Below are 61,565 nucleotides of genomic sequence, written 5' to 3' on the forward strand. Positions count from 1 at the left end.
TTCCTCCCAAGCGCCCCCGTGGGCCCCCGCTGTCCACAGTTTGGCGACTCCACTGGGTTAATACACTTACGTGTAGCAAGGGTGAAACTTGAACAAGGTTAGGGAATAGTTTGTACAAGACAATTGTCGGTTTTCATAACTCGGTCTTCCTAGATCGTTTTATTCGGCCTTCCTAGGCCCAACCCAACCCATTCGACCAATCGTCCCGTCTAAACGGTCCTAATTCTTATTTGGGCCTAAGCATGGATAGCGATTGACGTCATCCATACCATGATGCTTACTCTTGTTTGTATCAAGGGCCTTCACTACTTGAGGAAATGGACTAGGAATTGGCCTTACTCTTGTTCGGTACGAGCCTCTCCACAGACTTCGGGTTTGATGGTTCGGTATGGCAACCCACCCTTTAAACCAAAACCCTTTTAAATGCACTCAGCATCCCGTTATAATCTTGTATAAATGTTCGTACCTTACGTGATCACCACTTCTAAACAAAACCATGACGATTTTTCAAAAATCAAAACCCATTTTCAACCAAAATTTCGAAATAGGCTCTCAATTAGCGCAAAATCCGGTCAAAACTCTGTCCGTTTGTCGTGTCAAAATTCGGGCCACAAGCCCATTTCAAAACCTCACTTCGAGTCCACTCCTACAACTACACTACAGTTGACTAGGACACACATTTTCAAAAACCTTGTCTTTCTTCAAAGCTCACTCAACACAAGTGGCACACACCCACTTCACGAGTCAAAACATTTCTTTCTTTTAGCAAGTGTGTTAGAATGGTCGATCGTGTTTTGATTCGTCGCCGATCTCTTATCCAGTTTTCAAGATGCCTGGATCCAGCGAAACAAATCTCCACCAACTTCAAGATGGTAATGATCGAATCCTAGCCGCGCTAGCCCAAATGCAAGTCACCCAAGACCAGGTCTATGACCGCCTTGAGCTCATTGAGGGTCGTATCTATGCCGTAGAGGGAAGGTTGCCTCCTCATGAAAGTGAAGTAATAGGTGACTCTGATAAGGAATCCAAGGATGAAAATCCTCTCATGGGGATGACTGTAGCTGAGAAAAGACTCCAATACTTAGAGGAGCAATTGATGTACCTTAAGGGGGATGACATTTACAGGGAGAATAATCGCAAGTATGAGGCCGTCAATTCCAAATTGCCAACTAACTTCAATATGACGGATATCCCTAAGTTCAAGGGGCATGAGAACCCTTTGAACCACATCCGTGCCTTCAAGGATTACATGTCTATCAAAGGCATCAAACCCGAGATGTTCTTAAGGATCATTCCTTCATCTCTTGACACCATCCCGAAGCAATGGTTCTATTCCTTAGATCACAAGAAGGTCGCTACTTGGGAAGATGCCGCAATCGAGTTCTCTAAACAATATGCGGATAATGCCGAGATCCAAGTAAACATGCGTACTCTAGAGGTTCTTACCCAAAATGACAAAGAAGGATTCACCGATTTCCTAAGTAAGTGGAGGAAGACTAGCACCCAACTAGTTGAACGCCCGGATAAAGCTACCCTTGTGGAGAAGTTTGTGGATAATCTCAAACCCATCTATGCCAATCATTTGAGATACGAAAACATCAAAACTTTCAAGGACTTAACCGTACTAGGGACAAGGATTGAAGATGACATCCGTAAAGGATTCTTGTCCAAAACGGTAGGTCGAGGATATCAAGGTTCCACAAGTCGTTCATACGGCTCTACTAGCAAGACCGATGAAGTTAACCTTCTCGAGTCATCCAAGAAAAGCACCCCACCAAGGAAATTCACAAATCTTGGGGACACTTACTCCAACGCTCTAAAAAGGTTAAAGAAGCAAGGTAAACTCCAACCCATCGGACCTACTCCCGAACCTGAAAGGAAATCCAAATTCTGGGACGAGAATTCGTACTGCGAATACCATAGGGGCAAGGGGCACGACACAGAAAAATGCTACAAGTTGAAAAACGTGCTTCAAGACATGATTGAAGATGGTCGACTACCAATACCACCGGGAGGTAAGCCCAACAACACTGAGAATCCTCTTGGAGTTCTAGTGATCACAAGTGATGAATCTACCTTAGATTGCTCACACCTCATTTCTCTATGCGAAAATGAAATTTATGCAATTGAGAATGAAGGGCTCTACTCTACTATCTCCCCTACCATTTCCGACTTCATCACATGGGCAAGGAGTGTAGATAGACAAGTTTGGGAATTAGAAAACATGGTGACAACTCTACATGATCCCAACGCAACACCCGAAGAACATGTGCCACTAATCTTCTCTCAAAATGCTACTATGCAAGAAGTAGTCACCGTGGTTGATAAACTAGTTGACCAAATCATACGACTAGAAGGTGACATCATGAAAATAAGGGAACTAACTGCAATCAATGGAGTTTGGGCCGACGATGATGAGGACAAGTATCTCATTGAAAACTCCCTAGTCAAAGAAATAGTCCAAAATGGTGAAGACCAAGATGTGGACCACCTAACTCGTTCGGGTCGTCCATATCAAAGCACTACTCAAAATGGTCCAACCAACGTCATCACACCAAGTGAAAACGAAGATGACTCCACTGATCATTTGCTCAAGCAATTACAGAAGACAAAGGCTGATCTTTCAGTCTGGCAATTAGTAGCAAGCTTATTCCCACATCGCCAAGCTTTACTGCAAGCTTTGGCCAAACTAAATGTAGCACATAACTCCACTGCTGAAGATGTAGTCAACTTGGTCTTCCAAGACTCACCGAAGCTAAGTAATCCTATTACTTTCTCGGACGAAGATTTGCCACCTTTTGGCGCTAGTCATAACCTTGCTCTATACATAACTGTCATTTGTCTAAAGAAGAATGTGCCAATGACCTTGGTGGACGATGGCTCTGCAGTCAACGTCATACCCCTCAAAACGGCATACAAGCTAGGCATGAAAGAGTCGGATTGGACCCCTACCAATCAAGATGTGCGTGCGTATGACGGTACACGACGAAAGGTGGTAGGACTTGTTAACCTAACCATAGCCACATGGCCAATCGAACGAAAGGTTAACTTCCAAATAGTGGACATTGAAGCTTCATTCAACATACTTCTGGGAAGGCCGTGGATTCACGCTTCCAAAGCGGTAACATCCACCCTTCATCAAAAGATCAAGATCCCACTAAATGGCAAAGTAGTGACGATCACTTCGTCACCCATCAAGGCAATAATCGAAAAACAGTCGAACAATCAAGTCCTTGCGGATCCCGTATATGAACTTGGGGGCTTCCAAAGTGTAAGTGTCATAGAAAGTGAATTGGCACCCTTATACTATGATCCCTACTCCAACTTGGTGGTCAACCACATACTCAAAGCCCAGGGATACTTCCCTGGAATGCCTTTAAACCCCATTCGGAAAAATACCTTCGCACCATACAAGGAAGGCAACTCAAAGAGGATACCACTTGGACTAGGGTACAAACCCACGAAAGAGGAGGTTATCGAAATGCTTGCCTAAGTCCAAAATCGTAAGCACGTAGGAGTCCAAATGCGACCCTATATCCCTACTAAAAATAGGTACTTTGTTCAACAAGGAAGTCTAGAACTCTTTCACGGATTTCCCGAACCTTGGCATTATCTCGAGAGGAAGCTAGACGGAATCGAGATCTTTCATGATTGCTACTTTATCCCTCCAGAAACGGTTCCTACCGTCAAAACCCGTCAAGCACCTTGCTTAGACGAACAAGCTGTTAGCCTATTGTTTGGAGAAGGTCGATTCGTTAGGGCCGCGCAGGATGAGATCATTACCATGATACTTCAAGACGATCGCTTCAACCCCACCGCGTTAATCATAGAAACCAACGCAAGACAGCAGAAAAGATGGAGAAAATCAATCAAGTGGACCAACAATCAAGGAAGACTCTTCAAGCTCACCACTGGAGAATGAGAGATGTTCAAAGGAGAACCAGAAGACGATGAGTTCGAGTCAGAGTCTGAGTCAGAGTCGGAGTCTAGAGAAGTCATTAGAGAGTCTACTCCTGTCGTTATCCCCACTCCCTTTGTTTCTCCTAGCTTAGCCTCGAGTAGTCACAGTAGTTCGGGAAATGCCCCAACCACTGTCCCTTTGCCGCCACTGACCATGGATCAGTTGGCTTCTTTGTTTCAACTTTACTCAAATTTTAATATGAATAAATCAGGTTCTGCTTACTCTTTGTGTTATCTTGAGTGCAATTCTGTTTACGATGATACTGAGGATGACCAAGACCCAGACTCGATCGAAATACCTCCCTACGTAGCCAAAGAAATACTACAGGAAGGGGAAGGGGGGCTAGTAATAGAGGACACCGAACCCATCAATGTAGGAACCGAACTAGAACCCCAAGAACTTAGGATAGGGACTACCTTGAGCTCTACCGAAAGAGCCAATTTCATAGACCTCCTAAATGAATTCAAAGAAGTTTTCGCTTGGTCCTACAAATACATGCCAGGGATCGACAGGGATATCGCCGAACATAGGATTCCGATTAAGCCAAGTTTCAAACCTGTAAAACAGAAGCTTCGACGAATGAGAATAGAATGGGCTCTAAAGATTAAGGCAGAAGTTGACAAACAATTCAAAGCCGGGTTCATCAAAGTTTCCGAGTATTCTGACTGGGTAGCTAACATAGTACCCGTACCCAAAAAGGATGGGAGAATCCGTGTTTGTGTTGACTTTAGGGACTTAAACAAAGCAAGTCCAAAAGATGACTTCCCTCTACCTCACATCGACATATTGGTGGACAATACCGCTGACCACGCGTTACTATCCTTCATGGATGGGTATGCGGGTTATAATCAAATCAAAATGGTCATGGAAGATATGCATAAGACCGTCTTTGTCACCCAATGGGGAACCTATTGTTATACGGTAATGTCGTTTGGATTGATCAATGCCGGAGCTACATATCAACGCACCGCAACTACACTCCTACATGACATGATGCACAAAGAAGTTGAGGTATACGTAGATGACATGATTGTCAAATCCAAGGAAAGAGAGGGACATATTGCGAACCTTCGCAAGTTCTTCGCAAGGCTACGAAAGTACAACATGAGGCTCAATCCTCAGAAATGCACATTTGGGGTAACATCTGGCAAACTCCTGGGATACGTTGTTAGCCAACGAGGTATAGAAATAGATCCTTCCAAAATCAAAGCTCTGATCGAAATGCCACAACCTCAAACAGAAAAAGAAGTCAGAGGATTCCCGGGAAAAGTACAATATATAAGTCGATTCATATCGAAACTTACGATGATTTGTGAGCCTATCTTCAAGAAACTCAAGAAAACGGACCACACCATGTGGGATGACGATTGTCAAAAGGCATTTGACCGGATCAAGGAGATATTGGCTAAACCACCAGTGCTCATGCCACCACAACGAGATCAACCTCTTGGTTTATATCTCACAGTAACCGAAACAGCCATGGGTGCCATGCTGGCTCAAACTATAGGAAGTGAAGAAAGAGCTATCTACTATCTTAGTAAGAAGTTCTTGGAGTACGAATGTAAATACTCACAACTCGAAAAGACATGCCTCGCTCTTGTGTGGGCAACGAAGAAGCTACGCCATTACATGCTTAGCTACTCCGTCAAAATATACTCCAAAATGGATCCAGTCAAATACCTCTTCGAGAAACCCGTCCTCAACGGACGTCTAGCAAGATGGACCCTGATGCTCTCAGAATTCGACCTCAAATACATGCCACTGAAAGTTATAAAAAGTCGCGCCGTCGCCGAATTTTTCGCAGAAAATCCTATCAATGACGCACAAACAATAGATACTTGGTCATTTCCAGACGAGAATATACTCCAAACTGATGTAGACTCCTGAGACCTGTACTTTGATGGAGCATCGAACTTAAGAGGATTCGGAATAGGAGTGTTGCTCATTTCTCCTGAAGGCGAGCATACATCAATTGCTGTCAAACTCGACTTCGAGGTGACAAACAACGCTGCAGAATACGAAGCTTGTCTCATTGGACTACAAGCGGCAGTGAGCTTAGGCATTAAAAACCTCCGAGTACATGGGGATTCATCACTGATCATCAACCAAGTTACAGGATCTTGGAAAATCCGAAGCGAAAGCCTCGCACTTTATCAGGCTAGAATAGACCAAGTCGCTCAATTCTTTGATCACGTAACCTACCTACACCTACCTCGGGAAGAAAATCAATTTGCAGACGCTCTTGCGAAACTTGCATCTCTGATTAATATGCCGGATCACATGATGGAAATGCCTTTGTGCATCGAACGACGGTCAGAGCCGGCTTATGTCCACCAAATCACCGATGAAGAAGAGATCGTGCAGGAACCCTGGTTCCAAGCAATCCTAAATTTTAAGCTTAATGGTACCTATCCACCGGATATGGACAAGAGGGGACAACGTGCTATACGCCTACTAGCTTCCCAATACGTTCTCATGCAAGGAGAATTATACAAAAGAACACCTCTTGGTGTAGTCCTACGTTGCCTTGATCATTCACAGGCACGAAAGGTGATGGAAGAAGTCCACGACGGAGAATGCGGTCCTCACATGAGTGGGCCCATGATGGCGAAGAAAATCACACGTCTAGGGTATTATTGGACCACAATGGAATCCGATTGCATCAAATACGTAAGACATTGCCACAATTGCCAAATCTTCGGGAATGTACAACATGTCCCTCCTTCGTTACTCTATACAATGACATCCCCTAGGCCATTTTCTGCATGGGGAATTGACATAATCGGGAAGATAACCCCAGCCGGAACAGGATGTCACTGTTTCATTCTAGTAGCAATTGACTATTTCACCAAATGGGTAGAAGCGGCTTCCTACACTAGTCTTACAGCTAAAAAAGTGGCAAAATTCATACAAAACAACATCATCTGTCGATATGGTTGCCCACATGAAATCATTAGTGATAATGGATCACACTTCCAAGATGAGACCGAGCAATTTCTAGCCAAATACAAGATTAAGCATCACCACTCTTCGCCCTATAGACCACAGACTAACGGCGCGGTAGAGGCGGCAAACAAGAATGTTGTCACGATTCTCAAGAAAATGATTGACAACTATGGAGATTGGCCAAGCAAGATACCCTTTGCTTTGTGGGGGTATCGTACATCTGTTAGGACGCCCACTGGGGCTACTCCTTTCTATTTGACCTACGACATGGAAGCTGTACAACCAGTCGAGCTAGAAATACCATCCTTGCGTATTTTACTAGAAAGTCAAATCCCGGAAGCCGATTGGAAGAGGGATAGATATGAAGAACTCATCCTCCTGGATGAGCGTAGGCTACGCGCCTTACATAATGTCCAAACATATCAAGCACGTATCAAACGAGTTTTCAACAAAAGGGTTAGGCCAAGAAACATCAAAGAAGGAGACTTAGTGCTCAAATCGGTTAGAGCTCTTTTACCTGTTGACCCACGGGGAAAATTCAAACCTAATTGGGCCGGACCATTTTTAGTCAAATCCATACTCCCAGGGGGTGCGGTTAGAATCACAGACCTAGACGGGAATGAGTTTTCAAACCCAACAAACCTTGACCAACTAAAACGATACTATGCCTAGAATAAGAACGAAAACGCGCCTCGCGTAACCCCACGTGTCGCTCTTGTGGCACTAAATAACCGGCCCCTGGCCAAGTTGAAATAAGCTTATGTCACTGTGCTCTTGCATTTTGACAAATTTGTCATCCTCGTATCATCAAATAAACTAAATTCGCACCTTCAGAGTAAGAAAAAGCTCATGCTTATTTTCTCAGTTCATTACAAGCTCTTGCTTAGAACAATTATTCTTTTACATTTACTCGAACTACGCGCAAGGGTTTGATTTCATTTTTTTAAGTGAATACGTAGGCAATCCTTCACAGGATTCAACCCATTATATCTAAAATGTAAATAGAAGGACATTTGCATTGCATTTGAAATTCGACAAGAATAATAAATAGAAAATCACAACGGTAACCATTTAACCTTTTTATTTCATTAATTTTCTAATAATAATAGTACGCTACATAATAAAGACTCGGGCTATTCCTCCATCTTCCCCTTGCCCTTGTCGTTCTTGTCATATTTCTTGTCACGACCTCGAGCCGGACGCTCTTGCGCCACTTCAGACCTAATCACCAACGGTCTTTCTCGAGGCTTAGACTTTCCATTCTTGCCAATCACCATTTCCGCGACAGGAGTAGTCTTTGGTTTCTTCGAAGGATGAACAACTTGAAACCCGGCTTCTTCTTCTCCCTCTGTCAGGTGCTTCTCTTTCTCTTTCTCTGCCTCGCGCACCTTGTAGTCAACGGGCTCGCGCTTCCTCAGTCTCTCGCACTCTTCCGGAGTAGTAGCCTTTATCCATCTCAGATAAGAATCCGACACCCACAAGGCATTGGCAGAGAAATTCAAGAACCACATGTTTCTTTGGGCTCATTTAATGGCCCACTCTCTTCGGCTCTCTGTAGTAAGCGCCATAGCAGTCTGCGGGACGGTATCAAGCCTCGGGATCGTCTGCTTTAGCCCAACTTGTCTCATCATCCTTTCCGGGAAGATGCACACCATAAACTCCAATCCAGGAATGCGCACGGACATAGTGGGATCCAAAGAAGACACTCCAGTGACGGATTTGAGGTGCCACCACGGTACGACCCACCTAATCAACGGGCCATCGTCGCTCTTCAGCTTGTTCTTCCAGTAATCACAGACCCGAGTGAAGTCCACCATGTACAACCTCGTCCTCATCGCAATCGAGCGGGCATGATAGGAAAGCACATGAACTGGGGGCTCGATTGATAAGCCAAACCTACCAAAAGCGGGTATTAGACATAAAAAAAAAAACGTCTTTTACCTGCAGAAGGACGGGGCTTCCCAAATACGGTAGATCGCGGTTGGATTTCCTACTATCCAAGCCCAAAATAATCTCTCCTAAGCATAAGCAAGCTGGGCTCCTGCGCAGCTCCATCTGCTCAACAAGGCCCAGAAGACGGGGACCACCTCTCAAGTCTTCATCAACATGCCCTTGGAAGACATACACATGCAACAAGCAAAAGCCGAATGCCCTCCGCCTAGCAACATGAGCAACGGTGGGGTCGGCCCTGTTGATGAATCGATCTATGAAGTCCAGCATCCTAACGCCTTTCGAGGTAACTAGACGATCCACCTCAAGTCTAGTCAATCCAAGCAAGTCTCTAAATTTGCTCTTGTACTCTTGCGAAGTAGAAGGAATGGCAGGCAAATGTTCGGGATCCCACCCACCAATAGCAACAATTTCTTCAGGAAATGGGCAAATATCACCTCCAGGGAACGCAAAAATATGGTAATTCGGGTCCCAATAGTCAAGGCAAGCATCCAAGAACGGTTTAACAACCTTGATGAGTTTTAAACTCAACAAAGACCCAAAATTATAAGCACTCATATCATGCTTCTCCATATTCGAAAATTCGTTGGTCCATTCCTTCAAGCGGATCTCCAAAGTATTCATGACGAAAGAATTTATTTTGAGAATTTTATGTAATTAGACGAAGAAGAGACAGAAGAATTATGTGAATAAAAGCTCCATCGACGTCTCTATTTATACTAATTTCTGTTTCCAAAAATCCCTCAGCGCAGAACACCTTGGGAACAAAGCGCAAGACTGCCTGCTGCGCCTCTTCAAAGGGACGCACTCATGCTTTGCGCCTCTTCCTCGCCTTCACTTCGTGATTTCCGCGTTGGATCTTTCCTAATTCCATGACAAATAATTTCCTATTCCTACGGGTTATTATTTTGGTAAATACGAGAAGATTACCATGTTTCAGGTTTCCTAATTTCGCGGGCACGCATTTCGAGGCGACATCGACATTTTTGCCATTTTATCACACTTGTATATTTTCATTTTAGGAAGTAATTTTCATTTTAATTCATCATTTTAGAGAATAATTTTCGTTTTAATATTTCTCATTTAATTCATTTATTTTACCAAATCTCAACATTTCTATATTAATTTCAATTTCTTAATTTCATTTCTACATTTCTAACTTATAGATTTCTTTTTCTTTTTCTTTTTTTTTAGGGGGTAACCCTCCCTACCGTCCGGTCATTTCCGGCAAAATTTTTGCATTTTTTTGTATTCTTTTGAGTCACTCGTTTTGCGCTAATTAAGGCCATATGTATATATAAATGTATGCTTTGCGTGTTTTCTATGTAAATTTCGGCAGCATGACGGCGTAAACCGTCATCTACCAAACCTGTTCAAAACTAACTTACAGATACAAGCAACACAACCCTGCAGCAAAGGCACTCAGGCCGTCGTATATACACCAAACAAAGGAAATGTACAACAAACTGGGGGCCGAGCCCCAAACAAAGTCCAAAAATGTTCAAAATCAGTGTCCAAATGTACAAAATACGGCAAAAAGCTACACAAAACTACTGCTGGGCGCCCTCCAACTCTGCAACTCTCGCCGCAAGAACGGCGATCTCGGCGTCCTGAACCTCGAGCTCCCTCAACAAGCGAGCTGTCTCCTCCCGAGATCAGGTCAACTCTCGCTCCAAACTCGCGGTCACCCCCGTAAACAATAAATTGGCTCATGTCAATCGATTCAAGCAAAATCGAAAAATCAAAAATCAAAAATGAAATAGGCATAAGGTTCATACCTGACAACCTCGACCGCCGACAAGTGCCTCGACGATAGTAGCTCGCAGCCGGTTGGCCACCCTCCACAACGCCACAAACCGAGACGGCGCAACCTGCATTTTCAAAAAGAAATTCTCAACAATTGAACAAACTCAATCAAATGTGTTCTTACACAAAAGTTATACAAGTTAGAGGCTCACCCTCCGAATCAGATGCTGCCAATCGTCCAGGCCAGCATCCGTTACAGCTACGTCAAAGTCACGCAGCTCGGAGATCGTCGTCCTCCCGGTCGCGTCAGTGTACTCGAGGGTCTCAGGGTACTCTGGGGGCTCGATGCCTGCCGCCTCGACCTCCTACAAAGACAAATGGTTCTCATTAATCGATGATCTTTCATCATAAATCTCAAAATCAAATCAAGAGGAAAAATAAAAGATGCTCATCACTACCGGCCAGTACGCCAACCTCCCGTAGAGGAACGCCGAGTAGTCCACGCCAGGCAGAAGGAGGGCGTCACCACTGGCACCGGCCAAGTTTGCCTCCCTCTCAGCCTCAGAAGGCTCCCTAAACATCGTCCTGGGAGGATCGACGGGAACCGTCAACACGTCCCGAAAACACTGACGAGCCAAGCGCTCGCCCAAGTACCACACAGGACCCATCGACGACGTCCTCAAAAGCAGTCGGTTCGGGCTCCTAGGCCGAAGGACCTCAGCCACGAAAGGAGGCGCTCCAGCATACTCCGCCCAAGGTCTGGGCACCCACTGTAACAAGATAAAAAAGGATCATTCCTATGATCAATTAAAAGCAAATATAAGAAGCACGAGTGAATATAAGTGAGATACTCACGCTGTCCAGCTGAAGAGCGTTCACGTCCCGCCGGTAAACGTTGAGAGAAGAACGCTTGCTCTTCGTCCGGCACATCACCCAATCCCTCACCACGGGATAGGCCTTCTCCAGCGGCTCCGTCCTCTTGGGCGCGAGGCTCGGGAAGTAGGAGTACACCCACGCCTGTAAAGCAAAATAATCAATGACGATCTTTCGTGATTTGATAAAGAAGGGAATTTACTTCGGTCTAAAGGAAGGTTCATACCTCCAACAGTAGTCCAGGTCCGACAGCACCAGGAGAAGTCCCCTTCTCCATCAACTCCGGACGAACCATGGCCCTCACGAAGCGGATGAGGACCGCGAAACCAGTAGTGACCCAGTCCCAACGCCCTAGGGAACTCAGGTTAGAAAGGAAGGGAAGAAGCTTCGTCGACAGCCTCTCGCCCTTGTCTCCGAGGTAAAACGAAGACAGAAACTACCAGAGCCACAAACGAGCCCTCTGCTCAGCTGTACAGGGAGGAGGAACCGTCTCCCTCCCGTCAATCATCACCAGCGCCGGGGTCTTTCCCGCAAAGTAGTTTCGAACGTAGGAACTGGGTATCAAACCCGGCACTGTAACAGCCTTCGGCGACAAGTTCCAGCCAATCAATCTCCTCGCCTCGGCTGAGTCCACCCTCATGGCAAGTCTCTAGCCACTCCACCTCCTCGGTCCCGCACGGCAGAGACCAGAAATCATGCCGTAGTCCTCCAGAGTGACTCCCACCTCACCGAAAGGCATGTGGAATGTGGAAGTCGTATCCCAGAATCAGTCCAAGAAAGCGCGGACCAGGCTAAGGTTAGCCTGCAGCTTCCTCTTCGCGATGTCCCTCCAGACCTGCACCAAAGGACCGAACGCTCCACGCTCAATCATGGCCCGCTCCTCCGCCGACAGCCGCTCGTAGTGCTCCATCACTGTCGTGTACCCCGAGAACGACCTGATGTTCCCGGCCTCCTATTGTGATTTGAAACAAAAGCTATCTTTAGTTTTGAATAAAATTTGAAAGGAATTTGAACAAATGAATGAAAGAGGATGAGTAATGAGTAGTGAATTCCTACTTACCAAACTCTTCACCGTCCTGTAGGACAGGTGACCCTCTGCAGCCCACAATAGGTGCCTGCTCTCCCAAGTCTCAGCCCACGCAGGAGCTCCTCTCAGCTGATGACCTCCTCGTCTGACGTTGGCCCGTTTCGGGGCCTCCTCCTCCTCAACAGCCTCCTCCTCATGGACCTCGTCCCCAGCAGCCATCACCGCAGCGGTGAAGGCCTGCTCCAAAGCCTCCTCGACAGTAGCAACATCTATCTCCATGGGAGCTCTCCCAAAAGTAGAAGCCTCATCACCTGCAACATTAAAGCAAATTTAGGCCGCGTCACGTGACGACAAGCCTTGGTTAAGGGATTTTCGAGCCTTCGGAAGCCTTGAAATCGCTCTTTTCTTGCCACCCTTGGCCATATTCCCACCAACCCGATCACTCATGTGGTAATTTAGGTCAAGTCAAGCCTAATTTGAAGCCTAGTTCCGGATTCGAGTCGAAATTTCGGCAGCATTTCGTTATAACGGCGATTATGCCCTAGAAAAGTGTCCTGAAAAAGCTGTCACAAACCAAAATTCCGAGATGGTAGAAAGTTTACCCATCATTCAAGGATCCTAAATATCAAGTTTCATCGCAATAGGGCAATCCTAAGGCTATTTTCGAAGCAATTTACGGTTTAGCTGTAAAACAGTCTCAAATTTCACTCAAAGGCTCAAAACTCAACAAAAATCCGAGACAAATACATGGTTATGTTCCTAATATTACCTATTATCCATTTCTAATGTCAATTTGACAAAGCAAATGCGTTTGGGGGAAAAGCCCCAAAATTTCGATCAAATGGGTCATAAACCCTAATTTTTTCGGCTCAAAATTAGACAAATATAGACGATTAATGCAAGAATGAGACACATACCTCGATTAGTCATGATTAATTCAAGCTTTTGGATCAAACCTTGGCGGAAATGGTGAAGATTTGAGAGAGAAATTGTGTGATTTGTGTTTCGAAATAATGAACATAAACCTCTGATTATCGCATTTTTACGCAGAAATAACACTTTGGAGAATAGATGCAGCAGGCGCTGCGCCTCTTCCCAGAGACGCAGCTCTTGCTGCGCCTCTTCCCTGTGTTCCCTCCATATGGATTTTCAAAAATTCGTTATGAATTCGTTATTTGTGGGCCCATCTTTGGTGCGCCTCTTCCCCGATGCTATTTTATTCTTTTGGTCCGTTTGACGATTTTCTTTCGTTCCGGCCCGCATTTCCAAGCCAGCAGCAGACTGTTGCACGTCATTTATTGCTTCCAATACCTTTTGCTTGTCGCAACGAGCATTTATTCCTTCACAGAATTCGACACACCTTCATTATGTCTCCAGCGAGAGTAAGCGGATACACTTTCCCTCTCATGACAAGAAGAATAATTCCCAATCATGTCTCCAGCAAGAGTAAGCGGACGTACTGTCCCTCTCAAGACATGAGGATTAACATCTACCTAAGCAGATTTCCCCTCAGCAGTTCCCGCCTGTGTCCTGCTACTCGCAATTGTTTCTCGAAGACTACCCAAGCAGTTCTCTCTCAGCAGCTCCCGCCTGTGTCCTGCTACTCACAATATTTCGTGTTTCCCTGCGAAGTTCGACAAAGGTGTCATTCTTCAGAAGTTGCCAAAACCAATAGAGTTCTTATACCCAAGCTTTAGTTACCCTTAAGTTGAATTTATATTTGGCCTCCTTCCCTTCAATGTTTTCCTTTAGGGCCCCGTACCCTAGCACCAATCCTTATATATCTTTTAGGTCTTACCCTTAGCTCCTACGCTTACCCTTAGCTCCTACGCATCCCGGAAGCATCTCGAGAAGAAGTCTCAGGTATGGTCTCTTCTTATGGCTGGCGAGCTTCCTTACGTAGTCTAATGGACTTTAAACGACCCTCCCCGGAAGTCGACAGACTCTAAAATGTTCCCGACGACAGGTCCTTGGTTCAGACCCCTTGAGCCGCCTCGCGTCACCATAGTCGTCAGGTTGTAATCTTCGATTGACCTGATGGCTATACTTTGACTTTCGCCTTGTCCAAGCCTCAGTCAAAGTGGGGGCTCTGTAGATATCTCATTTCTGCACCTCTCGCAAACCACCCGGTGATGATTGGGCCGAATGTTTGGTACGCGGAACGATTTGTGACAATTCGTAAGATTATCGTCAAGTGATTGCTCAAATATTAATGTCTACCTCTTAGTTGTCATCTACGTGCCGATACGGTCGTTTTGACAGTAATTAGAGTACATTCGGAGTCCGGGCCTAAAACCGTCTCCATTTTCTGATAACCGTTAAATCCCGAGTCAGAATGTTCTGGAATGTTCCGGGTATTTCTATTCCATATTTCATAAATTTTATCTTTTGGTAAACAATTTCCCGTTATATTCACATAAGATATTAAGGAAAACCGAATTATTTCCGTCCTACCATAACTCAAACACGGAAATCTTTCTTCCGCAGGAGGAAAGCCCTTAGGAACAGACGCAACAGGTGCTGCGCGTCTTCTTCCCGAGACGCGAGCTTCTTTGCCGTGCCTCTTCCCGTGCCCTTTTCTCGCGTATTTCTCGTATCTTTTTCATATCTTTCCGAGATTCACTTCCAAAGAGTCTCCGAAACCCTAATTCCTCCACGTGATTAGTATAAATAGGAGCCTTCGCTCCTCATATTTCTCACGCGAGTGTCCGCCCTTCTCTTCTCCCTTTGCATTCTAGACTTTTGTTCTTACTTTTTGGCGTCTACGTGCTTGAACATTCGACCACGTAAGCTCGGATCCTTCTGAGTACCAGCCTCGTTTGCATGACCGACCAATTTGACCAACTACACATCAATCAACTTAATTAATCTAATCGTTTTCCTCTTACGAGGGCACTTTCTTTGCATTCGCGTCGAGCATCACTAATCGATATCTTAGTCCTTCTCGTTTCGTCAACATGTAAGTCTGAGGGTGTAATCTCTCTTTTATTTATTGTATTTTAATTATTGTATCATCAATTGTAAGGTTTATGTCGAAAATATCATTAAAACCGATTTCTAAAACCATGCTTTAAAACCTCTTTTTACGGATTTCCAGTAGATAACCGTCGAGAAAGGACGCAAAGAATCGCTGCGCCTCTTTTCAAGAAGCGCAGCCTTCTGCCGCGCCTCTTCGTGAGGTCGCGCAGCCTCCTACTTCCTTTCTTCTTCGTTCGTCCTCTGTTATTCGTCAAAATTCTTTTACTTGTTTTGTTTTCTGTTAATTCTTCATCATGATAGCATATAATTCACATGTATATTATAATAATCATCATTAACATGTTTTAATCATCACAAATCCGACCTAAATCCCTTATAATCCAATATTTGCGGGTTTTCGTCATTAAATTCAATTCCGGGTTATAGAGAGGCGTCTTTGATATAGTTTTCATCTGTCTTTGTCGTATTCATCGCATATTCGTCATTAATCCGTCGTGTCTAACCTAATTGATTGATTTAATTTGTTTCGTTTGTTAATATCTTTCACTCCTGTAATTAATCCATCTTATATTAATTCGTTTAATTCTGTCTTATTCATGTTTTATCGTTTCTATGACCCGTTCATATGTAAATAACCTCTTGAATCACTTTCACGAGTAAATATTTTAATCAATCATTAAATTCACCAATTGATATTAACAACGCGCAATTCCGGCTTCACAGCCAGAATTCAGGTCAGGAACAGACGCAGCGTCTGTTGCGCCTATTCCAAAGGACGCAGCTCTGCTGCGCCTGTTCCGGGTTTAATTCTGTCCCTGAACTCCGTTTTTGCCTTGACCTAGTTTATTTAACATACCTATAATTAACTATTAATCATATTATCACCTTTTGATCTGTTCGTTGATTCTTTTATTATTTCGTTTTCTCAAATTATCCGTTTTTAAGGTATTTTCGACATAAATCGCCTAATCCAATGTAATTAATGTAATTTTCATTAGTGCAATTTTCCTATTGTATTTATCATATTTCTTGTACCATTTGTATGTTTTCACATGTAATTGAGCATTAAATCCTACTTCGACCCAATTGTATGTTAATTACGTGTCAACCGACTTAGCCTAATTTTCACATGTTAGGATTAAAACTTGGATGTTGCATTGCATGCATATAGCCGACGATATATCAAGTACGAATAACTTCCCTAATCATTAGTAGAGGCCGCTATCGAGGCGGGCGGGATTAGGTGTTCGATCAAAAGAGCTTCCTAATACGTACCCTCACCCCTTACTCCAGATATCTGTGAACACCCGTGTTCATTGGCATCCACGAGAGTCATTCTAGACATAGAATGTTAAGGGTAACGATTGCTTAGTGTTCATGTCTCTACTTTGTGTCTTGACATGACACGAGGTATTCGAACGGTTCCAATTTCCCATAAAAATTGGTGGCGACTCCATACAAAAATGCAAACGCTTGTTTCTCTTCTCCTCCCAAGCGCCCCCGTGGGCTCCCGCTGTCCACACAAGGATGCCTCAAATAGCCACCATGCTCATGCGGTAGTGCTAAGGAGTGGTGTAGAGCTTGAGGACCCCTACAAGGACCTTGTGGTGGAAGTTGATGAACATCCCAAGGGGAATGAATTGGAAGTGAATGGTGAAGAGGAAAGCTCACCCATTGAACCGTCGGGTAAAGCTAGTGAAGACAAGAAAGGGAAGAAAGCTTGTGAAGATTTGTCTAGAAGGGTAATTCAAGAGGACAAAGATGTTGATGGATATATGGAAGACCTCCCTTATGAGGAGGAAGCTATTGAAGAAGTACCTTTGCAACACTCTAAAAAGGTAACCAAGAATTCGGCTCCTCCAAAGGTACCTTCTAATTCTCAACTTGTTCCTAAAATTCCTTACCCTTCAAGAGCCATAAAAAGTAGGGAAAACCTTAAGTATATATGCCAAGTTTTGTGATATGCTTGAGAAACTTGAGGTTACCCTACCCTTTACGGAGGTGATTATGAACATGCCAACCTACTCAAAATTTTTAGAAGATATTTTGACAAAGAAAAGAGTCTTGGGTGACCAAGAAATAGTGGCTATGGAAGAGGCATGTAGTGCTCATATCCTTAATAAAATGCCCACTAAGCTTGGTGACCCGGGAAGCTTTTCAATCCCATGTGTAGTTGGTGGTGTGCCCATATCTAGAGCTCTTTGTGATTTGGGAGCAAGTGTGAGTGTTATTCCTTTAAAAGTTGCCAGGAGAATCGACATTCAAAACCTTGTTCCCACTTCAATGACTCTCCAATTGGCGGATAGGTCCGTCAAGCACCCCATGGGGGTGCTTGAAGACGTACCCGTCAAAGTTGGAAAGCTTTTAATTTCCGCCGATTTTGTTGTCCTCGATATTCCGGAGAATAGCCATACTCCCATCATCCTTGGTAGGCCATTCTTGGCTACCGGAGGAGTTCTCATTGATGTGAATAATGGGCGGCTAACCTTCCAAATCGAGGGCAACAACGTCGAATTTAACCTACCGAACTTGATGAAAGGACCAAATATGGAAAGGTTGAGCACTATTGAGTTGATAGATGAGGTGGTACATGAAGTAGCCCGTGAAGAAGCGGAGATGGAAGAGGTTTTTCAAATCTCCTTGCATGATGAAGCTATGAAGGAAGACCATGAAGTTGATGAGGAACTTTTGAAGAAAGTGGAGGGCTTTCTCCCTCCAAAGGTACAACTTAAACCCTTACCTCCCTCACTCAAGTATGCTTTCCTTGATGAGGGGGAGGCTTACCCGGTGATCGTGAATGCTAACCTAAGTGAGTCCCAAGAAAAGAAGCTTTTGGAAATCTTGAAATCTCATAGAGGGGCACTTGGGTATAGCATTGATGACATCAAGGGCTTAAGCCCGAGTTTGTGCATGCATAGAATAGTTTTGGAAGAGGGGAGTCAACCCAAGGTTGACGATCTTAGGCGGATAAACCCAAAAATGGCCGAGGTGGTAAAAAATGAAGTGTTGAAATTACTTGAGGCCGGGATTATATTGTAACACCCCCATACTCCCAGTGCCTTACCATGACCACTCAGGTATGAAGATATTACCATCTCGGTTACCCGAGGCAATGATAATCAAATAAATAATGAAGAAACAACGTTTAAATGTAAATACTTAGTGAAGGGTTACAATTCTCAAAACCAAACCAAAAGTATAATACATGTTCTCAAACTTACTGTTTACTGTTCTAACTGAAATGTAAAGAAACTACTAAGCTACAGCGGAAGACTCCTATCATCATGTCGTGGCAATCCCAGCTATCCCAGTACTCAACTCATACCTGCTCAATATCTGCTCACCATCCCCGAATGGATCACCGTAGGTTTACAAAACAACAACCGGGGTCAGTACTAATCACACAACTCAACATATATCAACAATAAGATAAACAGACAGCTTAACTGTCACACACACAACCACACTAATTCCAATCATCTCAATCACTGACTGTCCACTGGACCAGCCCTGCCAGTGGGGGACCGCAGCCGTACCCACCAAATCCCCGCTCCACATAGTGAGCGATAACCCTGTCCATTAATGTGCACATCCCTTCTGTGGCGGGTTCCACAGAAGGCGAAACTAGGGCGTGAAGCCACTCCCGCAAGTGACCCCACTCAGCCGAGGACACGCCTCGAGAACCATAGACAACAATCACAATCACAATCGTCACAATACAATTACTATATCAAACAATCAATCACAACACATCAACAATCATCCCATTATGGGACTAATACTGAGTAGGAAATCCTACCTGGAAAGCACACAATCAGACGGTGTCTACTGCTGTATCAAAAAGCTTCCTCTAAGAAACCTCCTCCTATCATACAACATACAAATGCTACCAAATCACATACTCGTCAAAAACCCCCAAATTCCTATATTAGGGTTTAACCAAATTAAAAGAAAGACAACAAAAAGGGTACATAGATCTTACCCTCGACCCAAGGATCTCAACGGTATAACCGACGATGAGAACCGACCTTCCAAACTCCGGGAATTGCTAACAATGTGATTAGGATTAAGAACGTACTTGCTTTCTCTCTTAAACAGAAAATTAGGTTTTGCAAAAATGTTTAGAATAATGACGACGAAGGTTATATATCTTAATCGTATAATTAACAAAACCCGAGAAAATTCCCCGTAAAACCGGCTACTCGATCGAGTATCCCAGCTACTCGATCGAGTACCCAATAGGTCAGAAACTTTTCTAAAACGCAACTTACCCTTACTCGACAGAGTAAGGCCTACTCGATAGAGTACCCAAAGACTCATAAATACGGAGTATTACAGTCTTCCCTCCTTTAAAAGAACTTCGTCCCCGAAGTTCAAACCACTACTAAACAAAGGTACTCCTATAACACTCCCGACTCAATAACCAAAACAAAATTCAGCATAACGCATGTTACTAACCCAACTCATCCCGACAAACATGCCGACACAACATACAAAAAGGGTGTAAAACTCTTAAAAACTGTTCGCGATCATCTCCTACCCCCCTAAAAGAAACAAGGTTACGTCCCCGTAACCACACATACCTGATCAAAAAGAAAAGGGTAACGCTCTTTCATAGCTTCCTCTGGCTCCCATGTAGCTTCCTCAGTCTCGTGGTTAGACCAAAGGATCTTAAGCAAAACTGTCTCGCCACTCCTAGTCTTCCTAACCTTTCGGTCAAGAATCTGCTTAGGCACCTCAAGATATGATAAGGACTCATCTAGCTCTAAGCTCTCTACCTCTAACACATGTGACGGGTCACTCACATACTTCCGCAGCTGCGATACATGAAACACATTATGCACTCTTTCTAACGCAGCTGGTAAAGCCAGACGATATGCAACTTCCCCAACTCGCTCTAAGATCTCATAAGGCCCTATAAACTTCTGACTTAGCTTGCCTTTCTTCCCAAATCTCATAACCCCACGCATAGGAGACACTTTCAACAGAACCTTGTCCCCAACTTGAAACTCTATGTCCCTGCGATGTAGATCTGCATAACTCTTTTGCCTATCCTGAGCTGCTCTCATCCATTCCCTGATCATCTTAATCTGTTCCACCATCTCATGCACCATCTCTGGTCCTAAAACCACTGCCTCATCACTATCGTACATCTCCTCCCATACAAAGCCTCAAACGGTGCCATACCAATACTAGTGTGATAGCTGTTATTATAAGAAAATTCTATCAAGTCCAACCTCTGTTCCCAGCTACCACCAAAGTCCATCACACAAGCTCGCAACATATCCTCAAGAGTCTTGATTGTTCTCTCGATCTGTCCGTCATCGTCGCAGGATGAAATGTCAGTACTCATCTTCAAAGTTGTTCCCAACGATTCCTGCAACTCCTTCCAAAACCTTGATATAAATCTCGCATCTCTGTCAGACACTATGTCCTTAAGGACTCCATGTAACTTAAGCACGTTCTTTCGATAGGCCATAGCCAATTGTGCCTTAGTCCATGTATCTTTCATTGGAACAAAGTGAGCTGACTTAGTCAGTCGATCCACTATTACCCAATTCATGTTGTTACCTTGTTGACTCTTTGGCAAACCCACAATAAAATCCATGGAAATGGATTCCCACTTCCACTCAGGTACCTCTAAAGACTGAATCTTACCTTGTGGTCGTCACTGTTCCCCTTTAACTCTTTGGCATGTCAAACAACGGGATACAAACTCAGCCGTCTCTTTCTTCATCCCAGGCCACCAAAACGTTTTCTTCAAATCCTTGTATACCTTGTCACCACCTGGATGTACTGAGTATGGTGTACAATGTGCCTCTGTCATGATAGTCTTTTTCAACTCCTCATCATTAGGGACACGCCACCTACCATCGAACCTCAAACTACCATCTGTATGAATAGAAAATCGGGACACTGTCCCTTTCTCTACTCCAGCTCTCCACTCAACTATCTTAGGATCCAAAGCCTGCTTACCTCGAATGTCATCATAAAACTCAAGCTGTACTGTCATATCGCCCATGGCATCTCCTTTCTGCATCATATGTATCCCAAACCTCGCTACCTCATCTCTCAGCCTCATCAAAGATAGAGTTATACACAGAGAATGTACACTCTTCCTACTCAAAGCATCAGCAACCACATTGGCCTTCCCTTCATGGTAGATGATTTCCATGTCATAATCGCCAATTAACTCCATCCACCTCCTCTGTCTCATGTTCAACTCCTTTTGAGTGAAGATGTACTTGAGACTCTTGTGATCAGAAAATACCTTAAAGATTGCTCCATAAAGGTAATGTCTCCAAATCTTGAGAGCAAACACCACCGCACCCAACTCCAGATCATGAGTAGGGTAGTTCTCCTCATAAGGCTTCAATTGCCTAGAAGCATAGGCAATCACTTTACCATTTTGCATCAACACACATCCCAACCCATTCTTTGAGGCATCTGTATAAACCTCAAAGTTCTCTATCCCTTCAGGCAATGCTAAGACAGGAGCTGTGATCAAACGCTCCTTTAATGTTTGGAACGCTGTCTCACAACTCTCATCCCAACGAAACCTGTTCTCTTTCCTCATCAACGCTGTCATAGGTCTAGCTATCTTGGAAAAATCTTTCACGAACCGTCTGTAGAATCCAGCTAAACCCAAGAAACTCCTAACCTCAGCAACATTCTTTGGTGCTTCCCTTTTTGTCACTGCCTTAATCTTCGCCGGATCCACAACCACTCCCTCCTTAGAGATCACATGCCCCAGAAAAGCAACTTTCTCTAACAAGAACTCACACTTGGACAGCTTAACATACAACTCATGTTCCCTCAAAGTTTGCAACACGATCCTCAGATGCTCCTCATGCTCCTCCTTAGTCTTAGAATAGACTAAGATGTCATCGATAAATACCACCACAAACTGGTCCAAGAACTGTCTGAAGATTCTGTTCATCAAATCCATAAACACTACCGGTGCATTAGACAACCCAAACGGCATCACCACATACTCATAATGGCCGTACCTTGATGTGAAAGCTGTCTTTGGTATGTCCACCTCTCTAATCTTCACCTGATGGTACCCCGACCTCAAATCAATCTTATAAAAGACTGATGCACCACTCAACTGATCAAACAGGTCATCTATCCTTGGCAAAGGATACTTGTTCTTCACTGTCACTCGGTTCAGTTCTCTATAGTCTATGCACAACCTCAGACTCCCATCCTTCTTCTTTACAAAAAGAACTGGTGCTCCCCACGGCGATACACTAGGTCTAATGTATCCCTTCTCTATCAAATCATCCAACTGCTTCCTAAGCTCCTCCATCTCCTTAGGACCCATACGATACGGTGCCTTAGAGATTGGCCCCGTCCCTGGTTTCAACTCAACGGTGAAATCTATCTCCCTCTTCGGTGGCAACCCCGGAATCTCCTCTCGGAAAAACATCTACAAACTCTCCCACCACCGGTATCGATCAACTCGTCGGACTCTCTATCCGGTCATCTCTCACATGGCACAAGATCAAAGGACATCCCTTCCTCGTATAAGACTTCAAGGTGACAAATTGCAATCAACTTAACTTTGTGTTTGACTAGAAACCCACGATAAGACACACTAACGCCCTTAGGACCTCTTAAAGACACTTTATTTTGATGACAGTCTATCTTAGCTTTATACTTTCCTAACCAATCCATCCCGACTATCATCTCAAAACCGTCAAAAGGAAACTCTAGCAAGTCTACAGGTAGATCAACTTGTCCAACTATCATAGATACATCTCTAAACAACCTCCCACATGATACAGACTCACCCGAAGGTATAAAAACTTGCTCACTAACAGACTCATATACCCTCAAACCCAACCGTTTTACATGACTTGAAGATACAAACGACTGAGAAGCCCCCGAATCAAACAAAACAAAGGTATGAATACCATTAACAAGGAAAGTACCGGTGATAACGTGTGCATCCTCCTCAGCTTGCTTTCTTCTCCATCATGAATAACTTTCCACTGGTCTTCTGTCCACCTCCCTGGACAGTACTGGCTGATGTGGTCGGCTTAGCACCTGACCCTTGATTGTTGTTGTTGTTCGCAGGTTTAGAAAACAACAATCGGGGTCAGTACTAATCACATAACTCAACATATATCAACAATAAGATAAACAGACAGCTTAACTGTCACACACACAACCACACTAATTCCAATCATCTCAATCACAGACTGTCCACTGGACCAGCCCTGCCAGTGGGGGACTGCAGTCGTACCCACCAAATCCCCGCTCCACATAGTGAGCGATAACCCTGTCCATTAATGTGCACATCCCTTCTGTGGCGGGTTCCACAGAAGGCAAAACTAGGGCGTGAAGCCACTCCCGCAAGTGACCCCACTCAGCCGAGGACACGCCTCGAGAACCATAAACAACAATCACAATCACAATCACAATCGTTACAATACAATTACTATATCAAACAATCAATCTCAACACATCAACAGTCATCCCATTATGGGACTAATACTGAGTAGGAAATCCTACCTGGAAAGCACACAATCAGACGGTCTCTACTGCTGTATCAAAAAGCTTCCTCTAAGAAACCTCCTCCTATCATACAACATACAAATGCTACCAAATCACATACTACTCAAAAACCCCCAAATTCCTATATTAGGGTTTAACCAAATTAAAAGAAAGACAACAAAAAGGGTACATAGATCTTACCCTCGACGCAAGGATTTCAACGGTATAACCGACGATGAGAACCGACCTTCCAAACTCCGGGAATTGCTAACAATGCGATTAGGATTAAGAACGTACTTGCTTTCTCTCTTAAACAGAAAATTAGGTTTTGCAAAAGTGTTTAAAATAATGACGACGAAGGTTATATATCTTAATCGCATAATTAACAAAACCCGAGAAAATTCCCCGTAAAACCGGCTACTCGATCGAGTACCCAAGGTACTCGATCGAGTACCCCCTTACTCGATCGAGTATCCCAGCTACTCGATCGAGTACCCAACAGGTCAGAAACTTTTCTAAAACGCAACTTACCCTTTCTCGACAGAGTAAGGCCTACTCGATAGAGTACCCAAAGACTCATAAATACGGAGTATTACATATATACCAAATAACCGATAGTAAATGGGTTAGTCTGATTCACGTGGTACCAAAGAAAGGGGGGGGGGGGGGGTACAAATGGTTGAACAAGAGGATGACACCACCCTACCTACTAGACCCTTGACCGGGTGGCGCATGTGTATTGACTATAGGAAGCTCAATGCCGCCACCCTAAAAGACCATTTCCCAATTCCCTTCATAGACCAAATGCAAGAGAGACTCGCGGGCCATGCATACTATTGCTTTCTAGACGGTTAATCCGGGTTCTTCCAAATTCCCATCCACCCGGATGACCAAGAGAAGACGACCTTCACTTGTCCAATAGGAGTCTATGCCTACCGTAGGATGCTATTCGGGCTTTGCAATGCGCCCGACATCTTTCAAAGGTGCATGATGGAAATCTTTTCGGACTTTCTAGAGAAAAGCATGGAAGTTTTCATGGACGACTTTAGTGTCCATAGGGATTCGTTTGATCATGGTCTTGAGAACTTGACTAGTGTGTTGAAGAGATGTGAGGAGCACAACCTCGTCCTTAATTGGGAAAAATGCCATTTTATGGTAGAGGAAGGGGTTGTACTCGGTCACGTTGTCTCTAGTAGGGGTATTGAGGTTGATGGTGCTAAAGTTGCCGTTAAGAAAACTTGTCACCTCCTTCCAATGTAAAGGGAGTGAGAAGTTTCCTAGCCCATGCCGGATTCTATAGGCGTTTCATCAAAGATTTTTCAAAAATAGCAAAACCATTGACCTCATTACTCCTCAAAGATGCCCCCTTTGTGTTTGATGAGTCTTGTCTTGAAGCTTTTCATAGGTTGAAGAGAGCATTGGTCACGGCACCAATAATCCGGGCTCCGGATTGGAACCTTCCCTTTGAGATAATGTGTGACACTTCGGACTTCGCGGTTGGTGCGGTACTTGGTCAAATGGTGGATAGGAAGCACCATGTGATATATTATACAAGTAAGACCCTTGATCAAACACAATGCGGATATTCAACAACCGATAAAGAAATGCTAGCAATTATCCACGCCGTGGAAAAGTTTCGACAATACCTTGTTGGGTCTAAGGTGGTGGTTTACTCTGACCACACCGCCTTAAGACAATTGATGGTGAGGAAGGACGCTAAACCCCGACTTTTGAGATGGGTGCTACTCCTTCAAGAATTTGATCTAGAGATTAAGGACAAGCCGGGATCCGAAAACCTTGTGGCGGATCATCTTTCGAGGTTAACTAAGGAGTCCCGAGGGGACAAAGATGATGGGGTCCCTATTGATGACTGGTTACCCGACGATTATATCCTTGCTATTACCCATTCCACCCCTTGGTATGCGAATATAGCCAATTTCTTGAGTTCTAGCTTTATCCCCGAAGAATTCGATAACCAAGCAAGGAAGAAGTTGAGATATGAATCAAAGAGATATGTTTGGGAGGACCCTTACCTCTATAGAAGATGTAATGATGGGATTTACCGGAGATGTGTCTCTCAAGAAGAAGGCCGTGCAATTCTCCAAGCTTGTCATGCTACCACTTATGGGGGGCATTTGTCCACATCTAGGACCCAAGCTCGGGTTCTTCATTGTGGCTTCTATTGGCCCTCTTTATTCAAGGATGCATATGCCATGGTACACTCTTGTGATTCTTGTCAAAGAAGAGGTAACATTGGAAGGAGAGATGAGATGCCGTTGAACAACATCTTCGAAGTTTAGCTTTTCGATGTGTGGGGTGTGGATTTCATGGGATCATTCCCATATTCATTTGGCAACCAATATATATTAGTTGCGGTGGACTATGTGTCCAAGTGGATCGAAGCAATAGCCGCCCCTACCAATGACTCAAAAGTTGTCTCCAAGCTTTTCAAAGACTATATTTTCCCCCGTTTTGGAGTACCCCGGGCCGTTATAAGTTATGGTGGTTCACATTTCATCAACCGAACCATTTATGCACTCCTCAAGAAGTACGGTGTCCGGCATAAGGTAGCTCTAGCTTACCACCCCCAAACAAACGGGCAAGTGGAAGTCTCCAATAGACAAATCAAGGCTATATTGGAGCGGGTTGTGAACAAGTCTAGGAAGGATTGGAGTGCTAAGCTCAATGATGTGTTGTGGGCTCTAAGGACCGCATACAAGACCCCAATCGGCACTACTCCTTACCGGTTGGTCTATGGTAAGTCTTGTCACCTACCTCTCGAGTTGGAGCACAAAGCAAGATGGGCCCTCAAAGAGCTCAACTATGACTTAGATGTCGCGAGAAACAAGAGGTTTCTTCAACTCAATGAACTTGATGAGTTGAGGATGGATGCTTATGAGAGTGCAAGACTTTACAAGGAAAGGACCAAGAAATGGCATGACTCGAAAATCACAAGAAAGGAGATCGTTGTGGGTGACAAGGTACTACTCTTCAACTCCCGTTTTTAACTATTTCCCAGGAAGTTGAGGTCTCGGTGGTCGGGACCCTTTGAGGTAGTCGCCGTGTTCCCTTACGGTTCCTTTGAGTTGAAGAATAACAAGGGAGAATGTTTCAAGGTGAATGGTCATCGAGTTAAGTACTTCTATGAAGGTCTACCTATTGAGACCCGTAATGAAGTTGATTTGGAAGACCCCCCATCCTTGGGGGATGAATAATTTCAAAATTGAGCAAGCATGGTTTGGTGGAGTCCCTCAATAACCACCACTTGTAAATAGCATGCATGTAGATTGCATTTGAGATATTTTGGGTTAAATATTCTTGAAGAATTTGGATCGGAAGGTGGAACCCTTAGCCTTGCCCAAAACCTCGACATGAACCGTCGGTTTGAAAGATGGAAACTCGAAAAATGGGCAAGTATAGGAGTCGGAAATTGATTGTTGGGGTCAATAGAGAAAAAAAATCAAGTTGAAAACGAGGTTGTGTAACTCCCTGCCAGTGGACCGGCAGCCGGTGCCCTCCACCGGTAGCGAGTTGAAAATTTTTGATGAGAATTTGAAGGAATTAGGCTGAGGAGAAGTCCCTGCCGGCAGGCCGGCAGCCGGCCCACTGGCAGGGAGATCCACACTTGATGAAAAATAGCGAAATTCTGAAGGAGGAGAATCCTCTACCGGCAGGCCGGCAGGCCGGCCCACCGGTAGAGGAGCACATGTCTTGCAGAAAAGAAAGAAAACCTTTTGAGGAGGAATCCCTACCGGCAGGCCGGCAGCCGGCCCACCGATAGAGGAGCACGTTTTTAGGAGAAATGTGAAGAATTGAGAAAGAGGAGATCTCCCTGCCGGTAACCGGCCCACCGGTAGGGGATTTGCTGAAAACCTAAAAGGGGAATAGGGGTTCGCTCTGCCGGTGGACCGGCAGCCGGTGCCCTCCACCGGTAGCGAGTTGAATTTATTCTGAGACAATTTGATTTATTTGAATATTTTGGGCCAATCCCCTGCCGGCAGACCGGCTGCCGGTTCACCAACCGGCAGGGACATCCTTTTACGCTGAAAAACAACCCGCAACCCCTTATTTCTCCCATTCTATTCTAATCTCCTTCTTCATTCTTTTCCCTCATTCCTCCTCTCCATTACCACCTTATCACTCTAAATCACCATCAAACACCCTTCAACCTCCATTCATCAACCTTCATACCTCATCCTCCATTAATCCTTTACTCCTCCTTCCCTTTTAATCCTTCAATCCTTCAACAACAATGGCAAACAAGAGGACAAGGGCAGAAATGGCGCAAGCACAACAGCGTTTGGTTGAGGCAGCGGCGAATGACACTAACCCGGATCCCGATTTCCCGGATGTCGAGTTCGTCACACAAGAGCAAAAAGTTAAATTTATCTTGTTCAAAAATCGCCCCTTAACCCCGACTAAATTCATTTGTAGACCGGCTATGAGGAATATGGGTTTAGACGGGGAAACTTTCGAATTGTTTAAAGGTGTCGGAATGAAAGGCTTGTATGATTTGCACGAGGAAACTTATCCCCGCCTCACATGGGAATTCCTTAGTAGCTTTCATCTAGACAAGCACTGACAAACCCGTATGGTCGAACAAATTCACTTCCGATTGATGAACCGTGATCACTCTTTGTCCCTTAGTAGATTATGCCAAATTTTCGGCCTCACCAATCCCCCAAAATTTAAGCCACCCGAGACCGCTCACTTTTCTAGGGTGTGGAAAGCCATTTCGGAATTGGATGATCAAAATGCCGTTAAAAGGCCGGAAATTGCGAGCCACAATGCCCCCATTCGCATATGGCATCGATTTGTGGGGGGGTGCAATCTTTGCGACCCATGAGCCGTGGGTTTTTCGAGTTGTTGAATTGGAAATTTTGGGGTCTTACCTACTCACCACCCCGGCCCCCTATGAAATTAATGTGGGTCACCATTTGGCCCTCCATTTGACCAAGCTTGCTAATTCACCGGGGCAAAAAGTCCCTCTTCATGTGGGTGGGATAATCACCCGAATTGCTAGGTGCCTAGACCGCCCGGTGGACTTGACCAACTTGAGGTGGATCCGGGGGGGAGACCTACATCACCAAGGATTGGATAACGAAGAAGTTAGAGTGGATTAAAACCAATCCTTTTGATGGGGTCGATTATTGGCAAGTGCAAAAGAAGAATTCCGTCCCAATTCCCAACGCTTTAAAATTCAAAATCAAGCCCGGAGAGGCATCCTACCTGCTTGAGATTGAGAGGAGGCCGATGAGACCCAACCTCCCCCGACTCACCCTATCACCTATGGTGGTGACAGCCGGAGGGAACTCCCTCCACTTTCCACTACTCCATGCCACCCCCTCCTTCCGACCACCCACCTTCCAACCTCAACCTTGGGGGGGTAATTTTGGTGAAGGCACTTCAAGCAACGTTCCTCCTCTCCCGCCTACTCTACATGCCGATTTGGTCACTTTCATGAGTGATATGCGGTTGGGTTTGCAAACCGCCGCTAGTGAGAGGCGGGGCATTGAACAAAGGTTGGACCGGATCTACTATGACAACTCCGTGGGTCAATTTCCGGTCTACGACGACTACATGAGAAGGAACTACGAGCACCCTTCCCACCTCCACCCCTCTTACTACCTTGAGCCGGATGGTGGATACCACAAAGATGGGAGGTTTGTCTACGCCGATATCAATCTTCGGCCAGATTACTTTGTCGTCCCGGTCTTTCCCCCTCCCGCTTCTCAAGAGGGGGGCATGATGCCCAATGGTACGGAGGTACCCCCTCCATTTTCTCCAACCCCGAGGTTGGGAGTGCCTCGGGGGCGGCCACGGGTGGTTTCATCGCATCCGACGTGGGTTTCGGCGATTCCACCGCTCCCATGAACACCGATGACTTCCTTAGGGAGTCCGAGTTTGGGGCGGTGGACGGGAACGATGATGATGATGATGATGGGGACCATGAGTCCTAAACGGCGTCGCACTTGGCCTATTTTTGCTCCCTTCCCAATCCAAATGTCAAGTATGTTTCCCAACAATCCAAACTTCTCATTCATATTTCAATTTTGTATGCATTTAGTTAGTAAGCATATAGTTGCATTCATCTATATTGCATTAGATTTCAATTTTGTAAAATATTGTCACATTTAGTTATTGCATCCATATAGTATAGCTTGCATCGTATTTCAATATTGTATATAGGTTAGATCATGCATTGCATGTTTATTTGAAAACCACTAAAAATTTGAAAATCAAAAATAACCAAAAACATGTATTTCATTTCCGAATTTCCTCCACACATTTATTTCCATTGGACATATGTAAATAAATAAGTGTGGGGAGGAAATTCCACCAATTTAAAAATATAAAAACATGTTATTTCTTTTCAAATATTTAAAAATTCAAAAACAAGTTCTTTTATTTCTCCAACATGCCCTCCCATGTAAATGAATAAGTGTGGGGAGGGGCTAAAAAAAACACAAAAACATGCATTTTCATTTTTTTAATTTCCTCCACACATTTATTTCCATTTAAAACTCATGTAAATAAATAAGTGTGGGGAGGAAATTCATATATTCAAAAAACTCAAAAATATGTCATTTTAATTTCCAAAAACAAAAATACCAAAAAAATATGTTATTTTTATTTTTAAAAAATACAAAAATATGTTCCTTACTTTTCCCTCTTCTCTCCCTAGACTTGTTCCATTGGAGACTTACTCGGGGACGAGTAATGTTTAAGTGTGGGGAAGGAAATATCCACTTTGTGAATATTTGTTTATATTTGTATATATTTGCAAATTTGATAAAAATCCGAAAAATGCCCAAAAATTGAAAAATTTCAAAAAAATTACAAAAACAATGCATTGTATATATATGTTGTTTGTTGACTAACCCTTGGCATAGACATCAACCATTTGAGGCAAAAAGGAGACTAGAAGACCGCTTGGTATACACGTTCCTACCTCTTTCTCTTTTTCCATTCTCTCTCTTTTTATATCTTGTATAATATGGAGGAGGATGGGTTTTTGTGCCTTGGATGTTCCTTTGGGGAACTGTTGGTTAATTGGTGATTGATGTGCTGTTAGGTTTAGTTGACTTGTTGCACGTTTCTATCCTTGTTATTTTCAAATTCTCGCATGCATTTATTCTTGTATATACTTGCTTTTCAATTCGAAGATCACATCCGTTTGTATATAAATGTTTTGTTTGAATATGGTCTAGGAAGGGAACCCAGTACTCCCATGATGAGTTATGCGTCCAATTGTGCCTTTCCCCTCCCCGTGACTCGCACCCGTGACCTCTTAGTTAGCCAAGGGAGGCGAGCTTGACCAACGAGTTTGGACCGACCTTGTGAGACCTAGGGTCGTGGACTAGACCTAAGGCGCGACTTAGCCACTCAAAGGTAAGGATAGAGCCTCCTAGGGTGGGTACATTCATACCCCGCCCTCATCTAGGTTTGAGAGTAGGCCTCCTCGCGAGGCGTGTCACATCAAGACGCATAAGTGTGTCGTTTTGTCCTTAGACCATGAAATTGCATTACATTTTGTGCACGTGATATGAAGGAAAATCAGTTTGTATGAACCTCATATAGCCAAATGGCCTTGTTTTGTCCCTTCCATTATCTCCCTTTTGTTTCACCCCCTTTGAGCTTTAGCCTTTTCATTTGTCAAACCCACCAAAATAGCTACATTTCATAACCACCCTTCCTTGATCAAGAATTGGTCGGTTTTGTAGTTGTGTTATAGGAGGTGATTTGGGTCGTAATAGTGGATAGTGTACATATCCACTTGGGCCGGAATTCGGTATGTATTTGGCATTGTATATAAATAAGAGGTTTTGAAAAAGAAATGAAAAACAAAATAGAAAAGTGAAAAAGTTATGGAAAATCAAAAAAATAAGTCATGCGTGTTGTATATATTTGTTGTCAAGAAAAGAAAAAGGCAAGCAACACCCCTCCTCATCATTAAACGGGGTAGAAAAAGCCGTTGCTAAATAAAAGGGCAAATTGATGTTTTTCCAAGATGAGTCGGGTTTACACATTTTTTGCATGGTTTAGGAAACCGAGCCTTTGTTACGGTGTAGACGTTACCATTTGTTGAAATAAGAGGAGTACTTTTGAGTTTTTCCAATTTGAGTTGGGTTTATGCAATTTTTGCATAGTTTTGGTGATCCATGCTATGTTAGGGCATAGACGTGTCTCATGTGTTGCAATAAGAAATGGGTTATGATGTGTCGACAATTCTTGACTTGAACTCTACATATCCAAACGGTGCTTGCACCAATCCCGTTTTGACCTACTCCCTAGCCCCGTTACAACCCTTGCTTCATATCGTGTGCACTTTACTTTTGTTTGTATTTCGTTGGACATAGGACGATCTTACACATTAGATTGCGGGCACGTTTTCACTAGTCGAGTTAGGAGAGTGATTTTGGTTACTACGTGTCACAAAAAAACACCCGTTCTTTAAATGAGTGACGAGTGAAAACCGCGAGGATGTCATTGCCTAGGTCCCCTTAGTCATGGGCCCTTTGGTTGAATCTCGTGTTGGTTCGGTAATTCTCGACGGACTTGCCTACTTCCCCTTTCTCCGCTCTTGAATGTGTTTCTTAAGCATTGGTCACACGAGGGTTGCTTGAGTCACGCTTAGGGGGTTGACACCTCCGTTGGAACTTCTGAGACGGTACTCCCGACCAAGACCATGTTTTGTTGCCCGAAAATCCGGCCACTTAGATGAGGAAAGTGGACCATTTTGTTAGATGCATTCTATTTCTTGGTTACGAGTTTTCATGATAGATACATCGCATTTTTGTAGCAAGACCCAACTTGCCTTGCAATAGGGCACTTTCCCCTTATGAGTGTCAAATTGCGAGTTGAAGGGGCGTTGAGTGCACTAATACTCGATCGGCTTAGGTAGTAGCTTAGTTGAGTGATGCTTATATTGTGCACCCACTCTCCATATCTATTATAGTAGTGACTTGTACATTGATTTTGGACTTACTCGAGGACGAGTAAGGTTTAAATGTGGGGAGGTTTGATATATGATTTATTTGCACCAAATTTCCCCTTTTCTTTTACGCATTCCGACTCATATCGAGTCGGTTTTATATGCCTTTCCTTGTATTTTGTGCCCAACCCCCGTACCTGTGATTTGGTGTATCCTCTTGCAGGAACTGAGTCGAGTATAGAGGAATTGGGGCAAGGAAGGCATTTCAATGCCTTTACATGAAGAAAAGGGAGATGAGGTGCTGAGGATAATCCTCTACCGGCAGGCCGACAGCCGACCCACCGGTAGGGGATGGTGATGTGAGGAGAAAAGGAAGAAAGCAAGCTAGGAGATGTTCTCTGCCGGCAGGCCGGCAGCCGGCCCACCGGTAGGGAACATGAGTCCAATACTTAGAAATTTTTGAAGGTGATTTTGGCCAAGAATTTGAAGAACGCGCTGCCGGCATAGGTAGCGGGCAGCCGGGCGACCGGCAGGGAGCAGCATGTTATGAAGAAATGGAAGAAAAAGTCAAGAAGGAGAATTCTCTGCCGGTAGACCGGCAGCCGGCAGGGAAACACACCACATTCAGTTTTCCCCAGTTTTTGAAGAACTCGCTGCCGGCAGCCGGCACAGAAACACGCAGCACACAAATGGGCTTTTCTTGATTTCCTCCCTTAATCCAATGAAACACTATATATACCCATCCCCTAATCAATTGTAAAAATAACCCTAGATCTGAAAACTTTCCCTAATTATTGTAATCTTTCCTTAATCAAACTTTAATCTTTCCATAATAATTATTAATTACTTAATGAAATTAGTTAGTATTAGTGAGAATCAATTGTTTACACTTGATTTTTGAGGATTGTATTGGGAGATTGTGGAGGATTTCCTTCATTTATTCAATCAAAGCAATCATCTTTACTTTTGTTGGTATATCTCTTCTCTTATTTACTTTGTTAATCAATTGTTTACATTTTGTTTTGTCTTTTATAATTGCTAGAATCAATATCATGTCTTCTCTTGTTGTTGTTTGGTTTTCTCCATTTATTTGCTTGAACAATCTAAACATGAGTGAGTAGTTACCCTTATAGGGTTTAAGGGAAGTCTAAATCGGATTATTGAGCATGATAGGTTGATTGTTTTGAGTCTATGGTGTAGAATTTGTCTTTCTTAGTATTGCATACAAGGTGTTTGATAAATTGTGTAAGTGAGAACTTGTGTCTTTTGTCTTGAATGCTTAATTCCTCCATTGAATGAGAGTTTGTGGTGGTCTTGTTGCATGCTTTAGAATGGGTAGTTGCTCAATGAGAGTTGGTGACCGCCTTTAGGATAATCAAGAGATTGATTCCCATCCTAGGACAAACCTTCATCATAGACTATTTAAATCGACTTGTTTGCCCATAGTTCATTTAGATAACCCCGAAAACTCTAGCTGATACCCGTCGTTGTGAGTACCAAAGATAAAATTTATAATCTCCTATTAAGACTAACCTAGGCTAGTGGTAACAGGGTCGAACCACAAGGAGGCAGTTGTAAATTCTAGTTGCTCTATATTTAGTCTAAGGTAACAAATGTGGGGGTTGGTTTGAATTGGTCTACAGCTAATAGTAAATAAAGACAGTAAACTAAATAAATGATTTAAACAGATAAAAGAAGGGTACTAGGATGGTCGGTTCATTATAGCTTTGGCGGCAGCAAACTAAGTCGGTCTGAATCAAACAAAGGTAAGGCGGGAAATAAAGAGGTCCTCTCGGTCCACTCTTAACAAATAGCATCTTTCGATCTCGCTATGGGTCCCTAATATCACTAATACTAACTTTCGTCCTGAAAAGTGACTAACGGTCTAAACTATACCTATCTTTCGATCTTAGCACAGTCTAGTCGATTTAATTGATGGTCTAATAACCTCCCCTACCTTTCGATCTAATGGGTCAGTCACGAAATAGGTATCTAACTGGTCGCATGCATTCAACTCGTTAAATACAAGATTAAAACAATTAAAACGAATATAAAACCCTACGAGGTCGGGCCGATCGATCGATCAATGTCAATGTCGATCGATCGACCAACACGCGAAACAGCCTTCTCTGATCTAATGCCGCCTATGCCATAAATCGCCTACATCCTAGCACTGACTATTTAGCTACTCATGATGAAAGTGATAACAACAATAATACTAGGACAATAGGGTACTGAATTCATGATTAAAATAGATAACAAATAACAATAAAACGATAATTGGCTTAAGGGATATTAACTAGCAATTCTATACTAACAAAGAAAGCAAAACAATAAACAGGAATTAGGGCGGAAGGAATACCGAGATTTCAGAGGAAGATTAAGAATAAGCACAGAATTCCAATGCTAAACGATGTTCCAAACCCTAACTACTCGAATGAATAAAACTGAAAGTAACTATATGAAATTGTGATAGGAACTTTGATAAAAACTTAGATAATCAAACTGATGGTTTTATGTTACGTTATATAGCAATCAACGTAACATCTTATTTCCTAAACCTAAACTTCACGGGCTTCAAGATTCACGGTCTTTCAATTCACGTCTGGAATAGAAATCTGGTCGATCGACTGCTCCTCAGCAAACAGTAGCTTCTGGAACCCGAGCATTGGTCGATCGACTGAAGGTGGTAGTCGATCGACTGGATGAGCTGCTACTTGACTTCTTAAAACACGTGGACTTGTCTTTTGGGCCTTGGATTACGCACCAAGTTCGTTCCTTAAGCAATTCCTTTACGTCATTTGCAATGCAGGTCACTCGGGGACGGATTTGGCTTGATTTCCCGTTGAATTATTCACATTTCTGCAATAATGTACAAGATACGGAAGTAGACGGAAATAGGGAAATATTGGCATATATTGCACATTTGAGCTCTGAAATGCGTGTAGAATAAAGTGTGAAACATCATATTTTAGACACGCATCAGTAGCCTTTAATCAATTAAATACATATTTCTTCAATAGTTTGTTTAGTTGCATCAAGTAGTTTAAATCAACTTTTTTTTCTTCGTTTTTGACTAGACTAGACTCTTATTTAGACTAAGTAGAAATCCACTCCATCCTTGTGGTTCGACCCCGATTTAGGCTTAAATTGGGTTAATTTTTGTTGGTGGTAAGCGACTTGACCCTACCGTTAAAACTTACACATCAATGAGTCAGATGATATATACATTTGTTCAACATTAGTGTTCCTTCTCGTATGTAATTAAGGATTCATCTATCTTCGGGTGGTTGTCATATATCTCACGTACATAACAAATAACAACATTAACTTTATGTATATGCCTATGTTGTGTATGCATCCATTGATCCAGTCTTAAATGGATGCATTTAAATCGTTACGTTCAAAAATATTAAGTCGGATGAAAACCGAAGTTATGTGTTATATGCAACCCTAATATCTTCGACATCAACGACAGTAGTCTTTGGGTCTCCGCGCGCATCACTCGCAGGGAAACAAATAGTTTAACTAAACATATGAACATTTTAGAAGTGACACCATATGTGACCATGTTTAAACCTTAGATGTTACCTTGTTGAGGTTAGACGAACCCAGGCAAAAAAAGGTGATAAAAAAACTCTAATAAGAAGGTTACATTTTTAACTAAACATATGAACATATTATAAGTGACACTATATGTGACCATGTTTTAACCTTAGATGTTACCCTGTTGAGGTTAGACGAACCCAGGCCAAAAAATGGTGATAAATAAACTCTCATAAGAAGGTTACATTTTTAACTAAACATATGAACATTTTCCAGAATACATGGTCACGTTTTCAACTTACCGTCTACTATGCTTGCCTGTCCCTTGCTCTTCTTTTTGCCATTCATTGTAGCTGCCATTTTCACAACTTTGTCAAGTGCATCTGTATGCCAGCATAACTCATTAGTAGTATACGCAACAAACAAAAACAAATCTAAAATCATTAAAACAACAAATTTTCTAAGCTTCACCTTGCAAACCATCATCTTCGGATCCTGAAACTTCCATTACAAAACCAATGTTTAACTAAACAACATTTTCAACACAAAAAGAGACCATTTTTAACAACAATTAATTAAAATAATGTCACCATTCCATTACAAAACAACAATCACGAACATGCAACAAATATCTCGATTACATTAACCCAATGTGACCTAATTTTTACCAGTGTTTAATTAAACAATATTTTCAACACAAAAAGAGACCATTTTTAACCACATTTAATTAAAATAATGTCACCATTTGTAAATATTAACTGATAAACAATATTTAACACCATAAAATCAACATTTTCAACAAGACCTTCCATTTTTTTTTCTTCGGGGTGGTTTTCCTTTGAGTCATTTGCTTTTTACCCATTTTATTCACTTATGTTGCTAGAACAACGAAGATAACGAAAGAAGCTAGGGGATGAAGAACGATGAAGATGACGGAAGAACAATGAAGATGACCGAAGAATCTGCTTTTTTGAATTTTCTAGAGAGGATTTATTTTTTGAGTTTTTTAAGATAATGACAAAGAAAGAGTGAGAGGTGAGAGGGAGCAAAGTCTGAAATGTGCCGCACAATTGATGTAACAAAATGCTTTTTAATTTTTTATTGCAACAAGTCAAATCACATTTATCATAATTCTTACTACAAATGGCCCACTAGTATCCGTTTTCGCTAATATGGTATTGATTCGATCCGTCTTCAGCTTGTGGCGGATACTTTCCGTCACAAGAGAGACTAATTGATGGAAGTTTAAGGGGTTTGGTTGAGTCTTTAACCTAAATCTATGGATTGTTTCAAATTTTATTGGGAACGTGGGAAATGCCTCTTCATTTACATTCAAGTTTTGAATTAAATGAGTAGACTAGAGTAGTCCTGTCAAACGGGTCGGATTGGTTGGGTTCCAGGTCGGGTCAGAATACGGGTCGGGTCGATTACGGGTCGGGTCAGATACAGATCGGGTTATACGGGTCACAGGTCGGGTTAGGGTCGGAATACGGGTTAAGAAATAATTTCTAACGCCTTTTTTTACCGATTTTTTAATCAAAAAAATATTTTTTTTTAAAATGTTAAACATATTTAAATTCAATATTTAATCATATAATTCAATGTTTACATTAATTATATTAAGTCATTGGAGCAAAATAAAGTTTTTTTTAATAATATTATTCTTAAATATTATGAAAGTTATATAAAATTGACCTTTTAATTATGTTTATATTTTTACATAATAAAAAATTAAATTTTTTAACTATTTTTTTAAAATATAATATATAAATATTAATATTTTAATAAAAAAAATTATTTACCTTTGACACTACGGATCGACCAGTTCGGGTCGGGTCTCGACCCTAAAATAATGGGTTATTTCGGGTTGGGGTCAAACGGGTTGGCGGGTCGAATTTTCGGGTCTTGACCCTGAAAAAACTGGTCAGGTTGAGTTTGCGGGTCCGGACAGAATTTAACAGGTCTAGCCTAGAGTGTTTAGGATAACTTGTATAGTTGTATATGAGTGAAAACTTATGGGGCGTTTGGTTGAGGGTTTATAAGAAAAGGAAAGGGAAACAATATTACTGAGTTCCTTTGTTGATGTTTGTTACAAACAAAGGAAATGAAATAACCTTCTTTACCCCCTGAATCCATCTAGTCCTTACCATCCATTCCCAAGGTATGAAATTTCATTACTGTTGTTATCCTTCAACCAACTTATTCATCTACCACCACACTTACGAGTTACGACCACCACACCAGCCATCACCACCACAATACCACTAGGACGCCATCGCCACAACCACCATGACGCCACCATAACCACCAGATTTGGAAATGTGGAAAAACACAAACACGGATATATCCGGCTCAACCTTAAATCAAGTATGACACAACAAAAACAAAATGCATTGAGATTAATAAAAGTTTGTCCAAGTATTATTTAAGGCGTTTTATTTTTAAGACGGATATATGGTGAGTTAAGGAAGACGTATTGATTCGCACCAAAAAAAAAAAAGGAAGACCTATTGATTAAGAAGTAAGGAATGAGCGAGCACAAATGTGCGGAGAACAAGATTCTAGGAATCATCAGCAACAACAACAATCATTGATACCAGAAACACAAATAACAACATTTCTTTTATGTTTCTCCATTAATACAGAATTAAGATGGCAATGGAAGGTGGTGGTGGAGCCCACAATGTATTCGTGTATGGAAGTCTGCTTGCTGATCAAGTTGTTCAAATTCTACTCAGCCGCGTTCCTGCTTCTTCTCCTGCCATCCTCCCTAACTTGTTTGTTTCTTCTTTCTCCCTCTTTTTTTTTTTTTTTTTTTTTAATCAAACGTAAACAAATGATTGGAACGGAAGGGTATTGTGATAATCATTTGATTGCTTTGCTGGTAAATGTTGATTCTTGTTTTTCGGAATATAACAGTCAACTGTGTAATGCATATTGTACTCATTTCAGTAGTGAATTGTTATTTATTTATTTTATTTCTCATCAGCCATAGATTTAGCATGAGACTAATTGTGGTTGTAGGAATGCAACCGTCTTACATGAGACTAATTGTGTTCATTTATTTATTTATTTTATTTCTCATCAGCCATAGATTTAGCATCAAGGGTCGTGTATATCCAGCTATACTGCCTGTTGAGAATAAGAGTGTGCCTGGAAGGGTATGCTTCTCTTTAAAATCTCCTGTATCGGCTTTGCTGCATCTTTTTCTCTTACTCACAACTTAATTACTCAACTATGTCTATGTGAGGGCATATCGAGTCTTTTAAGAACAAAAGTTGTAAATCACGTTTACAAGCCTCAAGTTCAGGATACTGTGATAATGTGATTTACGACTTTTGTTCTTAAAACTCAAGCGTGTAACATACAGTCTACTCCCTACTCCCTATGCTACTCCGTTTTAGAAATTCCCTTATTAATTTTGTTCAGGTGTTGATGGGGATCACCAACCCTGAGCTGAATATCCTTGATATATTTGAGGATGTCGAGTATGTGAGGGATTCAGTACAGCTCTCTCTTGTGGTAATGCTCTTCTACTGAAACCATCTCCTGTTTTAGACTCATGGTAGCAGTTATAAAATCCGTCGTAATATATTATGTTAGTAAAATAAATAATGGGGAAAACAAGTGCTTCGCATAAGAATGTTTTTCTAATTCGTGTAAGCCAAACATTTCTTGCTGAGTTATCTGTGCATGTTAGTTAAGATATGACTAACGACTGTGCTCATCCTGCTTGCAAGACGAATATTCTGCAAGTGATTACTTAGGTACAACATAGTCCAAATTGTTGGCTTGTATGTATGTTTCTGTGAGACAAAATGACGTTTTCAAATAATTTATACTCCCTCCATCCATGAATAAACTTATGGGTTTACTGTGCACGATGATTATGGAGCACAATAAGATGATGTGGATGAAAAATGTAAGTTGAGTAAAGATGTTGGGTCCTATATTACAAATGTCACACTATGAAAGAAAGACTCTTTAAGTAGAATGTTTAAAGATAGGCAACCTAGAAAATAAAGTAGGAAGATTCATCATGGAAAGGGGAGTATTGGATTAGAGTTTGCATTATTCCTAAACATTCCTTCTACTACCATCTTCACACTACACATTTCCAACTTTACACTTGATGGGTGCATACAGGAATTGTTGCTTCTTTTGTTGGTTACAGTTTGTGTTCCTTTGTGTAATGTTCAAGTCCGAATTTATGTCTTATATAGTGGAAAACTAGACGTTGCGCTTCTTCTGAGCCCATTAATGTTTGTAGGACAACACAGATAAGTTGCAGGCATATACTTATGTATGGAGCGATAAAAACGATCAAGATTTGTATGGAAACTGGGATTTTGAGGTAATCTTCTACTTCTCTAACTTCTCTTTTGCATCCTCACCACAAAATTACAAGATAGAATTTTATCTTGTATTTGATGAGTGCCTAAATGGCAAGCTTTGGAATTCGTTGGTTCTTGTCTCGGAGTGCCCAACGCCTAAGTCACTTTACTCTTCTTGCCAACGCGGTCCAGGAGAAATCCGAATTTCAGAGGCCAAGGCTGAATTCTATTGTGTTGTCTGTTTCTGGTGGAATATACCATGACATACACTTATACAGGGTTTGCAAAGCCAAGGATGGGATATCTCTGATCAGTCTTTCTCCCCTGAATTTGGATAGGCATGGAAATTGGCACACATGGATGACTTCATCAAGATGACCACGGAATTTGTGGAGGAATTCAAGGAGCCTGAAGCAAAGTCGAGGGTCGAGACATGAATCTTATTACCAATCTGGAGACGACGACTCGTCTGTAGCTTGATGCTTATAGTTCAGGTCATTATGCGTAGTTCTTCTTAACAGCGTCATTTGTACTGTAATTTTTTTACTGATTCCATGACCATAATGATTAATGAATATGATAGCTTCACTGCTTCACAATAAATATTTTGATATGGCATTGGCATGACTTCATGCTTGTAAAATGTAGGCTATCAATTCCTCTTCACGGTTTCAAATTTACTGTCTGTCTAATCAAGAACACCAAATTTACTGTCTAAAATGAATGACCTGATGCTTGACAAATGGGTTGAGGTTGGTTTGGGTCATCGACAAATAGGTTCGGTTTGGTTCGCTATGATATTAGATTATCAACAATATTTTCTCTAATGTTCTCAAACTTGACTGATAATTTCATTAAAACCACTCATAAAATGCATTTGTTAGATATAAGTTAAAATAATTAAAAAAAAAAGGGGGCCAATTTAATCTTATTTGGATCATTATTAAGGCAAAAGGGAGAGTTATCGGTTATCGGCTACCTGTTTAACAGCCCTGAGGATCGTCTCAGTGATGTGTAACTAAATTTTTGAGTTACGTCAGGCAGTTTTGGGCAATTCCTGTTCGGTTTTCCAGATCAATCAACTTTTGTCAGCTTTACCCTTCTATATTTCTAAGCCGGAGGATTAGAAACTTGTGTAGCAATTTTCACAAAATAAAAATAAAAATAAAAACTAAGGAAGCAGCGGAACATTCATTTCATAGATGAAAATTAACATGTTGATCAAAGGTTCCAGCTAGAAAAGAAATCTAGAAAAAAAATCAGATACATATTTAACACGTGGCACTTGGGGGGTAAGAGCAATCCTTTGAAATTATATGGCTTTTTCTACCAATCCTGGTGTAAGAGCAAAGGATTTCGATTAACTTAAAGATCTGAGTCGAATCTTTAGATAACCGAACTTTCCTGCACCTGGGGATGAACCTTCAAACAAAAATGGCAAATATCCAGTCGCTGCTTTATATCTCTGCTGAATCTGTAGAGGAGTAAACATTTCTATCAATACGAAGGCCTTCATTTTTTTGGTTGACTGAACTATTGAGGGGTTAATGTGCGCACTTAATGAACTATCAATTGCAACGGACATGAAAACATCCCACTGCAACGAATCATCATAGATGATAATGGCGAATTAAGGCTTTGATATGCATGGCGTTATGCCCTATGTTACTCAAACACGGATGCATATGCAAGTGATTTATGCACATGACGTTCTCGGCTATCAATCAAAACTACTCGTGTTTGGTTTAAAATGACGTGACTGTCTGTCTTAAGTATCATAACCAATGACGCGAGAAAATATGGAGTGATTGAGCAACATAAGCCAGCCTTTTTGTTTGTTTATTTGTTCCTTTTTTTTTGGTTTTCTGGGATGGGGGGTGTCATCTGTAGGTATCCAAACTATCCCACTAATGTTTTTAGAAAGAACATACCTCATAAATTTGTCGGCTACCTTTCATGGAATTCCTCCCAACGACACAAACGGTTCCTCCAGAGCCTCCACCTGTGATTTTGGCCCCATATAATGCAGTATCCTCAGGTTCAGATGTCGGGGCATGCTGCATTTCCTGAACCAGCTCAACAATTCTATCCGTCCCATCTGAGCCGAGACCACAAGCATTGTAGCTGTAGTGACACTGCAAAAAAAAAAAAGGTCACAATGTTGTGGAATCACCAACGTCAAGTTTCCGGCTTCAAAATTTGACATTTTTGGGCTTTTTCTACAGATAAGAGTTGGTCAAAGCAACATCATTTATAAGTTTGTTAGAACATGTTGCTATTCAACTTTAAACATTGGTGGGCCATGTAAATGAACAAAAATACATTCAATGAGATCCTTTATGAGTGAAAAGTCATGTAGCCTGCTAGAAGGATTATCGGACACTTTTTGACATTTGAGTAATATAAACGTCATAGAGCACAAGAAATATCACAAGTAAATGAGAAGGAGAAAAAGATTTCAAGTCCTAATTGCCCAACCCATATCATCCTCTCGCGCGGTGAAGCCTGCCTCTATCTCTATCATCAAATTTTAGGCTGGTGATACTGAGTGAGATGAGAAGACCGGGAGTACAAGTAAAAGAGCTGTGACAGCTTTTGGATTTGAAGTATTTATTCTAGGACTGAAGCAACATCTTAAGTCCCTTGTATAAATTCAAGGGTAAATCTACTTTTGAATAAATAGGTCATGAAGACTGTTATTGACAATTCACCTGGTAGATAAGCTCCCCAAGAGCAGTCAGCTGGTCCTCAGAGGCTGCAGACGTCAGAAGTGCCTTGAACGCCTAATGGCCAATTCAACATAGATTAGTGTCAACTTGGGAGATAATAGGGAACTGATATATATGACAAAATCCTAGGAACTTGCTCTATGGATTCTATATACATAAATAAAAGGGAGTGGGCAATCACACATCACTAGCAAAAAATTATGAAGAAAGCAAAATGTTACGGGTATATTTTTGAGCTGTAACATTATGGTTGACATGCATAAATGATAGTGCACGAATTTCAACCTATGCAGCACTGACAAAAAAAATTTCATAGGATACATATTCCATCTCTATTACGGTGGGCAACCCCCATTTGAGTTTATGACTTTATTCCCCTCACACTTATGCAGTTATGCACTAAAATGAAGGGAGGATGAATATTTTAAAACCTTCCAATAGTACCATTTATTCAAGGCTTTTTCTGCAAGTTTAAACAAGTAGCAACAGCCTAGAAATTACATGCTGTTGCATCATTAATTGCTTTGCACAAGTACAAGTGTCTTCCCCATAAATAAGGAAACAGAACATCATTATTAAATGCTAACCTTCACCCGAAAGTTCTCATAGATTGGATGCCTCGCAGATGCTCTAACAGCATAAGCCCTCTTTGGGTCAATAACTGTCACAGGATCATTGTGGTTCCTATATCTTTCAACAAAGGTTTCCCCATGTATACTTTCAGGTAGAGTATTAGCATAAGCAGCTTCATACCTGTAATTTGCAACAGACAATTCTCAAAGTCGGAACAACAGCCAAGCCCAAGTAAATTTTAGAAGTATACAAAAACGGGTGTCTTAACGAACCAAAGGAGGGAGAGAAAATAAAAGAAAGGTAATTGATTATGTGATCGATTAGTATTATTCACAACAACAACATCAGAGCCTTAATCCCAAAATGATTTGGGGTCGGCTGACATGAATAATCCTTTAGAACCGTCTCCATGGGTGAACGCACACCTCAAAATGCGAAAATATATAAAATGAAAAGTGAAAAAAAGGGGGAGTGGAACATAATACAAAAGCCAAGGTAAACTTATAGGTTTTAAAAAAAAAAAAAAAAAAAAAAATAGTCTCAGCAAGTGCCTTCAATCACACAGAAACCCTTAGAATAGAAAACTCACATGCTCTGGAAGAACTTTGGAAACCCCAAACAAGGATATATCAGTAAGGCCGAAAAAAAATAAAAATAAAGCTACACCTCATTCCTACAACTTCATTCACATTTCTTCTTCAGGTATACAAAAGTAAAAGCAACAACATTTCCTCGATAGCTCTGGCCCATGGCAGGATAAGGAGAGTGACTGAGTGAGACAATCGTGTAATTAGAAAGGTTGAATATATATTGTCACTTGTGCAAATATCTGTTAATAGCGAGAGGAGATATGAATTCATACTCAAACAAGGAAGAGCCTACCTATGAGGAGTTAGATTGCATAAATAATCCAGATTGGCTTCCAACCCAAACAATGCAGAAGTATTATCATCGGGATCACCGGGATTCATGGCATCGTTGATTAGTTGTGAATTGGTTAATGTTTCAGATGCTGATGACTTTATCATCTCACGGCCCATAAATGCGCCAATCCTGACAGATCCATAATCCGCACCTCCAACGCTGTAGAGGAACCAGGTGTTGATATTATATCCTTTGTTAGGGTCTGAATTAGGAAGACTACTTTGATATTAACACTGTTTATTACAAATATTTAACAGAAATGCAAACACATCATCATCGTAATGCATATATAAGAGAATGTTTTATCTCCGTGAAAAGCAACAAACCATGGTTTTATGGTCATATCTCTTGGCAACCAAGTCCAAGTTAGGTAGTCAAAAGAAGAGAATGTGACCCATAGCACCTGAGTTGTTTAGAAAAGAATGTGACTGTGTTTGTAAAAGAAAGTACCTGTGCCGAATTCCTGAATCAATACCCCAGAAACGTATATGACTTGGGATTTCTACAAGTCCCAACACCTCAGCAGGCTGCGCAAATGCAAACGTAACAGCACCATCGATATATGTTAGTCAATACCCAATATGAATATCTGACAGCAGTGAAGTCATTTATTGCATTTAGGAGACAATCATCGTTATATGGCAGTCAGTACCCAATATGTGCATCTGATAAAAGTAAAGTCCATTATTCCATTGAGGAGACAATATTTGCACTTTACCTGGCAGATCATTGCTAAAAGCTTATTTGCTTCACCACAGGCTGATGCCATCTGGTCCATGACACCACATGGAGCTCCAACAACGCGATTTTCAACCTTAAGTAGAGTAGGATGATCAAGAAAAATGGCAAGAGAAATGTGAGAATAGCTATGCAAATCTAGTTGAGGGACCGTTTTGCGGTTTGCAAGTTACCATCTGACAAAGCAGAGCAAGGTTTCTTGGAGAGAGATCTAGTCCTGAGAATACATACACACGTAAAATCTCATCAATTTTTTTTTACAAACAAATGTATTAGATAATCACATAATAGATAATAGAAGGGTGAGACGGTAAGCAGTTTAATGGTTACAGCTCCAAGTGTAGCAGCCAAATAGTTCATCAGCTACTGGCTACTGTTGATGCGACCAATCTATGAGCAGTATAACTTAATCCACAAATAACCAGTATGTTTACTATACTTTTATTTCTCGACTTTCGAAAAGGGGGGAATTTTGGATCCCACCTCATTTACCCAACTTTTTTTATAAATTAAAAATAGCAAAAATATTCGAATATAAATATATGGGACCCATAAGGCCATAAAAGTTGGAACTCTCCTACAAGGCTACAAGAGTAATGTTTGATGACTCCTTGATTTTCATCGGAAAGTAAGGTGGAAAGTCATCAAAAGTTAGGCATTGTAATTCACTAACCTCAAGTGTTATATGCAGAGCCAATCATTGTAAGTGATTGCCTATAAATTTAGTCTACAATGAGTGTTTACTGTTCACAACAATTACCAAATTCAACTGAAGATTTTACTTTGTACAATGCTTAACTTCTAGAAACAGGGAGCACCCTCAGACGAGGGGAGGGAGAATGGGGTATGACTTATGAGTGTTTGGATACAATTTCTCTTCAAATCTTTCCTATGGTAGAGGGATCCTGTTTTGCCTTGGAGGAGGGAAAATGGATCCCTCCAAATCCCTCCCCCTCCATTTCCCTCCTACTCCAATACTAGCTTTGGTTTAAGGTACAACTAAGAAGATATAATCGAGATAGAGGAAGTATGATACATAAGTGCAAAAAAAGTAATGTCAAGTTTGTCTAAGAGACTATCTAAAGTCAAAACGGAAAATCTGTATAAAAAGATGAAGTATGAATATAAAGTCGGTATATGAGCCACAAAAGAGACAGCAGAAGCATTAGAAGGAAAAAAAAAAAAGTAAGAATAGAAACAAAGTCAAAGGTGTAAGCGTTTACCATGAGCAGCTGCAACAGCTGTCATGCTAGCAACTTCCACGGACGCAGATGAGGAAACACCTTTACCTTCAGGTACGGCGGAAGAAACCTGCAAGTTTATCTCATGTAACTATGTAAGTCCAACTATAAAACAATGACATATCAGTGCCCAATAGGTTTGGTTGTACAATAAGATAAGCATCATAAATTGGATGTCATTATCCATGTTACAAACTTATACAGATGTCGGTGTACCTCAGGATTAACACAACACAATTAAGTACTGTAATAAGAAGTTTATAAACGAACGGGGGTATTTGCTATTTATCTGGCTGGAGTTTTTGGGTAATAAGTTTCTTGATGTAATTCTTAGTGTTTTCTCTTCGCATCTGCAGCTGGTTTACTGCCACTGAGCCACGTTCCTGTAAGCTTAAAGACAATTTGGCATGTCTGGTAGATTGGGCGAGGTTCAACCCCTGACACTCTAGTTTTAGTATTGATAACATCAATATCAATTATTTCCTTTTGCCCCTAGGTTCTTTGCATTTTACGTTTTGGCTTGGTCCATTGACATCTCACACTTGTATTTTTGGCAAGCAATGAAGTGTAAGCAAGTGACCTTTTTCCATTCGCTTGCACTCTCTCTCCACTACTAACCAATTGTGCGAAACCAAAGTGTAAAGAAGCCATTGGGATAGAGGGAGTACTATAAAAAAAAAAAGATGAAAGATAAACTAGTACCAGTAAACTAATGCTATTCTCAAATCGTACACCCAATTCTGTCATCAAAACAAGAATTGTGCCTGCCACATACGCTGCCCACCTACAATAAATAATGAATGTAAGAACAAAAACTACCGATGAAATAGAATTTAGTAAGACTGCAAAAGCAGAAACAGACTTCTGGGAAGGATCTCGGGAAAAGTATTTCTGAGCTGCCTCGTATGATATTGGCTTGTCTCCATCCATAAAGTCTGACAAATCCATGTCAAATGTAGGACCACGATTACTCAGCTCTGCCCCAAATGAAACCTTTGAGCAAAAATTTAAATGACATTCATGAATAGTTTGCCATCAATAGGTAAGCAGTGGAATCCTGTTTGGTCAACAGTGATTAATGAAAGTACAAAAAGCCAAACAACTGTTATATGGGTGTTTTTTTCTCCAAAGAACTGTTTAGTAACTTGAGTGTCAAAATTTCCAGTCTCTCGAATGCCACACTATCACAATGAACAATTAATCTGATTTTCTTCTACCTCAGAAGCTAATTCAATATGGAAGAGAAAAACACATTACTTACAATTTGTAGCACAGGCGAAGGACCCTGTCCCTTGTCTTGCTGTCTAGCCTGTGCATGCTTCCATAGCCTATGTTTACTAGGGTGGTTCTTTTGCAACGCAACATGGCAAGCTTCTTTAATAGGCATCTGCAAGTAAAGGTGACAATTGTGAAGCAGTGAGAGGATATAACACCTGATGAAATAAAGATTTCAGAAACCACGACATTAATTGGTGACATCTATCAACATATCTGGACGTCCAGAGAAATCTGCCATCATGATTTCCATAATTAGATAACAGATTAAAAGAAAGATAGCTGTAGTTCCATATACGACAGTCTCCTGACGCATAAACTGCGGAGTGACTTGAAAAGGCAATCAGGACCAATGAATATTTGACATTTAACAGTCAACTTTCTTTAAATAATACACAGCTGATATAGAGTTCTTGAACATAACCAGTCACAATTATGGTACCAAAAGAGGACTATCAAGGAATCACCTGCAATACAAGGCTCCCAGAATAGTCAGCAATTCCTCCCATAACATCCAACCTTCCAGGTGCTCTGGTCACATATATCTCCTCCTATTAGTAATACAGAGAAAATATAAGACTGCGGAAAAAGTGTACTATGTGCCAAAAGAATAAGTAAGGTGTGGAAGGGAAGATATTTATAACTAGATATATCTCCATGTAAGATTATATAGTTTCAGACAGCAAAAATTGTAGACTTCTTTCAGTTGTTTAAATTGGTTTTAGACATAATAGAACACCAACCTCTCAAGTGTTCAGTTTTCATCTCAACAGAGAAATAGAGAAGATACTCCACAGTCAAAACAACTACCTAAATGATAAAAATAAAGGCTTATGACACTCACAGTCTCATACTGTTTTTGGTATGAAAAACTACCAACTGTCGAGCTTTGTGGCCAGCAAAGAGAAAATAAGAATCTACATTCAACTGAGATGAATTATCTTTTATCATTCTAAATTGGCTGTGCTTTACGATAGAAATAGAACTTTCTTTTACTAAGTGCAAGTGGGTAACAAGATTCTTTTGTTAGCATCGAGCACTATAATCAATATTTTATACTCGTGTGACAAAGGGTTAATTGCCTAGCAATTTGACAATTAACAACCAGAAGCATGAAGCAGGGTCCTAGGACAGAAAACACCAACCTCCCAGTTGAAAAAAGCTTTAGCAGCCTTGTTCTCTCGCCTGTGATGCTTTGCATTTTTCTCAGTATCTTTACCAAGTTCAGCCAAGTTACTCAAAAAACTTTTTGTATCTTGAAGATCAAGAAGATCACCATGAAGAATTTCGAACTCCTTGTATCTGGGAAAGATAAAAGATCAGTGAATCTGCTGTCATAAGCAAAACAACTACTAAAGATTTTAGAGGCTCACAAACTCTCAGAATCTTCAACTGCTCCATCAATACCAAGCTTAGGAGAGCCAGACCGACGACCAAGTTCATATTGTGCGCTGGCGTACCATTCAGGAATACTGAGCTCTGGATCTCTACCAGGCATTCTTTGAAGTTGATATCCAAGAACGATAGCATCACGTAATCTTCTAGCACCGCTAAACTGCGTTGAAGAATCCACCAAAAAAACATGAGAATAAGAACGAGCAGAACATAGGATAGAATTTTCAGAAAATGTTAGAGCAATACAAGGCCAGGGATGAAGGAGGGAAGCAGACAGTGAAGTGCAAATTTTTTACAAGTACTTTTATGGTGATGGAAACATTTATCAAGTAACTTGGAATTCCTTCACTGACCTTATCTGAGACGTAGTATTTCCCAACAGCAGCATCCTGCAAAATGCGTGCAGCTACCTGCAATTTTGAAAATGATCACGGCATATAACTCCTCTGTGTCAAAAAGGCTGTACACACATTATGTGTAAAAAATGGATCGGATAATCTCATTGAAATGACACTTACAAACGTTAAAGACAAGTAAAAACACTATAAATATGGAAAGAGAACATCACACAAATGCAGGTGAGCATAACCTCTTAATTCAATGACAAAATGAATGCCACCAGGCTAAAAAGCACTAAAATAGTAAAATATAATCAAATAGCAAACCCATACAGCAGCACAGAAAGGGAACTCGAGTATTCCACTCCACCCAAAAATCTTTTTTAACCCCCAAACTATATTCCAAAAGAGAGTTCTCCAAGGTAATAGAAAAAAAACTTAAAACTCATGGAAATACTCTTCAAAGTAAGCAGAAAACCAGTGGCACGGGTTTCAGATAGAAGGGTTTATTTGTTCCTTTATATAAACTGATGCGAGATGTTTATCTCACAAAGCAAAGGATCCTAATATGAATATGTAGGGGATTTTCGTAGGGATATGTATTACCACACACACAATAATAAAGACAAGAATAACAGGGACACAAATATAACGAGGTTCACCAAATTGGCTACGTCCTCACTGCGGTTGCACTAGGATTTTATTGATCACACTCAGAGATTACAATAAGAGTAATATACACAAGAGACTTAAAGACTGCTCTTATTATTACACTTATAACTCACTTATGAGGATTGAGGGATGCATATTCCGTTGCTCTAACTCTCCTTATATAGGCAGAGCTTGACAATGTACTGCCGTATGCTTAACTGTACATAAGGAAAATGCTTCCTGCAAGTTTCATGTGTACACACTATTGCCTACCTTTTTTTTCTCCAATATTAAATGCTTTCATGGCCTTTTACAGAATTGTCAACAAATGACAATTCGGAGTCCAACATTGTGTACTTCTCCAAAACATGGAGGACCCAGTACAACAATCTCCCACCTCCGACATTTTTGGAGGTACCACGGAAAACACCTCATTCACCAGATCAACCTAATACAACCGCGTCTTCGCTCATGCAGACTGCAAGAGCCCAATCGAGGTACAGTCCAACCTCGACCCATTATCATCCAAGTCTGTTCCCAACGGCAACCATACATGTCGGGTTTCACCCATCGCTCCTCGGGGCGTGCACTCCCACCTGAACGAAACACCCTTTCGTGCCTCCTTGGAACTACTTGAATTTCCGCACACATCCCAAATGTGCCGCCACCTTTTGCGTTCTCGGACCACCTTCCGCCTTCAAGCCACCGACTTTACTCACACGGTGCTTAGTGTAAGGCCCACTATGCATAGTTTTCGGATCCCGCGACAAGTCTCGTGAAACAATTTCAGACTTCATCCCTCCAGCAGCTACTCTACTCATGTCACAACACCCTGCTGTGGTGTACAAAGTTCCACTCTTAGTCCCACGAGCTAGTACCATAGCTTCCTTGACTATTTCCAGGAACTCCCTTCAAAGACAACCTTATAGCCTGCTTCATCGAGCTTTCCAACAGATATCAATTTCTTTTTCAAGTTCGGGATGAACATGACATCTGTAAGCTCCCACCTACCCCCACTCGGGGTCAGGATTTTTACATCACCACTTCCCATAATTGGTAAGCGGTACCACACCTTCCACCAACAAATTTATGAAAGGAATTTTTACATGGGGTAGCGTGAAATGACAAACCAGAGTCTAACACCCAAAACTCCATCGGATCTTTGACACTCACAGCCAAAAGATCACCCTCACTCTCAACAGCTATCGCCGTACTACCATCCTCATAACTACGCTGCTCTCGGTTTTTCTTAGGATTCACACAATCCCTCTTGACATGTCCACTCTCACCACAATCCCAACAAGTCGGGCCACCTTTCACTCGTGACTTAGATCTTCCATGATGACCACCTCTGTAATTTTTCCTCCCTCTACCCTCTGCAACTAAACCACTCCCACCATTGACTCCCAGGGTTTCACCTAATTCCCTCTTGCGAATACTTTCGCTTAGAATAAGATCGCGTACCTCATCAAACTTGAGCTTTTCTTGTCCTTGCGAACTACTAATTGCAGTGACAGTAGTATCCCAACTACTAGGTAACGAGGATAACAAAATTAAGGCTTTTATCTCGTCATCAAAATCGATTTTTACCGAACTAAGTTGCCTCGTCATCACATTATAATCATTAATATGATCAGCCATTGTGGTTCCTTCATGCATCTGTAAACCAAACAGTCTACGCATAAGAAATACCGTATTTGTAGCAGATGGTTTCTCATACATGTTCTCCCGGGCATTCATCAGGTCAACCGTCGTCGTCGCATTCATCACATTGAATGCAACGTTTAACGCCACGTCAACCGGACCACACCTAGCGCCTGCCTATCCAATTTTTCCCACTCAGCCTTCTCCATGGAATCCGGCTTAGAGCCTTCCAATGGGAGATGCATATTCTTCGAATACAAATAATCAGTTATTTGCATTTTCCAGAAAGCAAAATCTTTCCCGTCGAATTTATCGAACATGATTTTACCTCCTTCCATTATTGCGAATTTTTTTGTGGTTCACTCTTCTCTCACCCTTACTCGCCCAACCGGGCTCTGATACCAGTTTGTAGGGGATTTTCGTAGGGATATGTATTATCACACACACAATAATAAAGACAAGAATAACAGGGATGCAAATATAACGAGGTTCGCCAAATTGGCTACGTCCTCACTGCGGTTGCACTAGGATTTTATTGATCACACTCAGAGATTACAATAAGAGTAATATACACAAGAGACTTAAAGACTGCTCTTATTATTACACTTATAACTCACTTATGAGGATTGAGGGATGCATATTCCATTGCTCTAACTCTCCTTATATAGGCAGAGCTTGACAATGTACTGCCGTATGCTTAACTGTACACAAGGAAAATGCTTCCTGCAAGTTTCATGTGTACACACTATTGCCTACCTTTTTTTTCTCCAATATTAAATGCTTTCATGGTCTTTTAAAGAATTGTCAACAAATGACAATTCGGAGTCCAACATTGTGTACTTCTCCAAAACATGGAGGACCCAGTACAACAGAATAAATCAGATTATTTTTAACTTTCTACAGAACAAATATAATGGAAGCCACCCTTGTATGTGGTAGGAGTTTCCCATATGCTACATAGGTGTTATGTTAATCTGTCATCAGCCGAGGGTAATAAATTTAAGGTCTTTGAACAGGTGCTCAATTAATGTATAGTATAAAGCCCACATACCTCTACTACGTTTTAGCAGAAAAGCTTCTTGAAAAAGGAGATAAGGGAAGGAGAACAAGTAGTCCTTAGATTCGTTACTCTATATTGCTGCCATAACAAAGATTTCCCAATCACATACAAGTTGTAAACATACCTCACCACCATTTGTACCACCTGTATAACAGGGTTTCAAACTCATAGCACGATCAATGTAGGGCTTCCAGTGTCCAGTAAGTAAATCTCTCCTTATCATCTCAACACCACATTGATAATACTACAGTGATAACCAGATTTTGACATTAGACACACAGACAAAAAAAAACATTGGCAATGCCTTGGAATCAAAACATATTTTTTTTAAAACTCAAATACCTACCTCTAAAAGATTTCTTAGAAAAGGTTCTTCATTAAAATAATCTCTGCGTACAAAGACGAAAGGCAGCTTGTATGCCAAGGCTTCACTTGCTGTTCCATATCCAATTTTTCCTGAAATACAAAAAAAAAAATGAAAATGATTTATACCTCTTGAAAAAATCATGTTTTCAGTTTTTCACACACTGTTACACATTTTAGTACCAACCAAGCATACAATCAGATGCTGCAATCACATCAGGTGTATACGCATCTCTAGCTAGCTTTATGAAACTTGGCGGAAGCACGTCTTTGTCAGAAGCTCCACATACCTTTTTCAGGAAAGGAATTAGATAACAGTGTAAGTTGTGGAGTATAAAAATCTCAGTTTATTAAAAAAAAAAATTACATAAACCTACTTACCAGGCCTTTCCAGCCTGGAGGTAAATGCTCTTCATTGAAATTCAAGCCTGATGGCTGCAAAAGACAAAATAATAATGGAAACAAATAACCAAGAGTTTATGATAACATTCATAATATACTCAAAACATGCACGTCTAAAGATGAGAATTCAGCAAGGCGATTCAACTTAGAGCAATGATAACAATGTAAGACTTGAAGGCCAGCCCATATAGTACCTTGTTAGATACTAGATTTCATTCTAAATAATCTGTAATTTGTTTCTTGGTCAAGCAAAGAAGGTTATCTCATAAGCATAACTAAGGGACAACTGGACAACTACCTGACCACCAAAGTTTAAGATCAGCAGTTTTGTATCAGCTTCAATCCCAAGTTCTTCCCTTACCTATATAAATGCATTAAAGTGCTTAATAACAATTAAATAACAAAAAGTACTAGAGAGTGCGAACGGCAAGCATCAGAAGATAAGAATTCAAACCTCCTTGCGAGATTTGTGTAACCTCCTGACAACGAGAGGTACATCAATAACATCGCGAAATGCAGGCACTGCAAATAAAGGTAAGTATTACGTGCTCTCCACATAAGATAATGTCAATTAATTATATTGTAGCATGTTAATCATGACTAACTTGGGCAATATCCTGGAAGCCGAATCAGGAACTCCGCATGAGAATAATCTTCTGCAATCTGAAAATGTCAGAAGATTAAATTTCCAGCTTAAAAAATGTTGCATCTAGATACTTAAGTAACAGAACTATTTGCAGTATAGCATTTTACAGGAAAACATGCACAAAATGGGTTTACTAATGACTGCATGTTCGGAAGAGAGCCTGGACGTAACTTTAAGAACATAGGTAAAATATTGACAATCTAGTGCTGAGTGCTGACATTATAAATAATAAAAACTAAAGACTCTGACAGAACAGGCTACAATTATCACAAGAACTAATTTTGCAGTGAGGAAGGGAGTACGAGGGGAGTTGCAGAGCTTCAACACAAAACAAGACATCCATTAGGATCATGAATGTCACTGTGCATGGGGATATCTTGATCATAGAGAATGTATTTTAAGGTGGTAAAGCTATCTTCCCATTTGTAACAGACCTGGAATACATAGGTAAAATATTGGCAATCCATTGTTGACATTATAAATGCTAAAGACTCTGGCAGACAAGCTCCAATTATCAGAAGAACGAATTTTTTGGAGACTAGAGAGGGATATTGATCACAGAGAATGTATTTCTACGTCTTCTTCCCATTGTAACAGAGTTGGACCAAAGTCTTCAACTGTCTTCAGAAATTTTTGTGCAACTGCTTTCAAAGCATGTCCTAATTTAAATCTCCTCCAAATGGACTAAACAACGATAGATGCAGTGGGATGCGTATGCTAAGGTGAATCTGTGGTGATTCAAAGAAGGATCAACTCAAAAATGAGATGGATAGGGAGATTATGTCTATGGAAGATAAGATGACGGAGAATTGGTTAAGATTATTTGGCCGTGAAATGGAGACAACCTGATACCCCAGTTAGAAGACTTGAAGATTGAAGACTGGATAAGATTGTGAAGGGAGGAAGACGCTAGTCAACAAGGATAAAGGTTATTGAAAACAATTTAATTTGAAGTTACTTGGCAATGTGCAAAATATGGTGATGGAGAGCAGATGCACTTAGAAAAGACACCAAGAGGAAGATGCATAGTCTCTAGCAAGCAGTTCCTTCTTGTGACAATCATGAGATCTTTAATGTCTTCTTGTACAAATAAAACATATTGAATAAAATTGAGGTGAAATGACATAGCACATTATGAGTCATTTTGATTCGGTGAAAAATAGCGTCTACAATGTACTGAATGCAAGTATATTCATGTTAAAATCATATGACACATACAGCTCTCTTAAATGAAGAAGCGTGTGTAGAATGCACTTGGCAACTCAAAGACCAAATATTTCCCATGACATATTTAGTGGGTGGGATATCATTTCATACACACATCACCATCGCAAAATATCATTCATTATGGATGAATGAAAGACTAAGTTCATTCAGTGACAAAATCGCGTACTACACATTTGAAAAATGACATGGCTTCACCTATTCTTGGTTATTTTTACTACCAAGATTACACATGGAAATTAGCTGTCTATTTTCCCTTGAGTATTATATTATTACATGGTCCTGAAATTCTTTAAAGCTCGCGTAAATGAAATCCCAACTCTGAATATGATATATTTAACATACCTGCCAAACTATTGAACGGTGATGATTTCCAGCAACCATTACATACTCCGCATAAATGAAATCCCAGCTGTCAGAAGAAAAAACACACAAAAAAACCTAAGTGAAGTGGATTTTTTTTTTTTGGAAAGGAAGACAGTTTAGGATAGAATTATAGAAAGAAGTTTTAGATGATGGAATAATGTAAACATCATGGCTACTGAATGTCAGAATCTAAAAAGAGAACAGGTAAACAAACAATCAGAGAAGCTCCAGACTAAATGTGACAAATTTTAGTATGGAAACTCAATTAAAACAAGTAATTTCTCATGGTCGGTCCTTTACTGCTATATGTCAGATTCCTATATCAAAGCTGTTAGAACATGAACATGGGCCTGAGCCTTACCCGAACGGGGGAGAGATGGACCACTCGACAAACACAAGTGAGGTTACATCCTAAAACCAATTGGCGATTGGAGGAGTAGCTCTCTTGATTTAGTACAATCTCTCTTCTCCAACCAATATGGGACACTCACACATGGGTTTATATTCCAACAAAAGCCTTACTAAAATCATGCATTTTTTGGATTTTATTCACACTAGATATATAACTAACACTGATCTGTTGGACTAGTTCACAGTTAAAAGAATGAAGCCAATAAGGAATTAATTAAGAAGTACCAGTTTTTCAATTCAGTATTTGTCATGAGGATGTTTCCATCAAAAAAACAAAAAAGTCAGGAGGACGTTGTACCTGAAGTTTGTGACGCACACACAACGGATTCCAGCATCGGCAGCAGCACGGCATGCAACAGGAACAACATCTGAAATCTATTCAGCAAAAACACAACTTTTGTCAAAAAGCCACGAATGCCATGATAGGTATATCTAATACCTCCCTGGTTAATACATTAATATTTGACGTATGTAAAATGAATAGGTCTAGGGAGGGTAGACAGATATGTAGAAACAATGAATTACCACTAAGTCTGCCTTGATAGAGTTCAGCCACTCAACTTCAGTCCTCAAAATAGACTCTCGAGGAACCACAGCTGTCTCATGGTACTAAAAAAAAGCAAAATAGAAACATGGTGAGTAATTATGCTCAAAACTCAATAGTAAAGAAAGGATAAGGCAAATGGTTGACTTCTATTAATACCCCAAGAACATGCCTAGCTTGAAATTAATCTAGGAACTTCACTATATTTTTCTTCCCCGCTCCCCGCAATGTGGGCATAAGAGCTATTGTTATTCTGGGCTTTTTACCTTTCCAAAGTAAGATACCAAATGCCTTTCCAAAGATGTACCATCACAGGCAATGTTAGCAAGTTACCTTTTCCAAGGAGGCCAGGCGATCTACTGTCAAGGCATCTGCCTGAACTGCTCCACAGTCTAACAGGACCTGCAGTAAATAATTACTTCCTCATGTCAATAACCCAACCAAAAGTGATTTAGAGAGAATCATTATGGCCCATTTACTAATTTGGCATATGATGAATAATCTGGTATATGACTAATAAATTCTCATATGAAAGATAACATGTTTCTTACTTATCTTTATCATTATAATTTTTTAATTTATAAATATTATTTGGTTAATTTTTTTAGACCAGGAGTTTTTTTCGTTTTATGACTTTCAGAGCTTTATGTTTAGATCGATGTAGTTATCAAGTTGCATGTTTCCCTTTCCCCTTTTCCGCATTTGTTTTATTTCATTTAATTTATGTATGCAATCCGTCATTGACGATTTCAAAGGATGATTCATGTCAGCTAACCCCAAATTATTTCAGTATTAACGCACTGTTTACTCAGATATATACTTATATGCATGGTGTCAGCTTAGAAAATACAAGTACCAACTCTTGACTGTTAGTTTTATCCTTTAATCTCTCCTTCAAGATAGTATTCATCCTATATTCAAACATATAAAAGTGCTACAACAGCGGCTTTTACTTTTTTCCGCCCTACAGACCATCTATCTTAAGAAACAGTTTCAAATTGCAGACTACCAATTAAACATAGATACACTGTTCTCATGCAAAAGTACACGTGTGGTAGAACTGTTCTCACTTTATGTAATTCCAACACCGTTTATACCATGAAAACAATGAACTTGCAGGTATAACTGTAAAGTCATCAGCACATAAGACATAATTAACAAAACAATGTAAATACAAAAGAAACCAACGGAAGCTCCATGAAACATCTCGCCATGTTTAAGATCGACCATTCCTGATGAACTCCAATTACGATTCTTTGTAATGCACAAGCACCAATACAATAACAACATTACCGAATGCCTCAAGGGTTCCTTCAAACGACAGGGTAAGGGGGATCGGATGTATGCAGTATTACCCCTCTACCCACAGAAGAACGAATACCTCCATGAAAAAATTATTGCCACGAAGCATGTCCCTTCTGATAGATACATTAATAATGTAATACCTTATATTGTTTATAAGTCACAATCAAATGACAAAGTCATCAAGGAGTTCCTATAGAAAGTGCCAGCCTTTTGTTTTTTACGCATTAGCAACAATTATTACTTCCATCTTGAAATATCTATACATTGGTTTCTTCAAGCACAAATTTAACAATTAAGAGAGAGACGTAGACAGGAATTAAAAGCAGAAAATTTACTTTTCTAATTTGAAGGCGAGAAGATTGAATTTCACTAGTGTACACGAAGTCAGGAGCAGCTGAGACCACATGAACATCATGCCCGGCAAGAATCAGATTTCGAGCAACCTGGTGAAAATGTGATATTAAAGAAGAAAAATGAAAAGGATACCCAATGTATTATGACCAAGAGCATAAAAATTAAAAGAAACAAGGAACAAAAGTTTATTGAAAAATCTTTCTTGTTTTACCAATTGTTTCATAGAGAATTTCTGAATATATAGGATATCCAAAAGAACAAACAAATGATAATGAAGTAGTCTTCAAGTGAATAGTCAAACAAATAAAACCATACATCAAGTGATTAACCCTACCAAATCAAATCATTGACATTATCGCCACTGAAAATTATCAAACTTCACGAACTAAAGAATGTTAAAGAGTTAAGACATCATTGAAGTATGAACTCGACCTATAACAACAAGATGTAGACCTTCCCTAATAACACCATAAATCAAGTGTTGACTTTCCAATATATAATTCAGCCAAAACTCGTACATTTCTTCAAACTTACACCTTTAGCTATCAAAAGGTTTTCGAGTGGATGACACATTGACACTTGCATATCCAAATGATCATGGTCAACAATTGCCAAAATTAAAAATACGAAAAGTACAATGACGGCAGTGAGCCAGTGACGGAACCAGAATTCCAAGTCAAAGTAACTAGAACTTGTAATGCGATACAGTAACCTCTTAAAAAATCGAAATTTTAACTAAAAATCGCAAATTCTCAATAATCAAAGCGCAACCATTCTTCAACAACTGACTGAAATAAAATCAGAAAAAGAGAGAAAAGGGAGAATATAGACCTCAACAACACGAGTGGCGTGACCAAATCCATGTCCAGTTACATAATACGCAAAAACAAGGTGCCTCGGTGGAACCGATACATCATCACCACCTTCATTCTCAATCCTCATTATTAATTAAATCGACAATTTTGATTAAAACTTGCAAAATTCAATGGATAAATAGTACCGAAAAATGATTATCAAAAGTATAAAATTGTTCAATTTAGCAAAATAATGAACATTATAGAAGTAATTTGAAGCAGCGGAATTATAATTAAATTGGGAAATTGAGAATTACAAATGAAATTGAGGGGTTTAAATGAAGAAGTTGATGAATTAATGGAGAGAAATTAGGTGGAATTGAAATGGAGGAAAGAGAAGAAGGAGAATGAGAAAGGTGATTTGTCATGGAGCTGGTAAGTAACGATGATTGGGATTTGTTTCTAATGTTGGACAAATTTGTTACTCACTTGATCACTCTGACAATGACGGCCTAATTATCTTATCCACTCTCTATTTCGAATTAAATCATACTATGATAAGACGTGTAACTATCACCTTTTTCACCAACTTGACAAAATTTCTTTATCCGGGGAATGTATCAATTCGTCGCTATCTAAGATGTAAGTAGGGTCCTATAAAATTTATACCCGTATTTGTATTTTTATGAGGGACCTATACCTGATTTGTATTCGTCGGGGTCTTAAATTTGTAGACTCATACCTAATTCTAATGGGTTTGGATAGAGTATGTGTTTTCTCATGGGTTTGATCTCGCTTTAATTTAGCGTACAATTTCTAACTTAAAATGTACGATTTAGTTTGAAATATCATGAAATTTATTGAAAATGTAACAGTAAAGACAAAGAAGACAATCTTTCATGTTTACATTCACAATATATCAAAATACCATACACGTAACTTGAAAACAACCACTCATGACGCCGAGAAAACAACCACTCATGACGCCGAGTACGAATGCAAATGTCATCCAAGATGATGGCAAAGATGGATCATGAGTGAGGGAAAGATAATTGATAGAAAAAAATAATGTAGATCAACTTTAAAGTTTATACTTTAACTGAAAACATTAAGCTAAATATATTTGTATATATTTTTTTTTGGAAAAGTCTCACTTATAACCCCTTAGGTATAGACTAATCCCACTTATACCCCTATTTTCCAATAAAGCTCACATGTACCTCAAACTATCTAATTACAAATCATCCGTGACCATTATGCTAACTAAGTATTACACCGTCAATGTTGACGTTAAGTCACACCGTTTGCTGAGAGCTCCCTTTATTTCACACTTGCAAAGTCCAACCTTTACTAAAACATACTCTGTTTTATAATTGTGAAAACCCTTCCCCTTCATTCTTCTTCCTCATGTGCAAATTAATTATCAAGTTGTCATAATTGTTCATCTTCACATATATTGGGTAAGTAATCTCTTATTTCTATGTTTTTTTTTCCCACTTTCGTATGATATATTGTTCATGATGAGTAGGTCTCCTAAGAGACGGTCTCTTAATAAGCTTCATTGGAAAATTATTGTACAATTTTAAGAAAAAGTGGTACTAAAAGTAATAAAATAGGCACAAGTCATGATTAATAATAAAATGGGTACATTTATTATGTAAATAGGTACGAAATTACTATGTCACGATCAAAAATAAAAAGGGCACGAAGTACATATAAAAGGGTACGAAAGATTGGTCTCTCAGTAACTTAGTGAGAGACCGTCTCTCCCAAGTTTTAGCGGTTCATA

At 40.8% G+C, this 61,565-nt stretch overlaps 2 protein-coding genes and 1 pseudogene across 3 annotated transcripts; 2 read left to right on the plus strand and 1 right to left on the minus strand.

Moving 5' to 3' along the window:
* The first annotated feature begins 17,606 nt into the window (after positions 1-17,606).
* On the plus strand, positions 17,607-26,284 carry LOC141614234 (uncharacterized). Its single transcript, XM_074432993.1, has 2 exons — positions 17,607-18,349; positions 25,390-26,284. The coding sequence occupies exons 1-2, from the start codon at positions 17,607-17,609 to the stop codon at positions 26,282-26,284; spliced, it is 1,638 nt and encodes a 545-aa protein (XP_074289094.1).
* A 12,651-nt stretch (positions 26,285-38,935) lies between these two features.
* LOC141612022 (AIG2-like protein D) lies at positions 38,936-41,475 on the plus strand (annotated as a pseudogene).
* A 502-nt stretch (positions 41,476-41,977) lies between these two features.
* Positions 41,978-60,413, minus strand: LOC141612021 (L-arabinokinase-like). Of its 2 annotated transcripts, none has more exons than XR_012528941.1 (29): positions 59,814-60,393; positions 58,964-59,071; positions 57,657-57,725; positions 57,305-57,388; positions 57,078-57,154; positions 56,348-56,414; positions 54,738-54,795; positions 54,587-54,654; positions 54,431-54,493; positions 54,112-54,165; positions 53,918-54,020; positions 53,714-53,823; positions 53,492-53,611; positions 50,028-50,084; positions 49,653-49,834; positions 49,425-49,581; positions 48,747-48,830; positions 48,266-48,391; positions 47,867-47,997; positions 47,707-47,788; positions 46,987-47,074; positions 45,937-45,980; positions 45,744-45,839; positions 45,476-45,552; positions 44,984-45,184; positions 44,116-44,870; positions 43,511-43,582; positions 42,731-42,934; positions 41,978-42,273 (listed from the first exon to the last, which is right to left on the minus strand). XR_012528941.1 is itself a non-coding variant. In XM_074430721.1 (29 exons), the coding sequence occupies exons 1-29, from the start codon at positions 59,922-59,924 to the stop codon at positions 42,160-42,162; spliced, it is 2,973 nt and encodes a 990-aa protein (XP_074286822.1). In that variant the 5' UTR covers positions 59,925-60,413; the 3' UTR covers positions 41,978-42,159. The 2 variants fall into 2 exon arrangements, 1 of the variants encoding a protein (XP_074286822.1); XM_074430721.1 differs by having other exon boundaries at positions 44,116-44,281; positions 59,814-60,413.
* Positions 60,414-61,565: the final 1,152 nt, after the last annotated feature.

Source organism: Silene latifolia, chromosome 11, assembly GCF_048544455.1.
Source record: "Silene latifolia isolate original U9 population chromosome 11, ASM4854445v1, whole genome shotgun sequence".
Lineage (NCBI taxonomy): Eukaryota > Viridiplantae > Streptophyta > Magnoliopsida > Caryophyllales > Caryophyllaceae > Silene > Silene latifolia.

Excerpts from the sequence above, each read along its gene's own strand:
- LOC141614234 (XM_074432993.1), top strand. The coding sequence starts at position 17,607 with ATGCCCACTAAGCTTGGTGACCCGGGAAGCTTTTCAATCCCATGTGTA. Across the intron at positions 18,350-25,389 it reads TCTCATAGAGGGGCACTTGG|GTTGAAGAGAGCATTGGTCA; the intron begins GTATAGCATTGA and ends AGCTTTTCATAG.
- LOC141612021 (XM_074430721.1), bottom strand. The coding sequence starts at position 59,924 with ATGAGGATTGAGAATGAAGGTGGTGATGATGTATCGGTTCCACCGAGG. Across the intron at positions 57,155-57,304 it reads CTATCAAGGCAGACTTAGTG|ATTTCAGATGTTGTTCCTGT; the intron begins GTAATTCATTGT and ends TTTGCTGAATAG. Across the intron at positions 48,831-49,424 it reads AAGCTTTTTTCAACTGGGAG|GAGGAGATATATGTGACCAG; the intron begins GTTGGTGTTTTC and ends TATTACTAATAG.